Below are 72089 nucleotides of genomic sequence, written 5' to 3' on the forward strand. Positions count from 1 at the left end.
AATTTACATTTCTCTACTAACTACATTGGTTAGTAGTTCATATTACTTGAGACTTGAGCTAGATTCAAAGCTTATTTTGCTATGGTGGTTGGGTTTCTTTTGTTGTTGTTGTTGTTGTTCCTTTTCTTTTTTCTTGTTTGATTCCATAAAGTCTGAATCATAATACACAATTGGAAATTAAGGCCTGAGAATGTGGCTGGGCTTTGCCGCAACAAAGTGCTTCCTCTTGCAGAGGCAACGTGATTCTCCGCATCATGATTTTCCCCTCTAGACCATCCTTGGCAATTTCCAAGGTAGGTATGAGACTAGAGAATGAGGGCTTATAGCCATGTGAAGCAAAGCAACATAGCTACTCTGTTTTAGAAGCAGTGGTGAGCGGCCCATTGAGTTGCACAGCCCTAATTGAAAAAGTAGGACAGGTAGCCTACAAAAATGGCTGAGAAATTACCTTAGGTATGTTTCGTCAGAAATAAGTTACACTTAGTTCAGTGGAACTTTCTTCTGGGAAGTTGTGAATCTGGTTACAGCCTCAATTCCTAATCTGTTACCTGAGGCATTAAAAGAAAAAAAAGACCTAAGCCCTAATATTGATGTCATCCATTTCTACAACATGGTCCTTCAAGTGCTATAACAGCAAAGGAAAGCAGTGAGATTAAAAAAAAACAAAAACTGCCTTAACTATAAGGATTTCAAGTGATATAAATTATATTAGTTATTGAAACATTAGGTTTTTTTTTAAATGGAAAGCAGAAAACATGACTGGCCATTAGAGGAAATGTAACAGTAAATGAATATTGCAGAAACATATATGTTTATATATAAAACAAGGAAAGATTTAAGAAGATGTATGCTAAATTCAAATTCTATGGAAAGAAAGCCACAGAGCTTTTATTTAAAGTGAAGTAGAGCCCCGTAAGATGTCTAATCTCTTTGTTCTGGGAAATATATTCAACTACAAATGTAATAGCGGCAATAGCATCAGATTCTTTAAAATCTTCGAACAAAACTATTGTGAAAAACTGAATTACTGAAATACACAGCTCAACTCCTGTTAAGTTAGCAGCCCACAGGGTACATCAGCCTCCATGCCCAAAGTCAACATTTTGTGCAGACACAAAAAGAATGAATTACTTAACGTTATAATAGAAGAAAATTGCTTCCATCTTTGGACTTGAGACTAAGCTTTTATTTACATTAGTTTGTAAGCATTTTCTTGGTGAAGGATATTTCTTTCAATTTTTTAACAACCCAACCTGCTTGAAGGTACATTTCTGATGGGGTTCAGCCACATCTAAATACATTTCCAGGTGGGATCTGTGAAAGATTCACATGCATTTGAAGGTTGAAAGTCCCACAACAGAATCCTTAGCCAGTGTGCCTTGTTTCATTTTCTTTTATGTAAATAAACAAAGCTCTGAAAATAAAAATAAAAAAAAAACAAAGAAGGTCTTGTTTTCTCCAATACTTTCAGCATCTCTTTATCCCCCCTCCTTTTCTATCAATCAATGCTTGCCAAAGAAGAACAAGAAAAAAAGTTTTTAAAATGATTCAATATAAATGTGTTATTTATGAGCAATAAAGGTAGATACTCTTTAATTTCATGTTTGCTTTGCTAAAAAAAAAGGGGAAAAGTTAAATACAGAGAAGCTTCAAGCACCCACCAAATCTTAAAACCCCTATTGTGCAGTATGTACTTTAATTGCTGCATATGATTATGCCTTTATTTCAAATGGGAATTTTAAAAGACATATCCAAGATTTTTGTCTCCTCTCAACATAACAAGATATGTAATGACACCATGTAGAATAATAGTGTTCTAAATGCCTCCCTTATGCTGCAGGCATACATGATTCTACATGATTCTTCATATTACTTTTTTTGGCACAATAAAAACCTTGTATGAATTAAAACTATTTGTAGCAGCAACACGGAAGACCATTGTCTTTTGAGAAGTTTAAGTTGCATTTTTTATTTCTCCTTCACATTAAGAAAATTATAGAAATTTAGAGTTCATTCTAAGCTATGTTTAGCCTGCTTGTTTTTCACTCGTTTGAAAATGGGGGGGGGGCAGGGGGGACAAGAGAAAACCCCAAGACTGTTTATGTTAGCACTACTTATCCGTGTAGCTTCCCAGGCTCTTGGATTATGTCATAAACAGGTGCTCCAAACCCTGGGAACTCTCCAGGCAAGGTCAGATCCTGCACTCTCGGTAGGAAATCAAACAGAGTCACAGGATTTTAGGGCCAGCGTTTGATAAAAACTTTAGGATTGTCTCTTGAGAGGGGGGCTTGGCCACAGACCCTGGTACCGAATGCTGTGTACAAAATGGGTTTGGGAAGCTTCGCCTCAAATGTAGGGCTGAGTACTCCAGAAATGGAACCACTTTGGGATATCTTTGCTGGGAGCTTCTGCACAGACCTGAGCACTGGTGCTGTGGAAATGGAGCTGCCATGGGGTATCTCCGCTGTCATCATTAAGTGGTTCCTGACAGCCTATGGGAGAACGGGTATCATCTTGCTTGGTAGGTTATGATTTTTCTTTCTTTATGTTATGCTTCTTATGCTTCTGATTAACCTGCCTAAACTGTGTTTCTGTTTAAATCTGTTTGCTTAAGTTAATAATAAAGCTTAAAATCTCTTTATTTACTGGTGTGCTTATTGTCTCTGGATCTAAAAGAACCAATTGTCTGGGCCCCTGATCACTGCCTGGATACTTGGCAGAACACTATTGTATTCATGAAATTCCAAAACTCTAGTTAAGTAAATATTTGGGGCATAAATCCATCTAATGCTATCTTTTGCATAATATTTTTCTTATTTCTTTTGCTCTTTTGTTCCTTCCATAAGACAAGCCTACTGAGAATGAGGAAACTTTCAGTAAAAGCTGATGATTTTATCTTTTCTCCTTCAGTGTTATTACAGTTAGCGTGATAATAATCACAACAATTTTCTTCAGTTGACATTTGCAGATTTATTCTGATAGTTATGGAAGTAGACACTTGGATTGAGGAGTGCCTATTTGAATTGGGAAGCTGGCAAAAAAAAAAAATCAAGAACAGGTTTCCAAATACTCAGATAAGTAAGTTTATTGTAGAAAGCTATGAAGCCATTACAAAAGAATTCCAATGACTTCCATACATCGCATGTGAGCTCTAGTTGCAGTGAAAACCAAAGTTCAAACAGGTTGTGCTACTTTCTCCCACCGAGCAATGCAGTGGTCTAGACACATCTACATACCTTTTGGGCAGTGGGGCAAGCTTCCATCTGTCTCTTGCTTTGGTAATGGATAGTTCTGGTGTCAGGTGTTTACTTTTGACTGTGTTAGAATTAGCTCTCACAGGAAGTAGAAAACCAGAAGAGTAGACTGGGTGGGCCATGCCTTCCTCAAAGATTCCTCACTGAAGAAGAAAATGAGGAGGTAGAAAATAAAGCTCAGGAGGAACTTGACAGCTCACAACTTCTAGTCAGCCAGGATCTGAGGCAAAGTGCTCTTCATACAATATACCATCTGATACAGATGAACTGTACACACCTTCCTTGGCATCTAAAGAGACAAAGCACTTGAAAGCACAGTGCCCATTTGAGAAACTTGGCACAACCAATGACTTCTCCATTATGTTATACGTTACCAGCATCTGTACCAATAAAAGATATGTTTGAATCCTGACATTTGAGTAATCCACCTACAACTCCCAAATGCTGAAATAACTGATACCTTCATTTTGTTGCTCCTGTCATAAGTCCTTGTACACTTACTTTTTGGAATTTTCTGATTTGACCATTCTGACAGCCATGAATATTACTTGCATAACACTTGGTCTAAAGACCATAGCTCTCACCTTTGGGGATAGGGAAAGTCACGACACAGAATCAGCAGGGATTCATTACTGTTTTCCCCCTTCTCAGGGCCAAATCTACATTCCTTCACAATACGTGATTGTGCTCTCAGATAATGACTCCTGGCTTTGAATAATTGTTCAAGTATGATATGGAAGCCCACTTTTACCTTTCTTTGATTAATTATACTAGCAATGTGTAATTCCTGTCAGGGATACTTTACTTTGGATGTCATCTCTTGGAGCACACATGCTGACAGCAGTAGGGCAGAAGTTAGATGACAGAGCAGAAAGGTTTTGGTACTCTCCTATATAATTTTCTTTCCCATCTAAGCTGCTGTTGAAAAGAATATCAGTCTATCTTAGCAGAAATCTAAACTGATCCCTTGCACAGGGTTTTTCTTTTTAAAAAGAATTAGGCATGCAGTCCTAGAGGCACTAGCTGCCCATTCCTGGATTATGTTTCAAATAACCAATTACCTAAAAGAATGCATTATACTCTAGGAGGGTAACGTTGCTTGCAAAATAGGCTTACTTAGTTATTCATTCCATGTTGTTTCATTTCATCTATCATGGAGTTCAGTATGATGTTGGATAGTGAGTAGTCCAAATACATACCAGAGCTAGTTTAATATCTTTTATGCTTTCTAAACATGGCTATTTCATGTTCTCACTTCAGGACAATCTATCTGAAAAGTCATTAGAGTTCAGTCCTTCATCTAAATATATTTCTGTATGGAGAGGCGTCCAATTTAAAAATAAGGTGCTAATGGTGACTTTTAAAAATCCCAAAACCTAGGACCTATCTGAGAGTCCACCTTTCCCACTATGGACCTGCCAGTTACTCAGAGAAGCAGGAGAGGCCCCTTTAATGTTGCCCCTACTGGCAGAAGCTCACCTACCTGGCAACTAGGAGAATGCCTTTTCCTGTATGACTCCCAGGCTATAGAATGTATACCAGGCTATGGAATGTACATCCCAAGTGTGTTAGGCCCTCACTCTCCCAGCATTTACCAAAGTGGCTGAATGTATTTTATATTTTTTAAATTATTATAAGCCACATTTATCCCAACCAAAGTTTGGGTAATTGAGAATTTACATACACATACACACATACAATTATGAGAAGAGAGCGAAACATTTTAAGTTAACCTTTAATAATCAGACCCTGAACTACAGACATCCATGATACCTTCTCCACTCTTAATTCATTTTATTTCATTATAAAGATATTTTTTCAGTTGTTCTTCAGTCCTGCAGATACATATAATGATTTAAGTGCATTGTTATGACTGGAATAATCATGAATTGTGAATCAAAAATCATAGAACAACCTCAATCTAAACCCCACCCCACTCCAAAAGCAGCAAATGAAATAAACAGACCAATTATAGTAACCAATTAAAATGCCCAGGCAATCAAGAGTAGTCACACCCCCATGGAAAGATGCTCTACAAGTAACACATCACAACATACTCAACGCAGATGAAGAACAGCTTCTCCTAATCAATCAAAAGATACTTTCTGATAGAAAGAAGGCACTCATTCAGATAGCCTTCACATATCTCACTACCATAAGATATATTGTATTTCTATTTATTTCCAGTTGTACATATCACTGGTATTTGACAATAATATGCAAATCTGGGCTTTCTTTTTCTTTTTATAATGAACATTTTCTTGTTTTTGGTAATATGAAAGTGGCCACCTATGACAAGCTTATTTTTCTATATAGGTAGGCAGAATTATTGGGTTGGAAGTACAATAGTTTGAACTATGCCAGAAAGAAGGCATAGTTCAAACACATACAGTAGCACCAAGATAAATAGTTTTTCTTTTCAGGCTCATAGAAAACATTGAAGTTTCAGCTCCATGTTTTCCAATAATTTCTATCCATCTGAATTATTTAGGTACACTTTATTCCTTTTGAAGGATGGAAGTGACCATTTGAATTGAAAGATGTTAATTAGCTGTATTATTTATGCAGTTATAATTTCTGGGTTTTTTTTTTATTATCATCATTACATGCATTATTAACTATGCCAGCAGCAGGACATCAGAAAATGCAAAACGTGTGTTCAGGACCACCACTGTTTTCAGCAGGGAATAATTAAACATATATTTCAATAACATTTAGCATCCTAATGAATAAAAGATGGCTCATCTTAGCAATTTAGAACTCTGCACAATTTTCTCTAAGGTGTTCAAAAAAGCAGAAGCTCCTAATTCAAAAGGAACTGCTACTCAGCTCTATAGTTTGGTGTCAGCAGGCAAATAAAGTTTGGGAAATCTATAATTAAGGACCACTCCTATAGGAAAGGAAAGCTTCTAAATATATAGGACAGGGTTATTTAAAGGACATTCCAACATAGAAAATCACCTGTTTGCTAAACTTTATAACAGCACAATTACAGAGATAGCTCTCATAGAAAAATGGATTCTTTGTAAAAGTGAACATTCTTGAAAATGTATATTCTATAATTCTGTAGCTATCCATGAGGAGAAGGCCTAAATAATAACAGTTGATTTTCAGCCTGGTAAGTATATGTTTCGTAATCTCTCTAGAATTTCTATAAGACCATCTAACATCCAGAAAAGCCAGCTGGCAAGACAAGGAGGTATTCCTCTTCTAGTGAATTACATGCCTGGTGCTACTTATACAGTACTTCTTAGGTAGCATATCAGGTAAGGGGAGACACCATGGGACCTTCCCAAATCAGTAATTTAAAAAATGACACCAACACAGCCTTAAGTCAAGGCCTTCCCTACTTTAGAGCCCTCTAGGTACAGTATATTGCTGGCAACAGATGCAGAGTTTTGGTGAATGAGCAATTTAGCCCCTGGTTGAGGAAATGAAGTTGTTACTGACCTCGCTGCAACAATACCATGCATTTATGGCTGACAGCAAACTGCTAGCATGGCTGAAGAAGGAATGAATGCAGCTTTGTGAAGGGTTAGAGGAGTTTATGGTAAGCATCAGAGAAAGTCAAGAAGAAAAAAACTGAGTTTCGCTAAAGAAAGCCATTATCCTAGGAAGTGAGCCACAATGCTTTTGGAAATGTGAATGAAAGGGAGAAGGAATCAGTAAAAATAAATAGGCTGGCTATAAATAAATTAAAGGGGTGTGGAATTGTACAGCCACAGATACCCTCCAGATAGTTCCTGGAAAGTTACCCTTGCATAGCCAGAAGCCCAAGTGGGAGAAGTTTTTCTTCTTTTTTACTTCTCTTTCCTCGTGCACCAGAATCCAGGTTTATCATAGACAGGCTACCAGCTTCTGCTATTACAAGAAACTCCTCCCAATATAATTTGTTGTTGTTGTTGTTGTTCTAGTGTTCTGCAGCCATTATAGGCAGTCAGCCTTCTTATTAGTAAGAATTCTTGCCTCATGCAATCTCTTGGTTTCTAGATTCAAGCCAGCCATTATTTTCTCATCCCACATGTACTGTTTAAAACATAACTTCCTCCACACCTTTCTTCCCCAATCTAGATGTGGTCTAGACAGTATAAGCAACTATGGTCATGGCTACTGGGAAAAGCACCCAGCTGCAAAAATTGCTGACCTGCTATCATTTTATACAGTCATAGGGTCATAGTCACATTTTAACACAACAGAAGAATGGTGTCACAATGGCTGAGAAACCTTTGCACACTTTCAAATCTTTGTTATTTTTTACAACCAACCTTTCCTTGCATACTCTCCTCTCATAGCAATATTTCAGGTAAATGTACACAAATAACATGCACTGAAAAATGGTGCAAAAGTGGCTATCAAGATATGCCCTCTTTGCATGGAGTGGGAGTCAGGTTTTTTGTCACTTCATGACTAATAGTAGTTTAGGGAACAGGGTATTGATTGAATGACATTCTGTGTCCTATTCATCATCTGAAAGAATGACACTGATGCTTACTTCAAGTAGACTCACAATGTAGATATGACAATACTCAGCAACTGAAGTCAACAGAGATCTTCAAAGAACAAAAATGATTGCAGATTGGTTTCAAACTGCTTGTGAAAGATTGAAAAATGGAAGACTGGTGATATAGTAGTACTCTTATATAAGAGTGCCTTTGATATTCTTATTCCCTGGGAGAAGAAGTTGGTCAGTTAAAAATATTGCCAGCTATTCTAAGTGATTTGATTTTACCTTTCAGTTGAATAAATGCTAAGTTTGAAAATGCATAGGCTGTGTTATACAATCAAGCACAATCAAATCATGTAAGTATTTTCCATTTTCTTATATTACCAACACACACACACACTCACACAAAATCAGGTATCTGTCTTTTTAAAAATATTATTTGATGTGTCCAATGAACACAAAACAATGTTTTATGAATGAATTCACTCCATCTCTAAGTCATAAGAAGTATATTTTGCAGTTCCAAGAATGGATATTCTTTAGTACACAGATCATATACTGTATATATTGTCAATTTATTCATCATATTCTTTGGTTTCATCAATTGCCAGTTTTATTATTTATTTATTCAATTTCTATAGCTGCCCATCTCAGCAAGTGACTCTGGGCAGCTTACAATGATAAAAACCATAAAATAATTAAGCAATTGCAATCAAAACGGTTACAATACAAAATAAATATACATGGCTGCCAAGTAAACAATGTAAGATGTTAATACAACCAAGAAACGGGACCATTACCACACTGGGGGCCCCAGGCCCGGGCACATAACCAGGTCTTCACGGCCTTACGACAGGCCAACAGGGTTGGGGACATCCTGATCTCTGAGGGGAGAATATTCCAGAGGGCAGGTGCTATGGCTAAAAAAGCACTCCTTCTAGTCCCTACCAACTGACATTCTTTGGCTGATGGAATCCGTAGTATGCCCAATCTACCAGATTGAATTTATTTCAGATACAGCAACTTTTCAACATCCAAGTATTTTAGGTGCCTTTGAAGTTGTTAAAGCATTCAGATGTTTGTTCTATCTATCTATCTATCTATCTATCTATCTATCTATCTCAGAACAAATTAATTTGGTAAGCTATATTTAGGCTGACCATACATCCCATTTTGAATGGGACAGTCCCGTTTTTTAACATTTCCAGATGGTCCTGTCATTTTAATATAAATGTCCATTTTGTCCTGTTTTCTAAAAAATCTTACTTAAAAATTTGAAAGTTCCTGCAAACCTGTCAGAATGCAGTCTGACTTTGAGTGGAAGGAGGGGGAGCTCAGCATAAACAGAGGGAAAAAAGCTGCAGAGCTCAACCCGGTGGGAAACCTAAAAAGAAGGATCAGATGATAGGCAGTGATCGAAGGGCAAGCCGATCGGCTCCTGCCTTGAAATGGCAGGAAGAAAAGAACGTAAAAGCACAGCCAGAGGAGGAACGGCTTGTCAGGGACAACCGTTCACTAAACTCTCCAGCCCAGCCTTGCCTCTCGCAAACGAAGGAATCCGAAGATTCCCAGCCGGAGAAAACCAGAGAAGTTCCTGCCTCCTGATCTAGCCTGTCGCCCAGCCCTGCCCCGTTTTGTCATCCCAATGTCCCGTTTTTGTCTCAAGGGAATATGGTCAGCCTAGCTATATTCAAAATGTAACATCTCAAAATTCTCAAGATACCCATTGCTAATCAATTGATTCAAGGGCCCAACAGTAGCTCTGCTTATTGGTTTACAGATGTAGCTGACATTGTAATGTTCACACCTCAGTCTACCCCAATATGATCCACTGTAGGTGTTTCAGATGAGAGCTCTGAAAGTCCTGGCTAGAAAGGCATGCAGACCAGGAATTCTGGGAATTATAGTTTAACACATTCATTCTTACTTGAATAAGTTTAAAAACAAGTATTTTGACTATCTCCAGATTCCCCACTTGGAGATTGCAATCATTTTCTGAAAAAGAAACAGTTCAAGAAAATCCCTTACATTTGCAAACTTGAAACCTCTTTCCCTTAGTATGTTTCCTCTGATTTATCCTACCTTTCTTTATTTCTCTTCTCACTTAAAACAAACAAGCCAGAAACTGAAGTAAGCCAACTTTGAATTGAAACAACAGCTGTTAAGATTAACAACTAAAGACCAGTTCCTGTAAACCTAGTAATTTCTCTCATTCTACCTTAACAACAAAACTTACTCATTTCTTTCATATTGGTCCTTTTTAATAAAAAGGGCAGGACCATTGTTGTCCTTGACAAATCCAGAAGTAACAAGTCTTCTTTCTTTCCTCAAACTGCAGTTCCAAAGTGGAAACAATAACAGCTTAGATACTCACACACTGAATCATGCATTAAAGGAACACAGGCTCCCTCTGGCAATAATGTGTAGTATTGACAAAGGTTGCTTTTCCAAGGAGAAACCTTATAATGCTACAGGGTTTCTGCGGGGGAAAAATACTGAAGGAAACAACAGCAACCAGGCAGAGATCAAGTTATGTTGCACAGATACCTACAAAATCTACTGGATGTTCACTGGATGTTTAAAGACTGAAATGTATTATTTGTGCCAATTTATAACCCTATCCTTTTATATTTCTAAGTGTCAGCGCCCTCACATAAGGGTTTGTTCCTTTCTGTCTTGTGCTAACTTGATTCCTCTTAGTTAGATTTCAGGTTTTGTTCATAATAAGTACTCTGTTATTAAAAACTTTGTTTCCCTGAACACTAAGTTTTTCACTCACTCCTCCTGTTCTTACACCTTCTTGATTTCTGTACTTACCCAAGATGGGAAGGAGGGAGGAAGCTGGCTACAGAGGGCTGGAGTCTTTGGCAAAGGTTCATCTCCCAGCAGAAGATACGCAGAAATGATCCTCTGAGCAAATCCAAGGAAAGGAGACAACCAACACTGAGCACACTCATTCGTAAATCCAGCACATTCCTCTCCTGATAATCCCAGAAAAGTGGAAGGGAGATGAAGTGAAGGAGGAGGAAGTTGTGCATTTAGGAGAAGAGGTGGAGTGGAATGGGCTCTGGGAAAGAAACTTAAGAAGAAACTCAACACCCGAAGCTAGGATCTTGTTGTAAATACCCAGTGTAAATAGTTTTGCTGAATATAGTAAAGCAGCAGCATAAAAGCCTCGACTGTCTTGGTTTCTCTGCGCCAACTGCCATTCTTGTATCCCTAAATACACACTCAGTTCTAAAAAAACTCAGTCCCACCGTGACAGTGGAATATTTGGTCATATGTGGGGCTATCCTTGAAAAATGTTGGAAATTGCATTTGGTGTAGAATGTGACAGCTAGGTTACTAATAGGTGCAAGATACAGAGATCATATGATGCTTATGCTGCCAATTGCCTATTAGGCATAGTTTTGGGGTTGATCTGGATTAGCTGAGCAACTGCCTATCCTACCTGAATCTGCCTGATTACTTAAATCAGGGTTTCTCAACCAGGATTCTGTGGAACCCTAGGGTTCCATGAGAGGTCACTAGGGATTCCCTAGAAGATCACAATTTATTTTAAAAAATTATTTCAAATTTGAGCAACTTCATATTAAAGAGGTAAGTTTCATTCTTTATTTTTAATTTAAGAACACTGTCAATGCATATATACAGTCCTACACATGAAACAAATATAGTATTTTTGTAACTTCTGACCTATATTTGAGCCTGAATGCACAGGGGTTCCCCAAGGCCTGAAAAATATTTCGAGGATTCCTCCAGTGTAAAAAAGGTGAGAAAGGATGACGTAAATCAACAGGAGAGGCCCTATTAAATATACCCCTGCTGTCAGAAGCTCAGCAATCTGATTTACAGGATAGGGCCTCTCCCATGTGGCTCAAAGGCTATGGAATGTTCTCTTATTAGCCCCCTCTCCCCAGTATTTATGAAAATGGCAAAAATGCTTCTTTTACTGTGCTTCTATCAATTGATTTTAATTGTATTGATTTTGTTCTCTAAAACAAGTCTTATGATTTGTTTTGTTTTCATTATAAATTGCCTTGAATGATTATTTAACATAACAGGGCACAGAATACATTTAACAGTACAAAAAAAATTAAATATTTAATGCTCTTTAATGATTTTATTTCAATTCTGGTAGTTGATATTAACTTTTAAAAACAACAGGTGATCTGAAACTATTCGCACTTTTACCTGATTTTGCACTGTGCCTTCATCTCTTCTAGTTATGTACAACTGGGCAAGTTACAAGCATTTGAAACTATATAAAACTGGTAAGCGAAAAGGAAAAGTCATTCTCAGGTTGAACTTGACCATCTCAGTTATCCTGGCAATAATACAGAGCTTGTCATTGCCTTCTTCTATGGAGTTTTTTTGACATCACAGTCTAGCCTTCAGCCTTAGGAGGTTGAAATACTAACCAGGTCCAATTCTGTTAGGAAAGGCTTCTGCATTTACAGAGAAATTCAGTAACATGATTTTGATATAAGTCAACATATACATATCAACATATTTTTTTAATGTTTATAACATTCAACAGATGTTGATATAAATCAATATATACATATATGGACATATACAATTAAGTAAAGGATTTGATTGGGTTTGTTTTCATTTGCCCAGAATCAGCAGCCATTAAATAACTTGCATTTGGAAAAGTAAGGTTCAATCTTAAAAAGTTATGTGTTGGACAGTAATCTTCACCATTGCTCAAGCAGTTTGTTTCCAACTGCCTAAAGCAGTTGCAAGAGGTGACTGTATGTAGAAGTGGGACTAATTCTCCCGGTGAAGATTAATGACCATCTGACTTATAGCAAAGTGCAAATGTACCTGGAAGTAATTCTCTACTTGTCAGGAAATCTGACATCTCAAATTAGGAACCATTAGATTTATGTATGAAGGTTTAGTATCTTAAAGTGAACTCTCTACAGAAATTTGAAATAGTATTTTTTACTTCTATGAATTATAAAAGAGGCACAATAAAGCAGTATTTCATTTCTCATTGAGACTCTTGCTTCAAAAGAATATGGACTTGGCCAGTGAACCTCAAAAATATGAATTCCTAACATAATCCATAAGTTTCTTCCTCTCAATAAGTGAAATTTTATTTCATATCACTCTAAGGCCAAGTTTATTGTAGTCATAATTTGGAATTATCAGGAAAGCACATGGACATACTAAAACAGTTCGGGACTACATTAAAATGACTGGTAGATCAAATTATGATTCAGAAAACACATCAACAGATTAGAATAGAGGGACACATATGTTCATCTTCCATATATTTGGGGCGAAAACCCATCTTACGCTTTAGTAATCATGGAATTAAAGTACATCTGCCTCAATACAGTTGATAGAAAAGACCACCCATTATTAGAAATCAGTCTCTTACACCATGAAAACATTTATTCAGTATTTTTAATGGTTTCCACTGAAATGCTAGATGACACAGAAAAAACATATGCAATAATAATGTTTGTATGACATTAAAATATTCTGAGGGTTAATACTATTGCATTACTATGTACAAATAATCGTACTTAATTCTGTTGCTTCCTATGAGCTTCCATATAAATTGATGTTGATAAAATATAATTTTCATATCCGTTAATTGTGTACTGTATGCTATAGAGAGAGTAAGAACTAAATAATTTACTAGTCAAAACTGTTTAATTATAATTGGTGGGTTGAAGTCCATCAGCAAAACAGTACATGCATATATGCTTTGATTATTTGGTTATTTCCATTCATGGAGTAATGGCACCATAGCACCCCCTATTGATTGGGATTCCATCTCCTCTTGGGTTTTATATCTATTTATTTTCTATATATTTCTAGATTGTAATTTTAGGTTGATACATTTTTATTACCTTTTATTATAAACTGTCCAACTCCCCCGTTGGGGAGATGGGTGGTGATATAAATTTAAACAAACAAACAAACAAATACTATTGTAACATCTCCAGAATGTAACAGTTCCAGGTTCTCTGTCACACTCAAACTTACAGGGAAAAGCAGTAGTTGCCCTAATTTATTTTTAAGTCCACTGAGGTACATTTGAGATAAATAGCAAAAAGAATTACAGTTATATCCAATTTGTTCAAAGGCATACATTCACATAATTTAATTTGAATATATTAAGATTTATAAAGCAAATGCAGTAATGTTTTATTTCCCCCCACCAAATGAGTTTTTTATCATCCCATTTCATAGAAATGACTGAACAGTAACAATCTGCAGAAGAACAAGAAATCATTTGTGCATCAGGCTCCTCTTCGGTACCCATTTTCTGAAATGTAGTTCTTAACTGAAACATTTTGTTGATTCTTACAATGTAATTGAAACATGGTACACTATTTCCAACAACAGTAGTTGCTTGCATAACATATCTCACCTTAAGTTCATATACAGATGTGGCAACTCCAGTCCCTGGAAGAAGCAAATCCATATGAGGACCTGTATTTTAGAAGATGCTTTCATTATCATAGCTATTGATGAAGGGTTTTGTAAATGGAGATAACTTTGCAGAAAGAATGCAAGAAACACTGAGAAAGTAAATGACAATTCACTCTGGGAAAGGAAAGAGCATGAGAAAGAAACTCAAAATAACCTCTCCTTGATTCTCTTTGGTACAAGAAGGGAAGAGACAGGCTTTGAAGATTCTATTATTATACCCTGTAACAATAAATTGGACAGCCAGTTTGGTGCAGTGGTGAAGGCATCAGGGTAGAAAATGGGAGACCATGAGTTCTAGTCCCACCTTAGGCACAGAGCCAACTGGCTGACCTTGGGCCAGTCACTTTCTCTCAGCCCTAGGAAGGAGGCAATCGCAAACCACTTCTGAAAAACCTTGCCAAGAAAACTGCAGGGACTTGTCCAGGCACTCTCCAAGAATTGGACACAATTGAGCAGATAAAAAAACAACAGTAATAAATTAGAGATCCAGTAGTCCTTGTGGTGTCTGTTCCCTGATCTAGCCTACCTCAAACAGTTGACAGGTATTTTCCAGCACAAAAAAGCCTCACATTGAGCTTCAGGACCATTCATTTAAATAAACATTGAAAAACTACTTCAGAATGAAGGCCTATTGCATCCTTGTGAGTTGCTTCAAAAAATATGTTGATAGGCACATAATGGAGCACTAGTGTTTTACTAGTGGCTACGTTTTACTTTAATTAGTTCTAGTCATCTTTATTATTAACCGATCTGTATACAAGTACAAAAATGTCTCTATCCATAAGGTCAGATAGTAATAGTTTATACCTATATAACCTAAACATTCTAATCACTAATAATAAAATCAAGTTGACTTGTGTCAGTCTTCTGAAATGTATCTATAAGCTCATACATTCAAATGAAAAAAATGTTTTGTTTTGCTTTTTTTACCCAGTTTTCTCAGTTCATGGAAAGTGCAGAAACCCAGCCCTTCTAGATTAGTAACAAACATCATCATCACGTGTTCAGAAAAATACGATAGTTTCCTCCCAAATGCAATCTCTTCTCAGAAGTAAGATGACCATTGTGACACCAGAGAGATTTGAAGCTCTTCAAGTCATTAGCACAGAGAAAGGACATCTGCCATTCCTCAGGGACTTGTGGGTTTGGTTCTGAGTGTTTTCCTTTAAGTTGTTGTAGATCATGCTTATATGGAAATAGTGTAAAAGCTGAGGCTGTAAGAGCTGAGGCTGCTGAGGGAGGTGTCATTGTCTCCTCTGATCTGGAGAACTCACAGGTGGAGAAGACTCTGCTGGCAGAATGTCAACCTCAAGATTCAGGAAGCAATCAGCCACCTCACGCTGATTCTACCAGCATTCATCTGGAGCAGGTGAAGAATGAGTCAGCTGATGGGGGTCCTGATCCCAGATGGATCAAAAATGTGCCAAGGATTCCAAACAGCTGAACAGAGATGGTCTGCTTGAACTCCTCAAGAAACAAAAGCATCAACACCATAAAATTCAGACTCATCTATGGCAAGCCAATATTGGAGCAACCATCAGTGGCTAGTTTCTTCATTAGAAACAACTGCAGCAAACCTTAGCTCCATGTTTTCACATTCCTGAATCTTGTCTGAACTTCGGCTCTTTGATGCTGGACCAACTGATTAAGCTCCATGATGCCTGACACTATGGACTACACTTTCTTGTGCTCTAGCTTAGCATTGGACTCACTTGTAAATATTGAGTGTGCCAGCTCACTACCTATAACCACTGGCTAATAAGCTCTTACAAATCAGTTCAGCATACATGCTCAGCCTGAAGCAGGACAGCAGAAACCCATGAATCCCAGGCTAGAGAGTGCTGCTATGCAAAACATGTTGCATACGCCTTCCAACCTACAAAGCCAATAGGCAAGTGTCTAGTCATTCAGAAGGGCCTAGCGTTTACACTGTAGAGCAAAAATAGATTATGTCTCTGCCTTCAATGCACTCACTGAAACAGCAATCAGCTGTTTAGTTCAGGCTTCAGTCTTGTCTGCAAGAAAGATTAACCATACCCTGTCTGAGAGTGTTTTACCAAGTCTAGCTGAGAGCAGAAACAAAAGTTAAGTGTCTCAGGACCTGTGATTTACAGCCAAGCAGAGTGTGAAGCTTGACAAGTATGGCTGAGGAATTATTGTCAATGAAGTTGCTGTAAGACCGAAGAGAGCAACCCACAGCCCTCAAAGGCCTTGACTGAAGACCTCTGGATATCAAGAGTTGCTACTGAATTGTAAAGCTTTATGTATCAGAACATTATTAAATACTTGGGGAATCTTTTATTAATTGATATTTCATTAAACTGTATTTAATTCAACATTAATTGAATTTAAATAAAATGAAATCCAATATAGTTATTTACCGAACAAATTTTGAGGCCACCTAACTCCTTGATGACTCTGGGTGGCTTACAAATAAAAACAAAAACAATAAAAAACAGAACTGACCAGCAGACAGAACACCAACTATAAACTAACCATAACATGTCCCAGATGCACCCATTTTTGGAGTGTAATTCCTTATACACCAATCAAACAGCAAGTGTGCCCCCTAGTACAAAACATACTGTGCATCTTATAGCTAAGTAAGGGCAGTTCCACATGACTGTTGCTTTCACCTGTCAGGCTTCCTGGTCTGAATCAAGCAGATATTTCCCAGACACTTGACAAAGCAAGATTAAATAAGAATCTTTATGTATATGTGAAAGTGAAAGGTCCCCCGTGCAAGCACCGAATCATGTCTGACCTTTTGGGGGACGCCACTTTCACGACATTTTCTTGGCAGACTATAGTTGGTGGTTTGCCATTGCCTTCCCCAGTCATCACCTTCCCCAGCAAGCTGGGTCCTCATTTACTATTATTACTATTATACTACTATGTACAAACCACAATAAACAGCTTGCCCTTTGTCAATATGAGTGTGAAGTTCCCACTGTTATCCACTGCAAGCATTTATTTTTCCCACCTTCCCTACAGCTTAACAGATGTTTTGGACTTGTGCTTTTCAACCTTGGAGCTAGGTAACTATCGATAGTTGACGTAACTGACATCTCTGCCCTGAGAAACTCTGGATCTCAATGTAGTTTCCACATGATCCTTACCGTAATAACATGTTCTGTTGCATGGCTCCCAGTACCTGCCTCATCTTCTTCTCCCTTCCAAGCCTGTAACATATAGCCTCCCTTCCTCCCTATTTGCCTATAGCCAGCCAATGAGAAGAGGGGAAAGGAAGTTATTGGGTTTTTTCCCCCCATTTTAGATTTTCCACAAAATACCTTGATCGTTTGCTGCAAAGAATATCCAATGCCACCAAGCTATCAGCTTTTCTTTTCAGCTGTGGGAGAATTGACATCTTAATCTTCCAGGATATCAAGAGAGAACAATATTCCCATAGTCTGAACTATTTAAAAAAGATTACCCTGAAAAGGATTATCCATCTCCCATCTTCTTTCTATAGGGTGTTTTTGCCTAACAATATGTGATGCTGGATGGAAAGGGAAAAAAAATGGCAGGAGATCAAACAATTGCTATCCTGATGCTGTTCTGCAATAAAACTAATTGAGGTCAACAAACTTTTCCGCTGACTTAAGGATGGGAGAAAAGGACATTAAAGCAGCAGGCTGGATGAGGCCTACATTGGCTCAATTTAGCTTTGTTAAACTATTTGTGTTTCTTTAGAACTTTCTGGAAGGACCAGCAAGGACACAGGAAATTAAAAGAAAAAAGCCAGCTATATGTTAATGGTTGGATTATGGAGGTCCCTATTATCTGAGATGCTGGCTTGCAGGATGTTCTTAAAGTTGGAATAAGAACAGTATGCACTGCTCAGTGTGCTTCCTCTAATTTAGAGGAAATGCAGTTCATGAGAAACAGAGTAAGTATCACATGATACTTACATTAGACTGCACAGAGTTTTACTTTGTTCAGCATTTGAAGCATTGAAAACCCATTTAGAAATATCTGAGGCACATCCAATTTATACAATTAGATGTTTAAAAATCCTGAAATTGGTTGCTGCTTGTGCTCATAAGGAGAAACAGAACTAACTTAGTATCTAAATCAGAACTGAATGCTCTATTTAGAGTGTACAAAGGGTAATTTTTATTTGAAATTGTTAAGAATTGCCTTTTTAAAAGGATTAATAAAAACTACATGTGACACTCAGTTACATGTTACAATACCACATTTAAAAAAAATACAGAAAGGCATCTCAAAGAGATTCAAACTGGACTAGAAGAAAAGAGGAAAGAATACCTAAATCTGATGTATTCCAACCTTTTTTCCCATCTTCAGTGATTGAATATTTCCCAATGACTTTCATAAGTGTAAAAATCACCTCCTTCTTCCATGTTTTTGATCCCTCATATTTCTTCCCCAATCTGGAACCCTTCAAACATGTAGTTAGATTGGGGATTATAGAACATTTAATTCAGATTTGGCCATCCTGATGCTCCAGAGCTGCAAATGTCTCCAGTAGCCCATCTTTCCTTCCTTTCTCTGAACCTTTTGGAGCCCACTCTGACCACAAAACAATTTGTTCTATTTTGAAATGGGAAGCCCAGGACATTTTTGTGTACATTCTAAAATAGGTTTAAATAAGGAAAACCTTGCACTCTCTCCTTCCTCCAACCAAGAACACCCAGAAAAGCTGGGCCCCAACCACTTAGCATCTTTGCTATATCCATCATGGTCCTTGTCTCCCAAACATATGCCCATGAAAAGTCTACTTATCTCTTCTATTATCTAATACATCTGGATTACATCAGCTTGGAAAAAACTGTCAAAACACAACAGTGAATTTTATAATATTTGGATTTCCTTTGTTTATGCCCATTTGAGTGTTGAGGGGTCGAGCAACTGTAGAAATGTGAATGATAAATAAATAAATAGATAAACAAACAAATGTGCTGCTTCATTCGCACTGAGTCCCATTGCTTCTTACATTTAAAGCAGAGAGAGGTTCCTGACTATTTGCTCTGTGCTACTCATACAGCTTAAAACTTGGGAGGTTTTCACTCCACCTGCCCTGGTGTAACTCATTCTTTATTAATTTAAGAAGCCATGGATGCTTAATCTTGCTTTATAATAAAAATGACCTTTTAAAAGAGGACATGAGTCAGAGGTACAACACAGATTTCACATGAAGGCAGGTGCCATTCATGCAAGTCTAATTTAAAAGAGACAGAGAGAAGAATGAGAATCAGATAAAAGGTGGCAAAAGATTAATCTTTGGGAGTCTCATGTAATCTAATTATTAGTTTCCCAAATGTTTGTGGGCTCCAGTACATAAGGCATGCAGTTATGTAGCGCAGCCTATTTCCCAACTTGTATGCGCAAGCCAAAATTGCAGTCTAGAATTATGGAGTTTGAAGGAGCCAATTCCTTGTTCAATGGAGAAATCCAAAGTAAGCCTGATAGATAGCTACCTAGCTTCTTCTTGAATGCTTTAAAAGTCTTGAATGATAATTGACTCCTGATTCACAACAATAAAAGATTTAGTTTGCCTTTCTCTTTCCATTCTGGGCTGTATGTTTTCTTTCTGGGATTTTGTTTGGCTTGTAAATAGGATTTAGGTCTATCTGTCTGTTAATCATTGATATCAACAGGCTTCAAGGAATTCTCTTCCACTTTTGGGATTTACCCTGGGCTACAAATTCAAAAGCCAGCTGCTTTCCTCAAACTTGTTCACTTTCTTGCTACCTCTGGCTAACATGGTTTGAAGATGGCTTGTGGTATAGTTGGTCATGACACTTGGTAGATGGCTTTTGACAACACGTCAAGTAGGTGTGGCAGGCTGCTCACTAGGAAAACTATTCTGCTGTGCAATGGTAACTGAGTAATCTGTTGTTGGCACTTGGGATCTATGGGTTATCATTTGTCTTCCTGTCAACTATGAGCTGGACTCCCACTGCTGCAGATGTTGACCCTATGCCTCTCTAGAAAGGAGAAATGTGCTTAGAATTGAGGCTGCAGGCATCTTGCCAATCCTAGTCTAGGATAGTGATTCTCAAACAGGGGCCATATGGTCTCCTGGGGCCCCTCGGATATTTCATGGTGACCACAGGTGAAAAACATGTAATGGGGAGCCATGGCATGTGCCAAGAGGGCTACAGAAAAGCCAAGTGTATTCCTTTGCAAATACTGTATTGTTGATGCCAGAAAACACAATAGTTGCTATCCCATTTCCATATTTATTTAATTATTTATCTATCTATCTATCTAATTTATCCCCGCCCATCTCCTCCCGTCAGAGGCCTCTGGGCATTTTACAACAATCGATAATGGGACCTGGACAGGGGAGTCACAGGAGAAAAACAAGATTGGAAGAAGGCCACAGGCAAAAAAAAGGTTGAGTAACACTGGTTTAGAGGTACTTTAGTTGGTGCACTGCATGATGACTATGTTTTTATCCCCGGTACTCAGCTAATGGCTACATTATTTTTGTTTAATCTCAAGGTATTCATCTGTTCTTCAGCAAAGGATCGTTACCTTGTCGTGGTGCTGGAGCTTGAGCACCTCAATGATGCCATGAGCTAAACCATGAAGGGCCACCCAAGACGGGAAGGTCATGACAGAGAGGTCAGACTAAATGCGATCCCTGGGGAAGGTAATGGCAACCCACCTCAGTATTCTTGCCGTGAAAACTAAATGGATCAGTACAACCAGAGATATGTCGGTATACCATCGGAAGATGAGACCCCCAGGTCGGAAGATGGTCAAAATGCTACTGGGGAGGAACAGAGGATGAGCTCAACTAGCCCCAGACGTGATGACGCAGCTAGCTCAAAGCCGAAAGGACGGCTAGCGGCCGACGGTGCTGGTGGTGAACGGCGAATCCGATGTTCTAAGGATCAACACACCATCGGAACCTGGAATGTAAGATCTATGAGCCAGGGCAAATTGGATGTGGTTATTGGTGAGATGTCAAGATTAAAGATAGACATTCTGGGCGTCAGTGAACTGAAATGGACTGGAATGGGCCACTTCACATCAAATGACCACCAGATCTACTACTGCGGACAAGAGGACCACAGAAGAAATGGAGTAGCCTTCATAATTAATAGTAAAGTGGCTAAAGCAGTGCTTGGATACAACCCAAAAAATGATAGAATGATCTCAATTCGAATTCAGGGCAAGCCATCTAACATCACAGTGATCCAAATATACGCCCCAACCACAAATGCTGAAGAAGCTGAAGTAGAGCAGTTCTATGAGGATCTGCAGCACCTACTGGACAACACGCCTAAAAGAGATGTTATTTTCATCACAGGAGACTGGAATGCTAAGGTGGGCAGTCAAATGACACCTCGAATTACAGGTAAGTATGGCCTGGGAGAACAAAACGAAGCAGGACACAGGCTGATAGAATTTTGCCAAGACAATTCACTCTGCATAACAAACACTCTCTTCCAACAACCTAAGAGACGGCTTTATACATGGACTTCACCAGATGGACAACATCGAAATCAGATTGATTACATCCTTTGCAGCCAAAGGTGGCGGACATCTGTACAGTCGGTAAAAACAAGGCCTGGAGCTGACTGTAGTTCAGATCACGAACTTCTTCTTGCACAATTTAGGATCAGACTAAAGAGCTTAGGGAAGACCCACAGATCAGCTAGATATGAGCTCACTAATATTCCTAAGGAATATGCAGTGGAGGTGAAGAATAGATTTAAGGGACTGGACTTAGTAGATCGGGTCCCGGAAGAACTCTGGACAGAAGTTGGCAGCATTGTTCAGGAGGCGGCAACAAAATACATCCCAAAGAAAGAGAAAACCAAGAAGGCAAAATGGCTGTCTGCTGAGACACTAGAAGTAGCCCAAGAAAGAAGGAAAGCAAAAGGCAACAGTGATCGGGGGAGATATGCCCAATTAAATGCAAAATTCCAGAGGTTAGCCAGAAGAGATAAGGAATTATTTTTAAACAAGCAATGCGCGGAAGTGGAAGAAGACAATAGAATAGGAAGGACAAGAGACCTCTTCCAGAAAATTAGAAACATCGGAGGTAAATTCCAGGCAAAAATGGGTATGATCAAAAACAAAGATGGCAAGGACCTAACAGAAGAAGAAGAGATCAAGAAAAGGTGGCAAGAATATACAGAAAACCTGTATAGGAAGGATAACAATATCGGGGATAGCTTTGACAGTGTGGTCGGTGAGCTAGAGCCAGACATCCTGAAGAGTGAGGTTGAGTGGGCCTTAAGAAGCATTGCTAATAACAAGGCAACAGGAGACGACGGCATCCCAGCTGAACTGTTCAAAATCTTGCAAGATGATGCTGTCAAGGTAATGCATGCTATATGCCAGCAAATTTGGAAAACACAAGAATGGCCATCAGACTGGAAAAAATCAACTTATATCCCCATACCAAAAAAGGGAAACACTAAAGAATGTTCAAACTATCGAACAGTGGCACTCATTTCACATGCCAGTAAGGTAATGCTCAAGATCCTGCAAGGTAGACTTCAGCAGTTCATGGATCGAGAATTGCCAGACGTACAAGCTGGGTTTAGAAAAGGCAGAGGAACTAGAGACCAAATTGCCAATATCCGCTGGATAATGGAAAAAGCCAGGGAGTTTCAGAAAAACATCTATTTCTGTTTTATTGACTATTCTAAAGCCTTTGACTGTGTGGACCATAACAAATTGTGGCAAGTTCTTAGTGGTATGGGGATACCAAGTCATCTTGTATGCCTCCTGAAGAATCTGTATAACGACCAAGTAGCAACAGTAAGAACAGACCACGGAACAACAGACTGGTTTAAGATTGGGAAAGGAGTACGGCAGGGCTGTATACTCTCACCCTACCTATTCAACTTGTATGCAGAACACATCATGCGACAAGCTGGCCTTGAGGAATCCAAGGCTGGAGTTAAAATCTCTGGAAGAAACATTAACAATCTCAGATATGCAGATGATACCACTTTGATGGCTGAAAGTGAAGAGGAACTGAGGAGCCTTATGATGAAGGTGAAAGAAGAAAGTGCAAAAGCTGACTTGCAGCTAAACCTCAAAAAAACCAAGATTATGGCAACCAGCTTGATTGATAACTGGCAAATAGAGGGAGAAAATGTAGAAGCAGTGAAAGACTTTGTATTCCTAGGTGCAAAGATTACTGCAGATGCTGACTGCAGTCAGGAAATCAGAAGACGCTTAATCCTTGGAAGAAGAGCAATGACAAATCTCGATAAAATAGTTAAGAGCAGAGACATCACACTGACAACAAAGGCCCGCATAGTTAAAGCAATGGTGTTCCCTGTAGTAACATATGGCTGCGAGAGCTGGACCATAAGGAAGGCTGAGCGAAGGAAGATCGATGCTTTTGAACTGTGGTGTTGGAGGAAAATTCTGAGAGTTCCTTGGACTGCAAGAAGATCAAACCAGTCCATCCTCCAGGAAATAAAGCCAGACTGCTCACTTGAGGGAATGATATTAAAGGCAAAACTGAAATACTTTGGCCACATAATGAGAAGACAGGACACCCTGGAGAAGATGCTGATGCTAGGGAGAGTGGAGGGCAAAAGGAAGAGGGGCCGACCAAGGGCAAGATGGATGGATGATATTCTAGAGGTGACGGATTCGTCCCTGACGGAGCTGGGGGTGTTGACGACCGACAGGAAACTCTGGCGTGGGCTGGTCCATGAAGTCACGAAGAGTCGGAAGCGACTAAACGAATAAACAACAACAACAATTCATCTGTTGTCCAGGACTGTCCTTTGCCCTTTGTTACAAATGCCTCCAGGTGACTAGTGAGTGAGGGACACGAATGGCACTGTGTTCTGTGTATCAGATAAGGGGCAGCATATACTTGGACGCCTTCCCAGGTGTTAAGGAGTTCCATTCAGTTCAGTTATTTAGCATTGAATCAAAGTTTGCTTTATTGTAAACAACAAAATAAGAGGCTAACAAGGAATTATTTGTGTGCTGTGTCATTTAGTGTGACAGTAGCCTCCCAAAGATCCCCAAAAGGGTAATATTTCACTGAAAGGTGTGTGTGTTCCCCACACACTATTGCAAGATACAGCCATTGACCATACAGTAGCTCTATCTCTAGCAATCCCAAAAGACCATTACTGAGAAACATAGCAAGTGGGCTAAGCTGGTTACCTGCACCTCAATGGATGTCAAAGGAAGGCTGAGTGACAGTGAATTTTAGTATTTAATGGTGGACAATCTTCATTTACAGGTGGCCAATGATGATTTTGCTGAGTACAGTCCCAGGCTCAACTGGTCAGGAAAGGTGCACTCTTTCTGAGACCTCCTGCACTCATAACACATAGGCACGGAGGATAGAGATGATGCTCCGCGCAATTCCCCAGTTTCCAGTTAGTGAAACTCACACGGGAAGAGCCTGCGCAGCGATCAGCCGGCCGCCTACCTATCGTCAGTGCCGCCTCTGGTTTAGAAAGGGGTTTACAACGCCCTCTCTTCCAAGGAAGACGTAGCGCCGTGCTGCTTCCCAGTTTTTGGAAGTTGAAGCTGACATGCCAAGCCAAGCCAAAGGGATGTTACTAAGTGTGTGTCCAGCATTTGTGAAATAATATCTAAGGGGAAAATACATGTACTTGTGGGAGAGTTACCATGCTTGGTCTTCAGTGCACACGATGGTAGATCACGCATTACTAAGTCTCCCATAATTGGTGTTAGACCACAACCCCCAAATGGCAATCCGGGCATCTGGAAGCCATCCAGCTGGAAAAGAGTTGCATTGCTACACGTCGGTGCCAGAAACGCTACCCTGATAAAGTGAGCAATAGAGCAGCATTGCGTAGCAGCTCCTCCTTATGTAAAGCATCCGAGAAATCGATCTCCACTTCTAAATATTTTATTATATTTATTTAAATTTATTGGCCGCGCTCTCTTATCGCTTTCCTAAATGACAATTAGTTCCTTGTCCAGAAGATGGCGCTACCAGAGACTTGCCCGGCGCTCCTGCACCATTAAGCAATCACAGAGGAAGGAAGTGCCCAACACCATCTCCTGTCCTCCCTCCCGACCGCCGGGGGAAAGAATGAGAGAGAATGAGCTGGAAAGATACCGCGATCCATTTATTTGCTGGAGGGTAGGTAGAATTGAGACAGGTTTGGGCCCTCGGGGGGGGCGTCAGAGGGGAAGCGTGCGGGCACCTAAGCGTTCTGGCCGGGCTGTGATGCTGGAGAGAAAGGTGGAAGCTTCGCCTGATTCGCGCCGCCTGGCCAGCGGTTACGGGGGGCGGTATGGAAAACTCCTGCTGAAGCTGTAGGCCTGCCCGGGCGGGAGAGGTTTCTTCGGGTCTTGCAGAAAGACCTGGGGTGGAAGCAGGCCTCCTGCTGCAGCTCCCGTAGAAATGGCTTCCCTAGATTAAGAAGCATCTGCTGCCGGCCGGGGGGGCTGGTGTGGGGGCAGCCTCGAAGAACACAGGAGGTCAAAGCGCGTTGACTCAGGTGTGAAGTAAAGCAGGAGTCGGGGGAAGGAGGTCGGTTGCAGGTTGGACGATAGGACTTAAGGCCTGGAAAATACTGTGCAAGGCATCTTGCTCTGACGAAAGGAATGAAACTGGCCCTGTGCCAGCTTTTTGGGGCCTTTCTTTTAATTGGAAGGCAGGGATCTCTTCTTTGAAGTTGCATGAGAGTCAATACCGATTCTGTGTGGTTTTTATTAAGGATGATATGTATATATGTGTGTGTGTGTGTATGTGTTATTTTCTTTAAACTATAAGTAAAAATGGGGCTTGTTATGTAATGGTATTCAGGTGAGTAATTTTTAGTTGGGCTAAAGGAATTCTGTGTGATTTCAGATTGAAAATTCAAAATCCAAGTTTCATGCAGAGAAGGTTTGATGATATACCCTGCACATTCTAGGGAGAGTCCATCTATGTCATATGCCTGGTTATTCAGGAACAAATCCAAATTGAATATGCATAGCATGGCACAACAATTTTGGGTGGGGTTGACCCATGAATTGTTGAATAAACCAGTATTGTATATGCTGCCTTCAGTTCCCAAATGAAAGGCAGGATATAAATCAAATAGTTGCATGGGTGTACATGGATTGATTCAGACAACAATATTGTCTGAGTCAATCCATGTTGTGGCTTAGGATGCAGGAATCCTGCCTTAAGACAGCAGACAGATTTAATAATAGCAGGTGGGAAAAGGCAGATTCTTATGAAATCTGATTCTTAATCAAGACAGAAACATGGAATAAATCATGTGCTTTGACAAGCTTTATATCAAAACAGCATGATGTGATGTCATTTTTTTTCTTTTATTAATTGAATACCCATGTATGTTTCACAATTTTGTACTTATATTGTGACATTGCATGTAAGAGGCGTATTTGGTTATTCTTCCTCTGGATGCCTATATAGTGCTGCATTCATCCGGCTTCAGTTAATCCAGACGTTGCCAAACTATGGTTTACCTGTGCTGTGAGAATAGCCTTTTGTTCACCTACATTGGAGGATCATGGGCTGCTAAGGCTTAAAGCAATAAACAGCTCAAATCTTAATATATGTGTGGAAGGATTGAAATCAAGATAATTTAAGCACTGAATTTTGCAACATTGTTTTCAAACCTTTTAAGATCAAATGATCTGATATGAATTCAGGTGCTCCTTAGTATGTTATAATTACACATGTTCAGGTAGTATGATCAGGGTTTGGGATGTTTTTACTCATTCAGTGGAAAATAATGATCCCAACCTTTTTTGAATAGATGGTAAACAATAAACTATGCATAGATGACTCCGTGAGTAACACGTTTGTGAGATGGGTGGCTATATAAATATACTAAATAAATTAAAACTTGTCTAAGGGCTATTAAAAGATTACACATCTTTACAAATATTGTGCTACAAATATAATACAGACATGCCTCAGCAGTGTTTCCTTTTATAATAAATTTGGACCTGGGAAAAAATGTAATCTTGTTGCAGAATAACTAGACCTGTATTTGTTACTTTTAAAACCAAGTTGTTTTTTTCCATGTTAGAGAAATACACTTTAGCATTAGAAAAAAAAGTTCTTTGTTTAGTTACAAAAAGTGTGCATGTGAAAGGTAGTTGTTGCTATATGGAAGAGAAAGCTTTTCAAGTCAAGTGTTTTCAGTTGCAGCCTTACATAGGTGTGTTCGGAATGCAAAGGTCTGTATCCTGTAATGAGATAGTATTCAGACTTTCTTTTAAAAAATGTAACAACAAATACAGTCCATTTAAATTATCCCCAAAATAGCACAAACTTTGAAATGGAAGGTATTAGTACTGATGCGGCTCAGTAAATATTCAAGATATAATTGGGAAAGATGCAGAAAACAGCAAACAGTATAATCAAATCTGGTGTTTTTATAAGGCAAGGCTAACCTTTTTAGGCATTGCAGTTCTGGGTTGGACCTTAACTTCCATATTGTCCAACAATATTGGTTGAGTAGTTGTCATCCAGCACACCTGAACCTGCTGAGTTAGAAAAGGCTACTTATGCAGAAGATCCCATCGAGTTTAATCCGTTAACTCCCAACAGCTCACAAAAATTGGCTCTTAGTAGAATAGGCCCTCCGGTCAGATCTGTTAAGTCTCTTTTGTTTTCATAGTGCATATGCAACCAGTTCTAAAGAATGTTTAATCCTCTTGACAGTTGGGCTATGGGAATGATAGAATTTTCCCAAAGCCAATGGCCATGCAATTTTTTTCTAACATATACAAGTTGAAGTTTGAAAGGGATGGGGGTGGAATCTAGTAATAAACTAGTAAGCACTGTTGAACTGTTGTAAGGGAAGTATAGAAAGGTCCTAGGAGTAAAATATGTAAAGCTGATAAGGAGTAGTTGCAATCTGAGGAGCTGAACCCCATAGTAATTAGGAACCGTAGACAGTGTGGAAAGGAGATATTTGTAAAGATGAGTATCACCTATCTCTTCTTGTACTCTCTGCAAAATTGTGAAACTGATTGACCTTCCAAGGACTAGAATAATTGCGAGCATATACAGGAAAGATACTGATTCTATTTTATGCACTTAACTCTTCAAAGGACTAAGAAAACATGGATCTAAGTCCCCATTCAGCCATACCATTGGGTGTTGTTTGAGCCAGCCACTACCTGTGTTTGAACAATATATTTTATAAATATCCAACCATTTTTTTCTAATGAACCCAGAAAATTAGGTTAACTAAACAAACCTTGGTTTTGTTTACTATGGGGAAGCATGTTGTGCAAAACTCCGTTTCTGCCTACCATACTTAACAGCGTTTTTTAAAATAAAGATCATTGAGGAGAGACCATTATATGAATCTCACTCTCCGGGGGAGAATGCAACCGCTTGCATGCCCTTTTTCCCTCTGAAAGGAGTAGGGGGAGGTAGCCGCGTCTGTGAGTTCCTACCCGTGAGAGGCAGAGATGACGGGAGAAAGTCCCTGATAGTCCTCTGCTCTCTGCAGCAGGTGCACCTATAGCCAACTCTAATGCATGTTTACTCGGAAGTGACACCCAACGACTTCAGGGGCCTTGATCCCAAGGAAGGAAGAAGTACGAAATAATCCCCTTCCCCAGGCAGGCTGTATGGTGCGGTGTCTCTCATGTTAATCCTGCCCCCACCGCTCCGGCGTAATTGACTTTTTTTTTTAATGCTCGTGTTTCGCTTCGGGATACAGTACATGGTCACGTGCACAAAGCCTGCACAGCTTCAACCGGTGATGTCACGGTCGCTCGCGAGCCAATGGCCACATCTGTTTATATTGGGCTTCGTTTCCCCTTGGAAGCAAAAGGCCGGGTGGCTGCGCTTTTGCCTGCTGACTGGTGCCGCTGCCTCTCCCGCGGGACCGGGGTTTCTGTAGAGCCGTCTCCGGGGAAGCAGCGTTAGGGCTTCCTGGATTGTGCTCATCGGCGTTCAGATTAGCAAGAAAGAGAGCGGTGGCAGAAGCCTCTCGTTTGGCCTTCGTTACATCTTAACCGGGATAAGAATGAGAGGATGAACCAGAGAGACATTTACGTACAACTCTTTGCTGGAGGGTAGGTGAAAAAGGATCGGTGGCCCTTCTTCTTTATGATACCCTTCCTCCCTTTCTGCCTTAAATTTTATTGACTATCTGTGCTCCGTTTACAAAAGTCCTGTGTAATATGTGGCCCCTGAAATTTATTTGGTGGCGCATGTCCAGGGATGTGTGCTTAAGATGGATAGAAATTCTTCTCAAGAAAATAGAATGGAAGTCGTGGGAATGTTTTGAATTGGGACTAAAAGAGAAATTTCTGTCTGCCTGACTTTGAAATCACTTTTTTTAAATCACTGTGTACATGTTAGGTAATACACAGTTCTACTTAAATTTCACTGGGAGATTTGTAATAAAATGGTATGATGCATCTATAACATGTGTGCTGCAAGGAAGAAAGTTAAAACTTCAATCTGCAAAGGTTATGATCCTGAATTGGCTGGTTTTTCCCTGTCATGTTCCGTATTTTTCCTTATCTGTATCAATTATTTTTTGGGGCAGGAGTATCTTATTCTAACTTGCAAACAGATGTATTTCTAGGAAGTCTGTTGAATCTATAAAATTGCTTATTTTTGATAACGTGGATTTCTTGAAATATATAGATGATCAGATAATCCACTACAGTTTGGCAGGTGCATTTTCTTTCTGGAGTATCTTCAAGCTAATTGAGAGATAACTGACTCTTAACACTGCTGTTGTGCATAGACCTTGTATAAATAATAAATCATATGCTCTAACAATTTGGTTTGTAATCCTATATGCATTTACCAGACTGTAAGGAGCATTCAACCCAACTGATAGTACTTATTGAAAGATCAAATACTAGATAGTAGTTTGATGTATGAATATGTAAAAATAAGACCTTTGAATGAAGACTTCTGGCCATATGTACTTGTTTTTATTTTTCAAAGAAGGACTTTGACATTTTGGGGCAGTACTGAGCATTATAAAGACAATTTCAAATAATGACATTGTTACATATCTATCGAGAAGTAGGTCCCACTGAGTTCAGTGGGACTTACTTCTGTGGAAGTGCTACTGATCCAGTAATGATCTTCCACTCAGGAAATTAATGATGCCTGAGACAGAGATTTTCCCATCCTTCTGCAGTTTTCAGCATATTCTCAGTTCTGAGTTGCATGATATGCTTATTCATGGTTTATTCAATCCAATTTTCTGAACTCTGGTTTATTTAACTCAGTTTTCCAGGTTTGAAGAACAAACTGATCTATAAACTTACCATATGCCTGGGTTAAGACAACTGACTAAGCTAAGATGTTGCTGGTTTACGATTCACTGTGTTGTAAAAACACAGTCAAAATCTATTCTGAAATGTTGAGCTGTCCAGAATATATTTTAATTGGTCATGCAAAACTCCCAGAGAGAGGAAGTGGTTTCCTCATACAAATGGGCTTCCATTTGTGCAGAATTGAATTCCATGCCAAATCCATAAATATAACTTTTCCCTGAAAGAAGTTTGTGATGCCTTACATTGTAATAAAATTGTTAGATTTATATGGGGCTTGCAGACTAAATAAATAAATACAGCCAGACAACTGACAGATAACTAGGAAGTGTTAGATTTCTCTGCTGCCATTTCATGATCATGTGGATTTTTGAAGCCCCGGTTTGGTAGTATTACCAGCAAAGTTTAGAACATAAAATACCTCAAGAGATTCTTTTGCTGCAACAGATTAATGTAGCTGTATCTTTTGACATTAAATCCTTAAGTAACTTTTGAGATAAAGAACAGAGTTTGGAAGCAAACAGTGCAAAAGATAGTGCTGTATCTCAATCAGAGAAGGGGCATAAATAGGATACCAGTATAAAGAATTGTTCTCTGACATAGTTGTTGCTGGCATGGGAACCTTTCTAGACTATGTGGTTTAGAATACATAGGGTTTTTCTGTTGAGAGGATGATACTGCTGCAAAGCCTTGAAGCAGAACATTTTGGGGCATGAGTTTTCTGTAAGCCCCCTTCCCCCAAAATTGGTTATTTGAAATGTGCTGCTTGTTTCTAAATTATCAAAATCCAAATGCTATTTAATACAGGCCTGTGAATTTCATGCTTTGTTTCAACTTGTTCTTATTTGAATGTGAAATCACAACCCTGCATCTTAAAGTTTATTCCTTCTGTTCCTCTCACCCAGGTATACCAATTAGTTTTTCATTTCTGAGTGGTCCCTGATTTTTGTATTTGCAGATTTTGGGTGTGGTCTACACAAGCAGTGAACAATTCTTTTAGGAATGAGATTGTTTCATTCTGCTATCTGTCATGGAGGGCAAGTGATGAAGCATGCATGGCAACGTGACAGTGCAAACTTGTTCCTTACATACTTGTGTGTAATATCATGATACAAGTATAAAACAGAGCTTGTGTCATGATCTCACAACACTCATTTTGACCTAATTGTCCCTAGGTGTGGACTCCCATGGTTTCACTGTTTTCCTCAGTGTCCCTGCCCGTCTTAATGCAGTAGAGTTTTCCTTGCAGACAAAGGCCATAACCATATGTCCAAATGCATTTATACGATTTCTGAAGCTAGTACTTTTCCTTTTTCTTCTGGGAGTCTCCTCTGGTAAGATATTTTTTCTCTGCTTCCAAGTCTCACAAAGTTGGTCAAAGTTCATATTGTGCAGAAGGTATGTTGCAGACCTTGAGTGGCTTGTTATTGGAGTAGTAGCTGAAGGCTTCTGCCTAATCCCTCATTCAGCAAAACTGGGAAATATGTGTGTGATCACATGCAGGGCAGGGTGAAAGTAGCTTGGGGTTATCAATCCCAAGTATTTTTATTACCTAGCAGCCAGGGAAAGCTCTTTGGCTTTCTTCTACTCTGTCCTTTTTATTTTGGTTGTAGAATATAGAAGGCAAAATATTCCACTTGTCCTGCTTTACAAAACTATGTGTGAAAGTAGCTTGTTAAAAGAGAGGAGGGAGCTACCAAAATGAAAACAGTAGAATATGCAGCAATGGCAAATTAACAGTGTATATTCACAGCAGAAGTTAAACAAGAATGGTTCCCATATATGCAGCATAAGAAATAAATACATTTACAGTTTGCCTTTTAAGAGGGCCTAAATGTTTATAAATATTGTAAATTAGCAGAAGCCAAAAAGGGGGAAGTTAGAAAACAAATAGGCTATCTTCTTTTCAATATGCACAAATAATAATAAGTAACATTACAGTGGAGGCCTTAATACTAAGTAATCAGCTTAAGACAGAAACCCTTAAGACAGAAACCATTTTGTACAATAAATATTGTGATGAAATCTGGAGCTGTTTTTTAATAGTATATTCAGTTCTGTATGCAAAGGAAATAATCTCATGCCTATTAACATTAACATTTTAAATCATAGTTGATACAGATATAATACCTTCTTTTTTCTATGTTTAATGGTCTGTTATTTAAACATTAGAGTGTTAAGAATCTTTAGTCAGTACTGTACAAATGCCGTTTTGTCGGAATAATATAATGTATTATATATATTTTACAATAATATAATAGAAAAGCCTACTAAAAATAAAAGCAGTAAAGTAAAAAGATCTGCCTTTCCAGCATTTTTCATGTATGGCAAACTTGTCAAAAGGAAATCTTCCTATAATTCAGCTTATTATCTAAAGCCAATGTACTTGGAAAACAAATCACATACATCCTACTACTACAGATTTAAAAATAAAAGTTCTGCCAGAACATTATTTTGTTTTGGAAGGTTGCTCCACTGAACTTATTGGCTGAATGGGGATTTGAAACTGGGTGTCTCCAGTCCTGATTGAAACCTCGGTCAGTGCCAGGATTACAAGCTTGGATCTGAAATATGTGCACATATTAAAGGTTATTTTAGAAAATAAGTATAGTAATATTCAAATTTTTATTTACAATTTGTAATCTTGTTTTTCTGGTTTAAAAATGCTCAGAGTAGCTAACAAAATAGTAAAAAAATAGAGCTTAAAGTATAAACAATATAAATGCAGTTGCCGTCCACTTTCCTGTACTTAACTTTTATATATATACCACTAGTACTAATGCTTACCAATATATTGAGAAAAAAGAAAAAGAAAAACTGCTTCAAATGTAGAGATACATCAGAAGCAAAGACTTGAGTGATTCCTTTTTAAGAAAAAGGTATATGTTACTCAATATATTTCCATTTGGATCTTTATTTGCCAGTTTTGCATGAAATTGGGCTTCTTTAAATTTACTGGTGTAAATCTTGCTATCTATCTTCAAAGGTTCTGATAGAGTAAATCTATATATAATTGCAGATGTCTGAGTAGTTATAGGATATTGAAAAAAGATAACTCATTATTTATTCCACCCTCCCAGTAATATTTGCTAGTGGAAATAATTGTTTGCAAATGCAGCAAAAAAGCATAATTCCTTTGTGTAATGAAAGAGCTATTATACATATATAGTATATCATCTTTGTTTAACAAGTCATACTTGTAAAAAACAGTCATACTTGTGATAAATACATGAGGTTCTATATTAAAATCACCAATTTCCATTAATGACAGAATGAAGTTAAATGAATTCCTGTTTCTTTTGCTGTGTTTCTAGTAATAGCTTAGTAAATAAACAATCTAAGATTTTTTTTTTTAAAAAGCATATCCAACATGAAGTCTCACATTTAAAAGCCCACATTTGTCAATTTTTGTACCTTGCAGCTTGACTAAAATAACATGCCTTGTTTTCCTTAAGAACTCTATTAATATATTATCCAGACACTTTGGCGTTTTTTTTGTGCAAACTTAGACTGAACTTTATTTAGAGTTTATTTAGAAGGAACATATGAACCTTGAATGGCCAATTCAATTCTATATTGGACATTATGGTTTGTATGTATAGTAGACATTTTTATGAATATATACAAATACATATGCAGAGAAAGTAAATCTAATTACTTAGTCTTATACCAAATAAAAGGGGTATTCAGTTATGCTGATCTACCTTTCAGAGGTTTATATCATCACAGAATAGGAAGTTATATTAGGTCAGTCATTTTATCCATCTTGATCAGTATTGACTATTCGGACAGTGCTCATGGTAGTTGGAAATGTACTGAGAAGTATTTTACTTGTGCTTAGAAACTTCAGGAAAAAAATGAAAAGATTTAAGGAACGATAGAGGGATTCTTCTAAGTCACGGAGATAATGATTGTTGTTTTTATTCCCCTGTTCACTGTGCTTGGCTTTTTCATACTAGAGTTACGATCAAAACCCAGTTCTTCTAGAATGATGTTCACAAATCCCAACATTACCTCTCTAGTTAATCTACTTTTTGCAGGAAAAGACAACTCATAGAAAATAAAATATACTACCAAAATAATTGAAGCTGGTAATATTTTATAACTGACAAGGGGTCTACAGTTTCTGAAGTTGACAAAGGTCATGGTTCCACTAGGAACATTTAACCAGACTAGAAGCCAAAGGATCCCCTTAGCTCATGTTTAAGGGAAGAAGAATAGGGAAATCATTGGCTTTGGCTAAATTAAGCCAGGTTTCTTGCAAAAAGAATCACAGAGGTAGGTGTGGATGCTGCTTAGTGGAGGTGATTGAAGTGCCCCATGTATCAGTAGTGGAATTGGACTGATACAGGAATTCTGATTCAGAGAATTTTTGATGTATTGATCATGTGGTTGACAACAATTCCCATTGTCCTTTCCAGAGTTCAATCTGGGGAAATGATGGAAATTGCTGTCTAATAGCTAAAATGATCCCTGTTCATTTTTAGAAATTCAAAATAAAAAGAAAGTGTAGTGATGTGCCAGAGGGGAGGCAGAACACTAGTTCTGGCAAATGATAATAGTCGATAATAGATAGTACATCTGTAATTGTTCTTTCAGCAGGTGTTTCAGTATCAGAGGTCTGAGTTACTTTAAGCTTTTTTAAAAATTAAGAGCAACATGAAATGCAGAATTTAAAGATTCAATTCAGTTCTAATGTTCCTTTCTATTCTAGACAGTATTCAAGAAAGCTAAAATGAAAGTACATATATGCCATTTTAAAACATTGCTGAAATATTGGATGATATAGTCTATTTTTTTTTTAAATTGTAACTGGATAAAATATGTTTAGGAGTATCTTACTCTTCTCTCCACATCTAATATGCTCCCAAGTTATGGAGCAGCCTGCCTCCAGAAATCTGAATAGCATCCCTCCTGAAGACAAAACCATTTCAGCGATTTTGATGGATGAAAAGTTGGTATAGAATACCAGGTTGCATTAAGGATGATGGAGCTGTTCATATGGTTTTATGTAGTTCTGTAAATTTCTTTTGAGTTTTGGAAGTTGGTGGTAAAAATGATGTCAATAAAGAAGTAATATTTTTATAACTATAGCATCTATTTTCCATAGCTGAGGCTGGGCGACATGATAAGTTTCAACTCGAGCTAGATCTCCTAATGAATATTACTAGTCTTTTTAGCCACTTTGTGAAAATTATAAGACTATCAAAAAGGATAGATGTAAATACTGATTTTTTATGAAAGGAATGAATTTCTCAGTGACCTAATCTCATTTTTCTTCTTTGCAGATGTGGAGGCACTGTAGCTGCAATCCTGACATGTCCACTAGAAGTTTTGAAAACACGATTGCAGTCTTCCTCTATTACGCTCTACATTTCTGAAGTTCAGTTGAATACTGTGAATGGTGCAGGTGTTAATCGAGTTTCCCCACGGGCTTTCCATTGTTTTAAGTGAGCACCTATTTCTTCCTATTTCCACATATATGGCTTTCTCTTACATAAAGAGTACTCTTTACTCTGTGATAGAGAGCAAGGTTAGGTGACCTGTTTTTTAGGTGTTTTGGACTTCACCTCCCATCAGCTCAAGCCATTTTGGAAAATGGCTAAAGATTATGGACATGGAATCTAACTTTGGATAGCATCAGATTGCCTATTCCTGTTCATGAAGTTCATTTTACGTATATTAAAATAACAAATTCTAAAAGGCGAAATTAAAATGAAATATATGCTCAGAACGCAGTTCAGTTGTCCAGATTATCCTCTTAGTCTTGATACTTATTCCTTTAGTTTGCAAAGTAAAGTTTCACATGTTTTTGGTATTACAGTTAATATTGACTTGCTGAATTATTGCGGAGAATGAATTCATAAGAACAAATTACTTCTGTTTTATTTATTTACATGGTATATATCAAAGCCAGGAGCTAAAGACCTTGGGAAACAAGTCAGTATTATCCTTTATTTAGATCCTTTTGAAGAGTATATCTGTAGCTCAGGGTTGAACTTGGTGCTCTCTGAGCTTGGTTGTTTGCTTTATTTAGGACATATGATCCAACTGAAAACCAGAATGTGTGTTGTCAGCCAAAAACCATCCATCTTGATCTTGCTGAATGAATACTAAAAGGAAAGCTCTCTGATTACTGTGTTATGATATATTTATGGATAAATTAAAACTTGCCACCTTTGTTTCCTTCACATTGCTATTTTGAATATTAACAGTGACATATGCTAGATATCCTGGCATTTGTAGATGTCAGCAATTAGTTTTGAGAACTAGAAGCAATCTGATATTTCTTAAAAGGTTCTTGTTTCTCCTTCCTCAATTACATGTTTGATTTTTTTTACCAAAACAAGTCTAATTATTTTGTATTGTTCATAACTTAAGTTCTATACACATTTTTAGCTGCAGCCAACATGTCCCTTCTAGGTCTACAATATGGATTTGTAATAGCTCTGTGAAGGTGTTCAAAAATCAGTATTTCTGTTCTTTCAGTCCTGATCTTTCCACACTGAGTATGAAGATTTAAAAGAAATTTCTTATAATTGGTGGAATGTGAGTAAAAGTAGTTGATGGTTTCTTTCTGTTTGTATTCAAGTACACATAATATAAATCCCCCTTCATATATTTTTCCACAATTTTAAAAGGTGAAAGACTTAATGAGTTGGAATGTTAGGGAGTGGGCTTGGGTTTGTATGTATATCAATTTCCCATTCAGTCATTACCACAATAGGCTGAGTCTATCAATAAAGCCAATAATGATTTACCATTTGATGCTATGAAGACAGTGGTCCATAAATGATTGCCAGCCTCTTATAACTAGCAAAGATGATAAACTTCAGCTAAGCTAGGAATTAAATGTATTGTGCAACATTTTAAAGCTTCCCAGAATTCCTCAAACTGCAGTTTGAAAAACCTTCCAAAATTTACTGATGAATTATAATATTTAATCTGACAGAAATACATGAGAAGAATATGTGCATCAACTATGGTTAAATTAACATTAGAAAAATAATATTTTTTTGGTCTTGCTTGTCTTGTGTACTGACATATCTGATGGCTAAGACCGCAAAATCGTACCTTGACTCTCTTAAAGGCATGTTATTATTCAGGAATACAGTTGCACCACATATTTCAGAGCTTTGAATTTTGATTATGTGGATTAAAAGCATTGTGGAAAACAAGCCTGTTTATAAGCAATTCTTATAAGAGGAAACCCTTCAAAATTTGACTGTACAGTTAGAGAAGAGATTGGGAGGACCTTTTTCTTCCAATATTGTCACCAAGAATTAATAGGACATTTTAAACTGCTACAGTGTGTTATGTAATGCAATTGGGCTGTTTGGTTTAAACAGTTCCAAATGAGGAGGGTTTTTTTTTTTCCTACATTGTTTGCAGTTTGCTCAATCTTCATGTCATCAACCTGTATTTCTATTTGTACAAGAGATACTTTAAAGACATTTTGACAATACTGAACACTATTGATAAGTATATTGCAGCATATAGCATGTTGATTAGATAATGTTAAACCTGGGAGTTGTTTCCTAAACTAGCTCTGAAAATATCCAGGCAACGCAGCATTTTAACAGTTAGAACTAAATAACACTTCAGTGTTACATGGCACTGTCTGGATCACCAATAATAAGGCTGGACAAATATTAAGAGATGTTCTTTACAAAGCCCACCGGTGCAAGCAAAGTGCCTATCCTTGAAGAATTTAATCAACTGTGTCTTCTGGAAAGCTAAATGAAGCTAGTTCAGGGGATTTTCTAGCTTGTTTCATGGGTGTGACTGTAAACATTTTCCCTGCTTCGTGGGCAAAGCCAGAAGAAGTGTTCTCTTACATACATGTGTACATGCAAACACCCTGGGAAAGCCATACCACACTGCTGATAGTGCCAGTTGTCCTATATAAATGTTTTATTTTTCCTGATGCAGACTAATATCGCTTTGTTGTGATAAGTGATAAGAATATTTCTTCTGTGGGATTTTCTGAAAACCTGGATCACTTATTATATTAAATGTGTGCCTGTATGTCTGTGGTTAATGGATAGGACAGTGTGTCATAACAGAGACAGAATTCAAACTGGAGAATACATGGTCTAGCTACTATAGTATACTGTGCTATTCCAGATTCAGACTTGCCGATGTTTCTTCATCTGACTGAGTTTTGGACACACTTAGAACATGGAGTCCCTACTCTAAGGCCCAGCAGGCTGACCTTGAAGGAAAATATATTGAAATAGTGATTCTCTTCAGTAGTTCTTTCTGATATGACTTAACGGATATTCTCAGGCCTTTCATCACACTGGAATTGGCACATAACTACTAATTAGTTCTTAATTCCTGACAGGTACTTATTTGTTTGCTTTTAGAACCTGGCCATATGGTTCCTCTTGACTTGTAGTTGCAGTTTCTGTTGAGGACTAGTTGTACTCACTGGAGATTTAGTGTACTTCAGGTTAACTATAGCACCTACAGTCTTTCCCTTGATATTCTCTTTGGGAAATATTATTTTATGGTATACAGATCCCCTCCCCCCCCATTTCTGTATACCATAAAAGCAGTGTTACAGAAAGGTGACATAAAAAATATAGTTGCCAGAGACAGGCTATGCCACCATACTGAAGTGGTATTTAGTTATGCTCCAGACAGGAACCACAACATTTGTGTAACAGATATTCTACAAACTGTTGCTCACTGGAATCTCCATCTGACTTTAAATGTACTTTATTGTATTATATATGTGCTTCTTTCACAGGATGATCTTACAAAACGAAGGTCCTCGGTCACTTTTCAGAGGACTAGGTCCTAACTTGGTAGGCGTGGCTCCATCCAGGTAAACTGGGGGGGGGAGAGTTTATTTGGATTATTTTATCTGATAATAGAGTCTTTTAATGCTTTCATTCTTTTGAAGTCACTGGGCATTTTGCTCTTTTTTGAGAAGCTACTTCTATATCCTTATTAGCACTAGTCAGTGACAATTACAACTTTTTATAGGCTTCATTCTGTTTTATATGGAACATTCAAGATAAGTATGATATATATTCCTTTTAATCTGTGTAGTCATCTATATATGAATCCTTGCAAAAATGCAAACCATATTAAGGAAACTTGCATCATACTCTCAAGTAAAATACACTATAATTGGAAGCCGTATTATAAACACCAACAGTCTCCTAATATCTGTTAGTGTATTATTTTTTTTCCAATTCTGGAATTGGAATTTTCCATAAACAAATGACATTCATCCTTGTAAATATACTACTGAGATATATACATAAATATCTACATATACAGATAGTTTTAATTCTGTATTTTATTATGCTTAATAAAATAATAGGCACATACCATTTTATTTAGGATAAGTTGAATAAATTAATAGTGTTTCATGTAATCAGAATTGTATCAGTTCTCTGTAATTTACATTATACCAAGTAAGTTCACAGTTGTAGAGGAGTAGTCAATATATAACCTAGATAGTAGGTTTGTTACCCCTCTATAGAAGATAATGAATGTGTGGAATGAACTATGAAAAAGAAACAGTTTGTAATGGCAGAGGTGACTATCTGTGAATGAGTCATATGGCTGCATGCCCAGTTTTAGATGCACACTAGGGCATGCTAAAATGGATTATCTTCTGAGTTAACTTCAGTCATTGTTCGTAGGAAATAAGAGACTTGAGTCATTCAGGCAGGTCCAGTTTGCAGCCTATCCACTTGTCCTTTGAGAAGTTTTTAGACATCAAGAGTTGATTCAACATGATTCCTTTTAGACGTTTGCATTGGAGACGATATGATTTTAGTCCCATTATGGATATGGCTGTACCTAAGGTTCTCATAATCCTATGAAAAACTGCTTACTTTTGTCCTGTCATAAACTGTCACATTAATAGAAAGTATGCACACTTGACAGATTTAAGTTCACCACACCCCTCCCCCCCTCTCTAATACAGATTTCAATAGAGGCTTAATATTGCAATTTTGGCTATTGTGCCTGTGAGTGAATTTTTTTTATTTTTTAAAAAACTAACCACAGTCCATGAGTAAGGCAGACTCCATCAAATTAAATATCTCAATAAGCAGTTAATTTATATAATCCATTATACACTGCATTGGAGAAAAAGTAGGCAAAAATAAAGTACAAGCCATTATATGAGTTGGAATTCATACACAACACGCACACACAAACGGACCTTGAATAGTATATTAAAATTAGAAGTCAGAAGATTGGAGAAAAGTGGGAATTAGCCTGAAAATGCATTATATAGTTTGTATGTTTCTGTCACATACCAGTTAAAATGTGATTGTGGACTTTCCCCTAATTTTTGTACTGTGCTTGTCCATTTGCTTATGTATTCTTGGGATTGTGAATGAATTGTGATCCTTTTTTTCTAGTCATCAACCTTGGACAAATACTTTTGTGTTTCATTTAAACCTTTGCTAAGTAGCTTTAACAGCATTTCCCTATTTGAATAAGATATAATGAGGCCTGTTTTATAACATGTATAGCATACACTGCTGATTTCAAATTCCCTGTTGCTAACTAGATCATGTAAAACAACCACTTTATCAAATCTTTGTGAAAGGCCACATGTTTGCAAAGCTAATGGCATTAACTTAATGTTCTGTTGTGTGGACTCATTTATTAAGATCATAACCCTGTGCATTGAGTTTTTCAAACTACCAGTAAAAAGCTGTTGTGGCAGATAAATCATTTGGTTTATTCTTAATTATTACATTTGTTTTAAATGTCTGAATAAATTAAAAGAATAGCATTAATTAGATTCAGTGTTGTTATAGTAACATACCACATTACTGGACATACCGGAATATTAGTCTGTAGCATTCATGTTTTAATATTTCAGTAGTATAAACAAACACTTCTTTTAAGTATTGAAAGCTTAGACCAGCATTTCTCAAACTTAAATAAACATTCAGAAAATGCAAGGACCATGCAGTTAAACACCTCTTACTTTTTTTTTCTTCATGGAAATTCATATTCTCAGGCCAATAAGATAATTCGCATGGTTGCATACACATATACTTTCCCATACCGCTGAGTTTTAAAGGCCTTTTAACTCAAGTCTGCAACAAAACGTTTCATCCCAAAATTAAGTATTTTGTGTATCACATGAATTATTTTATGTATCACATGCCATATAATAATAAATCTTAGTCCAATTTGCTAAATAAGAATGCTATTCAATAGAAATCTCTGAACACTAAGATTCTAGGAATATCTACTCAATGACATCCTATTTTTTGTTACTTAAATCTCTTACTTACTCTTTTCTTTTTGGATTGCTTTTATTAGACATAGTTCCACTTAGCTAAACATGTGTGAACCTCCAGAATGGTAACTGTACTGGATACCTCTCAGTTTCTTTAATCTGAGTACTCATGATGCTATTTATATTATCACTTGCCTGCTTTAATGAACCAGTTTTCTGCCACTGATCTACCCTCACAAACCAGTTGACTGTTGGAGCACATGGGGATGCTGGAATGGAGGCGGGTAGCAGGCTTTTACGAGCTGTCAATGTGTATGAAGAGGGGAGGTGGTGAGTGGGCTTTTGCCAGTTGACTGTCTCATGGGCTGAGATGGCCAGCAGGGAAACAGACTTGAAGGAGTGAGTGGGCTGTGGCCTGTGAACACGGGAAAGCTGCACCTCCACACACCGTATCTGACAAACCCTAGTTCAGAACCTTGTTCCTTAGTGCAGTATAACTATTAGTATTAGTCCAACATATGAAATTATGTTGTGGTTAACTGTATTTACTTTGTTTTACTTTTAGAGCACTATATTTTGCAACTTACTCCAAGTGCAAAGAAATTATGAATAACGTATTTGAGCCAGATTCTACTCAAGTACACATGACCTCAGCTGGAGTGGCAGGTAAGGATTCTTGAATTCTTGCTTTAATCTCTTGGAAAGCTATTAATGGAATGGCTGCAATAATAAATAAAACCTAAAGAAGTAATGGAAATAGACAATTCAGAGTACAATGACGATAGAGCAGTCTGCACAACTAAAATACTGTTTATGAAAATCTACTGATTGGGTATGAATGCTTGGTAAAAGTATTTTTGGAAGCCTGAGTTAGAAAGCATTTTATTTTCTTCTTAACTCTTAAGTTAGCAAGTCATACAGACCTAATTTCTAGGACTTCAGTGATTTGGAGTTAAGAGAAAAGGTGATTTGGAGCATGTAGGAGCATAAGATTTCTAATGCTCCTTAAAGAAGCTGTATCATTTCCTGGGCTTACACAGCAGCAGCCACACAATCCTAGGGAAATATACATTTGCTTTAAAGAAGTTTAAAAATGCTAGGAAGAAAAAAAAAGGTGCCAACAGATACCATGTGCTCACTTAAGTTCATTCCAAACCACCATTTCCCCTTTGAATCTTGATCAGTGCATAGTCCTATCAAGCTAAGCAAATTTTATGTGGAATAAAGAAGCCTCGTTTTTTCTTTCTCAACAGACTTTTTTTTTTTTGCAAACTTCTTCCTCTGATAAGCCACCTGCTTGTATCTGATAATTCCTCAAAGCTTGTTACCTTCAGTAGGAAAGGAACAAGGAAGCAAGCAAATTTACTTCTTTTGGGGGGTATGAGAATGAGATTCTTAGGAAAAGGAAGAGATAAAAAATATAATCAGACATAATTATATACCTGTTTTTTCAGAAATCTTACAGAATATATGGAGTTGCAATTCTGTAACAGTTTATCTGGTCGTAAACCCCATATGATTTCTGTGAGGCATGTTATGAGAAAACGTAAGATTGTGCTATTTTACAATAATTGTTTCTATGGGTGGCTCTTTCTTCCATATCAGAATCCTGACATGTTTGGGAGACATTTATCAAACGAAGGAGGCAGAATCATGCTTGACATTATGATGCTTCTTGATAGCACTAAGGGTTTTTTTTGTTTTGATTTTTTGTTTAATTGTGAATCTTCTCTCTCTCTTTCTCTCTCTCACACACACACACTCTCTCTCTCTCTCTCTCACTCTCTCTCACTCTCTCTCACTCTCACTCACTCACTCATAGATAGGTATATATATCATTTGGCCATTTTAAAACACCCAGTCATTTCCATATCAGTCCTAGGAAACTAAAATGCCCCAAATAATTTAACCAGCCTAGTTTATCTTCTCTTTTATTGTTTTGGAGAATGAAGTTTAAATTTTAAGTGGCTTTAAGTTAAACGGTTTTTTTGAAGGAATCCATGGGGAATGGAATGGAGGAGGGAAGAAGGAACAGTGCAATGGGGGATTAGTTTTAAACTGTAAATTGATTTGGAGACTGTTACCTGTCTTCTTTTTTTCTCAGAAGTTAAAAAGAAATATTATTTCTCTTGACAAAGAACAGAGCAGAAGATGAAAATGGATTAGTAATCTTTTTAACTGAAAATGACCTTCTGTATATTGTACCTTGATAGTTGTTTGGCTTAAAGATTGCTTACCTTGTTTTCATAATGATTGTGTGTATATATGCATATTTGCCCAGAAGATGTAGAAAATTAATTTGTTGGCAAATTTCATATCTACATGCAAACCAGCAGTATTTCTGCTCTTATGATTTGAATTATTTATATGAAAATTCTGTTTTAAATCAATCTCTTTAGTTACTTAGTTTTTCATAGCTGTCACTTTGAGACAAGTATTCTTTGTTCTGCTTTTAATGTAAAAAGCTACCTCTTTTGCACTTTTGTGGTTCTGTTCATATTACATGAAATTATCTTGTTCATGTGCTTACAAAAAATTGATGGGCAATAATGTTCAGCTTTGCAGTTATATACCTAAACTACATGGTTGGTGAAAAAGAATTTCCTGTGCATATTGGCTTTGAAGGTAGCTACTTTTCCCCTTAAACTAGCATAGATTTAGGATGTTAGAAATCTCATAGATTGCATTTCAAAAGTTCTTAAATACATCTAAAATTACTGACATATAATTTTTGGCTGCGTTGTCATATAACTAATATAAAATAGCTTATGAGAAAAATGCTAACCTTGTCATTTTTGTATTTGCTTCTTAAAATGCTTACTGATTGCATTAAATTAAACTATTAACAATTCTGCCTGCAGGATACATATTAGCTTAGAGCTACTAGTATAGTTAAGAATACATGGAAGTCTGAGACTTTCTTTATACAGATATTATTTTGAAATCTTTTACAGATTATGTACTTTCCTGTTAGTTAATCATGTGTACTTTTTCAGTAAACATAAAACTATCTATTCTGTGCTCATTTTTATTTAATAGATTTTTTAAAAATCTTGTTTGAATTATTAAATCGTACAGGTATTTTTTACAAAAGCTAAATATATTTAGTAAAGCATAAAATATTAAATTACATGTTTTGTGGCTAGTATCTTAATTTTTTCCTATCAATAAGAAATATTTTGTTAGACATCTTTATGGGTATCAGTGCATTCTTCGTGGGCAAAATAGACCTGTGTACATTGACCATTCAGATCAGGCAAGAATGGTGTTACAAATCCAGAAGAACCTTGAACATCTATTCCAGATAGCACTACAGAAACTAGATATTTTTCGAATACTTTAGGAAGCACTGTAATATTGCTGAATATGACTCTAGTTGTTGTTATGCTATTCTAGTGTAAGTAGCACAACTGTAACACTGCCAGATATAGATATATGCTAAATATGGATGGCATCCTGCCACCATTGTAAAGCTGTATGCACAAAACTTCTGTCACCCTATTTTTTGTGGATGGGAACCAGGAACAGCATTATCACCTTTATACCTATCCACTAAAAAGTTTTTCCATTCCTAAATCAATAAAGTACCTTTGCTAATTTGTTGGGTGTGATATTGCAGCTTTTGTGTGATACAGTTCTGTGTAAATTGTAGAAAAAATACTGGCTTAGATTTTTTCTAGGTAGTTTTGGTTGCATGTACAATATGTAGACTTGAAAGCTATTGTTTTCTGAGAGGACATTCCTCTTACACTAATTCTAACATGAAACAGGAAAAGGTTATATTTCACGAACTCTCTACTTTTGGTAACTCATTGGCTTTTCTCACTAGTCATCTACTTGATGTATTTTGAATATCAACAACAGAATTTAAGTTTTGAATTTAAAACATTCTATCATGATAAATCTACTTTCTGATATATTTGTTAGACATCTGTTTTGAAAAAGGAGATAAATAGCTTAGCTGGACTGTGATTTTTCTCACTTTTTTCCCTCTTCATTTATGCTTCTAATAGTGCTCAAAACAAGCCTGAGATGCATTAGCAAAGTTCAGGGATGACCTCATACTCTAAATTACATTAATCTCAGCATATTATTTCCTATGACAAGGTTAGCATTTTTAATTATTTTTTTAAACAAAGCCAACCAATACTTTGTGTTTCTTTAAAGTGCGTAGGTAAGTATTTTATGTGCTATAAAATGATTAAATTGCTGCAGATGGCAGAAATTTCAGTACTCAGTGCATTTTACAAAACCCTTTTTTTAAGTATTTGTGGCCTGTACTTTTTTTTTTTTACTGTTCTAAACTTTTAAAAATTAGATCTCACCTTTTACTAAGTCACAAATCCTTCCAATGGGATTCAGTTTTGTCACATGTATCTGATGAGGTCACTGCTTGTTGTTATGATACAGAAAAGCCTGTGTCTATTTTAGGCATTTACTGTACATTTCTCCCGTGAAAGAGTGAGATCGTGTCATCTCATGTTCCCCATCCGCAGGTCAGTTCCTGCAGAAATATGGACTAACTTAAACCTCGTGAGTACTGAACTGAGCATCTCTTGCAGCCTGTAGAGTAAGAACCAGAGTTTGGGTTTGTAACCACACGTAAACCGACAGCATAAGGGAATCTTTATTTCTGAATTCCAGTTGTATACCTTGTTCACTCAGCTATTTCTTCCATTCAGTTTGGGGAGAGGTGGAAAACCTTGTAATCACTGCTGTAAAATTAACCTAATATATTTAGTAAGCTCTCTTTATGATAATATGCAGGATTTCTATTTTTATGTGTAAATTTTGAAGTAGTTATTCACAACTGCACTTAATAATACTGCAGTTAACTGAATTCATTGACAACAGCCTTCTTTCTTCCCCCCCCCCCTTTTTTTTTCCTTTTAAAATATAATATGGCATTACTTGTGTTCATATTGATTTATCAGTTCAGTTTGTCTCACAAACAAAGCCAGCGCAAATTATTCCTGGGGTCTTGAGATGTTTTGATTGAAACTTGTAGGTCTTTTTTTCCTCTAAAAATCTTCTAATGTGTACTTACAGTTTCCAGTAGTCAGAGTTTCCTGTCAATAGCTTTCAGAACTAAATAAGTTGACAGTACAGTCCTATGCATATCTGCTCAGAAGTAAGTTTTATCTCAGAGTCTTTCTCCTAGGTAAGGATTTTAATCTCAAACCATAAATTAAAACCATCATCCTACATCCATTTGTTATTTTTAAATGATTCAAAAATATTTTTCTGCACACAGGGAAAACATTTTGTTAGACTACTCATAGAATACCTAAAGAAAGGGCATTTTTTGAATATTGAAACAATCATTGGTTTCATTTTTACAAATATACAAAAAGAAAGGAAAATAGTACATCTTATATGTCCATATTCTTGTTAAAAGCCAAAACTATCCAAGTAGAGAGAATAATTTACTCTTTGTGGCTGTTAAAAAAAAAAAAAGAGACCAGAATTAATTTAGCATTAAGTAGGCATAGCTTCATGTAATTAATATCTTTTTATTGTGACATAAATATTAAGCTTAAATACAGTATGCAATTTTAAAAAGTGTTGCATTTCCCCAAATAGAAGTAATTATAGTAATATTAGAATCTAACATTTAAGCATAATAGCAAGAAAATAATTTTGTTTGTTTTATTGAAATGTCCAGGTCAATTTAGAACCGAAATGGAGAGTGCAGGAGAGTTTCAACCTTAATTTAGGAAAGACTCATGAAATAGATGCAGTGATAAATTTTTAAAAGATTATGGCATTGGGAGAATGAAAGTAATGCTGCTGGTTTATTTAAAGGATTCTAAGATAACTTTATAAAAATGGCAAGTAATTAAAGAACTTGCACTCAAAAAACCCCATGAAATTAAAAATTCTGGATGGATTTTTTAATATAGACTAAATCTTAAAATTGTTGGGATCATTTTATTTTATACTCCTTGAGGCTATTATTCAATAAGTATTTAATTCTAATACCCACTGAATGGTACTTCCTTCTGAATAGATATATCTAGGATTGTGCTGTTGTTTAAGTATAATTTTCATGATGTCAGCAACTGTAGAAATTACCTAGAAGAACCTATACAAACTGTTCATATGACATTAACAAATCAAGTTTCTACATTCTCTGGTTTGGAATGTGCACAAAAAATTCCTTGAACAAGGTGACCTGAATACTGATTCTGAAATCCTTGTTTCCCTTTTCTTCAGGAAGGAAGTAGAATTTGTGATAGCAAGAGTAGTGATTTGCATTTCATTCCAATAGAATAATAACAATTGGGTGGTCAGAATCTAGTAAAATGTACAGCTCCCTTCTGTGTTACCTTATAAATGTTGTATTTTATATTAATCTTGTAACTGAACAGCTATTAAAAACTGCCCTTCCAGCCTTCTGCTTTCCGTGTTTTGTGATTCTGCATTGGGTGAGATAAACTTTTATCTAGTAGACTCAGAACAATATCATCTTATTGAAACTTCCAATAGTTGCTATCTTGCCTGCTTAATAGGTCACAGTATACATATGTTCACATTACTTTAACTCTAATAACTTGTTTTTCTGTGTACAAGAATTTCTGTGGCCCACTTTGAATGTTAAGTAGTACTCTCTGGCATAAATCTTATGACATCCAACTTCTATTTTAATCAAGTATTGAAGTATTTATATAGAGGAATGTGTCTGACTGTTATTTAGCTAGCATATTTTTATGCTCTGCTTTGAATTTCCAATGTATACATTAAATTCACAGAGAATAATTTATTGATGTGTTTTAATGTTATTTGCAATTTGCTTTTATGGCTTACATTTAGAATTAATTGGCCTTGTTTCAATCTGTATGTTGGACAGGTGCCAAATGAAATTTCTATGAATAGAATGGCGCAAACTGAGTTGCATATGTACTTATGGTTAATAATTTTGAATAATTTTGCTGAAATCAGCAAAATATTGGCCTTATGGACTTGTAGTAATAACAAAATGTCGGTAGAATTCTGAATTTTAACAATTAGCATAGTACAAGTCAGTTTACATCTTTTTCCTGTATATGTTGTAGTTAGCCTACAATATTGTTTCCATGATGTTAGAAAAGTTAATTTATTTTTTTAACTGTTTGTTTAGGTTTTACTGCAATCACAATAACTAATCCAATTTGGTTAATAAAGACACGATTACAACTTGATGCAAGGTAAAAAAAATGATCTCTTGAAAATTTAAGTAGATTAGCATATATAAAGTTTATCCAAAGTTAATGTGAGGAACCAATAAAGCTCCACCATTAATTTGCCTCATACTTCTATTTTAAAATGAACCTATTGATTTATTATCTCTATAATCTTTCTGAGTCTTAACATTTTAACATTTTGCTTAAAAATTGCTGGCAATTGATACATTCGGCCTTTTTACTTAAGTGTTTGAAAACATACATATTGCATTTGTCTGAAAACATTTGTTTGCAGTATCCATTTTTGTGAATGTGCAGTTTCACTCTAAAGCTATAATACTGCTATTCTTTCTCGTGTTTGTAGGCAGATTGTCTATTTCAAAGAGATTCTAGCATGTACACTATACAATATTTATACCTTAAGCTGTAGAATGTAACTGGATATGGTCAGTCCCTCACTGCATGGACTGGAAACGTCATCTGGATAAGTTATGATATATTTTAATCCTTTTAACCCATAATAGGTGGGCAGAAACATAATTTCTTTGGACCTTGAAATGCTGTTGTGTGTGATTCTTAGTTTTTGTGATTTTGTGGAACAGGAATTAACAAGAAACATGAGGCAAACTGTTGATTGGCCATGATTTGGAGCATAGAAGCTATCAACAATAAGTGTTATAGTGGCTTCTTAACAGTCTAAATGGCATACAACGTAACATTGAGAGCCATAGTATCAAGTTTGCAATTCAAAGAAGGTTCAGAAATAGCAGCTTTTCTGATCAATATTCTAGTCTTGCTTTAAGCATAAAGCAGCTGGGTGACTTTGGGCCATTCTCTCTCTCTCAGTCCCAGGAAGAAGGCAGCAAGGGCAAACCAGTTCCAAAACTCTTGCCAAGAAAGCTGCAGGGACTAGGCCAGGCAATCACTAGGAGTTAAGACTGACTCAAAGGCATGCACACAAACAATTAAGTTTCAGGAAGGACTTTTTAAATGAAAAACTGGTTGCAAATGCAACAATTATAAGGTTTTTACTTGTAACACTGACAATTTCATGAATAGGGAACACAGTTAAAGAGGTCTTTTTATATAGTTATCTGAGCATCTAGACAAATAGAACTAAGATTGAAATGCTAGTCTTAATTGATGTAATATGTATCTCCATTAGAGAATATGAAAAGCTATGCATAATAGCCACAATTATTAAAACATACCCTTTGTGTGAAAATTCCGAGTTCAATTCTAAGAGCCTTCAGTTCTAATTAGCAGGCCTGGAGGGACATTCAGGAACTTGGAAAACTATTTGTTGTTGAAATAAAGAGTTCAGAGACAAGGGAATTAATGGTCAGAACCCCTAACTATATAATTAAAAACTGTAGAAGAAATACCTCTTTAAATGCATGAATCTCAGGAAGAAATAGAATGGGCATATATTTCCCTTCATGTTCTGACTTTGTAACAAAGGCTAATGTGTTTGTTATTTTTCTTCTTACTCAGCCAGTAATGTTTTAGTCATCCATGATGAAACATGAATCCTCCTCATAGGAATTTGATTTTGGCTTTTGAAGTGTAACTTTACTAAATAAATAATATTTCTATACCTTAAGAGATATTGGGGCATACAGTTCTAGTTGAAATTTAATCAATGTTGATAGAGTCAGGCTATTTTATGTAGATGAAAGGCTGTATATTTTCTGTGATTATTGATTGTGTATAAGTGAATACCTGAAACAATATGTAAATGTGAGGCTTTGGGAATTTTGCTCAATGGAGTATGCCATGCCAGCTCTTGGAAGAGTGTTATAAACTGTTCAGGTTTCAAACTGTTTTTTCTTTTTGCTTTGTTTTCCATTTTAGGAATCGTGGAGAAAGACGGATGAATGCTTTTGAATGTGTACGCAAAGTTTATCGGTCAGATGGAATTAAAGGGTTTTACCGAGGGATGTCTGCCTCCTATGCAGGCATATCAGAGACTGTTATTCATTTTGTTATTTATGAGAATATTAAACAAAAAATCTTGGAATGTAATTCTGCTTCTGGTTTGGATAAGGACGATGAGCCTGTCAAAAAAGCATCTGATTTTGTTCGTATGATGGCTGCTGCAGCCACTTCCAAAACCTGTGCCACATCTATAGCTTATCCACATGGTAAGGAACATTTGCTTAGGAAGATGGTGGACAAAAAAAGATGATGTTTATCTCGGTCCGTTATACTTAATTTGGATTAAGTAGTGATCACGTTCATCTTCTTCAAGAACATGTAGTTTTCAGGAAACAAAAGAAAATGCTAACTAGACATTAATATTCACAACCGAGATTTCTAAAAACATTACAAACCAAAACCAATAAAATACAATTAATAAATCATCCAGGAAAGATACTATAACACATTTAAAAGTCATTATTCCAGTGTAGTGCAGGCATTTAAAAATATATATGGCCAGAAGAAGAATATCTTTACCTGGTACCCAAAAAGACATCAACTCAAGTAACAGGTTTTCTTCCTTGGGGAGACCATTTCAAAGGGAGGTGGCACAACAGAGAAGGATCTCTGCCTTGTAGCCATCCATCTAACTTCACTTTGTGGAGACATTTGGAGGAGGACGTCAAAGGATGATCAGGTAGCCTGGGCAGAATGGCTAAAGGCATTACTTGACATATTCTAGCTGCAAGTCATTCAAGGCTTTTAACATAACTAGGATTTTGAATTGGGCCCAGAAACTGATGGAGCATTTATTCTGATCCCTTAGATGCATACTATAATTGGATGAAGGAGAGAAGTATTTTTGCCAACCAATCTAAGAAAGGTGATAGATGGATTTAATTATTCTGGACCTGATGAACTAAATTTATAGTCCATTGATGGTTATCTCATTTGCCTTGCTCCTGGAGAGATAGTAGTATTGACTAATTTAAAACATACTGATGTCAGTGAGGCTAAATGTTGTTGAATGTGGATCGAATCCAATAAAATAGAGATGGAACTTGTTTCCCTCGTCTTCACATAGCGATTGCTTATGAATAATTCCTTAGAAATTGAAGTTTTTGTTTAAAATAGTTTATCAATTTTTTTCTCTTTTTTCCCCTTTTTTAATGCAGAGGTTGTACGAACAAGGCTACGAGAAGAAGGAACAAAGTACCGATCCTTTTTCCAGACACTGTCATTGCTTATGCAAGAAGAAGGCTACAGTTCTTTCTACCGTGGCCTGGCCACACATTTGATAAGACAAATACCGAACACAGCTATAATGATGTCTACATATGAAGTGGTAGTCTACTTGCTTAATAGACAGCAATGCTACTATCTGACTTTAGGGAAGTGAAAGACCAAAAGCTTGCAGTGGACCATGAACTCTCTGAGTGATAGCAGCTATATATATATATATATATATATATATATATATATATATATATATATATATATATATATTACACACACACACACACACACACACACACACACACACACTCCCGTGTATCAACTATATGCAGTTATGGACAAAGTAGAAGACTGATGAAAGGCAATCGTCACACTTGTGCTGGCATATCATATGGTATCTCTTGCAAGTTTTTCTTAAAGGACTGCCTTTAACATATCATGCTTCAGTTGCAATTTCTTCTTACCTTGTCAAATTTCTTTCTTCTATGCAGTGAGCATCGAGGACTTGGTGTCAGCAAGAAGGGTTGTAATGTGTTCTAGCTGCAAGATGTATATCTCTTTTTGACTCAAATCCATTACTGGTTTTAGAGTCATGTTTTGTTCCTACAGCAGTTTGAAGGCTATGTCAGTTTAAAGCAGATTCATGCTCGTATCTGAAACTCCATTTTGCAATTTGAAATAAAATGAAAGGTGAAGATTAATAGTAAGCTTCCCATTTTACTACCTCAGTTGGTCTCATGGGGAAATTTAGATTTCTCACTAAAAAAGTGGCCTTCATTTGTAGAAATGGGGTCAGGGAAGGTATAATTTTAACATCTAACCCTAGGGTTCAGTATGCTGTGGGTGTATATTTTAATTAACAAGCATTTTTTGCTGTACAAACAGAAGAATGTTAAGATCTGTGTAAGATTTATTTCTGTTCTCCTGAGCTGTATACAACTTCTGCTCATAAATCCCAGTGGGACTTAAAAGTATTTCTAGATCATGTTATTTTGAACCAAGAATCAACCAATATAGGGCAGGGTGACAAGGATCTTAGTACTTCAGCATTATGCCAGACTTCAGCAAACTTATTCTTGTAAGAGTTCCTTCATTGACCTGAAATCTGCAATAACTAAATGCCAAACTTTACTAGATTTAAAGAACATGTCAAAATCAAATGCTAATAGAATTAACTAGAGAAATAATAACTGAACATTCTGCATTTAAGTATTCACTTGTACTTCATTCTTTGCTTCATTTCTGATGCACTATGCAGAAATTGTAAAATGTTCCTTTTTTTCCCCAGAGAGTATAGTCTTTAAAATTTATTTCAACATTTACACAATTATAGTCTGCTATAATTTAAAAATTGGTCTTCACTAACTCATAGTAGCTGTATTATCTTTAAAAGAAACTATTCTTAGTATTACAAATATTTTAGTGTTCTGTAATAAATACAAAAATCCCCCATTTTTTTTTTAAACTACAGCACTGCTGTTCCAAGCAAATTTCCACCTGTGAATTATTGTTTTCTAATTGATTTTTTTATTTTTTTTATTTTTTTGCAAACATATCTAGTGGTACCAGGAGACAAGCTTGTGAATTCATTTGTGGTTATTTAGTTGAAAGACAATATTCTAAAAATTTGTGTCTTAGTGCATCTGATTTTTTTATTAGAGAAAATTAAGTAATTGAAATGGTGCTATCCTACTCTTGCCTATTCAGAAGTTATATGGAATTTAGAAAGATTTATTCCCAGATCAGCAAGCATAGGGTTATAGCCTAAAGTTTATTTATGGCAATGGCTTAAATCAAGGTTAGTTCCCTTTATCATTGTATGCATTTGTTCCTATATGATTCAAAGAACTGAAGCATATGGGGGCATGGGGAAAGACTTAAAATTTAGTTCTATAAGCTGTTCAAAAATAGTCTTATTGCAGGCTAGGTTTGCTGAAATACTTTAAAATAATGCAGGGATATTTAAGATATAACCAATTGGAAAAATGGTCTCTCCCTGGCTATTCTGTGGCAGATGTGTTTCCTATAGGCTTGCAATATTTAGTTTGATGGTTATATTAAAATGTACCTCTTGTTACAACCCATTCTGCTGGATCTTTTTAGCAGGGAGCAATTTTCCTTAATGAGACTGATCTTGTTATATAACTTTAGTAAACAGAACAGATATAATCATTAGTTGAGGATAAAAAAATGTTAAAGGAACAGATTGCCCAGCAACCTTTCATTTAAACAAATTTGATTGCTCATAAATATTATTGACAAAGATGTTATTGATCATAAACAATAGGGTACAAATGCTGACTGTCTTAAAGGATAAAAACATAGTATTACAGTACTTTGTTATGAAGAAATATTACTTCTAGAAAAATGGTTCTATATTTTTCCATTTCTACACTCAGGTAGATTCAGGCAACCAAGTTCCACCCACCCTCCCAATTATGCATTTACTATAAAGTCCATATGAGAGCATTCCAACAAAAATTATCCAAAGATAGTGAATCAGAGAAGTCCTGGGCAAGCTTAAAATGAAGGGTAATATCATGATTCTTAAACTAATTCTACACCTGATAAAGCCTTTAAAAATGGATACTTCAAAATCATAAGCTGTTCTAGCACACCAATTTTATGAATCCACACTTTTGCTGCTGCTGCTGCTGTTCATTCCAAAGTAGATCCAACTCAATATATGATCATACAGCATCCTGAACTTAATGGAAATGTCCTAATGTCACTAAAAGGATTATTTTCGGTTGCTTCAGATACATGATTTTGCCAGATGAATAAAGTTTCTTTTAGCTGACAGAACGTAATTTGAAACATAGTTACAGTAAAATGTTACAATCTGCAGTCAGAAAAATGCATGTGATTATGATAGATATATTAAGAAAAATGGGTTATGATGACGTGAACAATTCATCCTAAGCATTTCTGCTGTCGCTGCCATTTCACATGCTATGATGTAAAGCTGGGGGATATCCAGGTTCAAAGGAAAAAAGGTGATTCAGGGTGTGTGTGTTGGTGCGCATGTTGTGCTTGTCAGCAATTCCTTAAACAGCTGCATCATTTCCTTACCTCTTTAAGCAGTGACTGTGGAATCCCAGAAAAAATAATACATTTGATTTAAGGACGTGCTGAAAGGTGCACCTTTTCCCTTTTACATCCGGATTCTTTGCACTGTCTTTCTATGAGTGCAGTACTTGCTAAACAAGACTTTATAGAATACTTGTTTACCTTAGTCCAGTATTTCTCAATCTCTACAGCTTTAAGATGTGGGGACTTCAACTCCCAGAATTTGCCAGTCAGCATGCTGGCTGGGGAATTTTGGGAGTTGAAGTCAGTACATCTTGAAGATGCTGAGGCTGAGAACACTGCCTTAGTCCAAGATTACTGTTGATGGCTTTTGGCATGGTTGCCTTAAGGACCTACCTAACTTCAGGCAGAATTCAGATTAGGGACCTCAGGAGAGAGTAGAAGAAGCAGAAGTCTGGAACACTTGCAGAAAGCTCCATAGATGCAACTGTTCCACCAAAGGAATGCTGATACCTGGTACCAACTCTCAGGTTGAAATATGACACACAAAATTAAGACAAAGTCCCTTCCAACTCCTTTGCAAGGAAATAAATTAATTGATTACTTCACAGCAGATACATCTTTTAATAATTTGAAAAAAAAATGACATTTTTCCACTTAATAGTCTTTTACGGCTTTTTGATCTTTGCATATGGATTTAGTTTATAAGAAATATTTTAAGTAATTACCCATTCTGTTCTATCTATATAAAAATTGGTTAAATAATTAAGTAATTTAATATGAAGAGAATTTAATCCTCAACTGTTCGGTTATATTCCTATGTGTCTTTCTGAATGAAATAATGGATTTAAATATAACTTCTTGAAAAATGATAATTTCTCTCTTAGCACAGTATACTTTAGAACTTAGTTTTATTCTTCTGAAGAATGACAAGACAGACACATATAAAGTAAAATTTTAAAAAAATCAGAAGGTGTCTGGAACATCTTCGGCTAACAAATTTATTAAAAGGCATAAGCCTCTGTGAGCTACTAGATGTCTTCTGATTTTGGGCTGCCATAGAGTTACACGACTCTGACTAAAAAATAAACTTAACCAGAAGGTGGCATTATAGTACATGTCTGTGTATGGACGCATGCACGCGGACACACTTCATGTCACAGAAACAAGCCATAGTAGATTCTCTTTAACAAAGCTTGTATTTTCTAGATTTCCATTCCTGTGTGTAAAACAGCATTAAATCAAGGAATAACTTGCAGGTTTCTTATATCAAGTTATTTTTCAAATTATAAGCAAGATTGTCTTCAGGATACATACATTTTTGATTCAAATTGTGAAATTTTAAATGATAAAACATAATGTGACCCTTTCATTAGTCTTATCCAAAATTTTATGTCAAGGGATTATTATTCCCTCATACAATAAAATCTTTGGGATTGCGTTTGAGCTACTCAGAGATCTGCTTTACACATACCCAGTAGGGTTTCCAATGCTTTTCTGTCAAAAAGCAGATCACGCACTATTAAAAGTTATTCGGCATATGGGATTTAGTTCTATGCCTGCCTGAATCCCGCCTAATACTATAATTTTAGATCTTATTTTTTTAAAAAAATATGTATCATGTCCTCTTATTTTTAACTCTTTATTCTAAAATCTGTATTATATAACTGCAGGCTATAAGATGAAGATGATTTTCTTTTCACCAGGTTTTATAAATTCAGTCTAGCAGAATACTGATGGTGTGTGCCTATATAAGTTTACTACTTTAGAATGCAAATATTTATCTTTTGGTAAATACCTGAAGTTCAATACCAATTTCAGGTTTGTTTTTATTTTATGTTCAGAGAGCTTGCATACCCTCTATATGTGAAAGTAGTTTGTTCTAGGAGTTCTTGTTCATAAAGTCAGACATTCTACCACTCTTAGGGACTCGGTTTTAATTCTTGCATACCATATTGTTGGCTGTCAAATATGTGCTTTAAATCCTTTTTGTATTTATACCACAATGAAAACTTTTTGTTTGGACTGCTCAAAATTTCAAAATAAAATAGAGTTTATTCAAATCAATTAGGCTTCATTGGCTTCTTTAAAACAGAAAAAAAAAAGTGTTTCAAGTGAAAAAAAATGGTGTGACTGCTCAAAGAATCTGAGGAAAAAACCCACTGGCTTTGGAATAAAGTTCACAATAGACAAGAGAAAATTTTGTCAAATATATTATGCTCTTATGGCAGCATATTTTGCCATAATACTTTTCTGCAAGCCTTGTTTTTCATGAATAAATGTCTCCTGAAGTTTTTGCCTTGTTCTCAAAATTCCACTGTGCAAAAGAATGGTTAGTGAGACCTCAGCATAATAGGATATGTGGTTGTTCAGGGATTTTTGTCTCGTTTATTGTAAAGAACTCCATTGTGAAGATACTAGAGTTTGTTCTGCAAGGAAAATTAAGTGGCATTACATAGTTGCAGCTAGGTTAGGGAACAACTCATTTCTTTGAGTAGAAGACAAATAGCAATTCCATGACCTACCATCTAAATTATCAAGGTACCATTATATGATTAGGATTAAACATCCTTTGTTTCTTTTCTTTTAGGCCAGTATTTCTCAATCTTAGCAATATTAAGATGTGTGGACATCATTTCCCAGAATTCCCCAGCCAGCATGTTGAAGTCCAGACATCTTAAAGGTGCTGCAGTTGATCTAGGGCATGATTGATATCAAACAGTGTTCTAGGATTTCAAGATTTTAGTTACAGGTGGAAAGATAACATCTGATTCCAGGTTTAGGCATTAGAAAAAGAACAGGTAGGCATAACATATCAATGTATCTGAGCAGCATAGGCCACAGCTTTCCCAAAACAATCACCAGAAATACCAGAAAATGTACAAGTTTTGGGCTACCATCTCTCCCAGCTCCACGGCAACAGTTATTTTTTCCCCAGACTTCGCTGCTGTTCTGTACAGAATGCACAACAGGCTTTCCAAGATCAAAAGAAGGTCTGAAATTCAGTGGTAAAACTTCTCCTTTGTGCACAGAAGATCCCAGGGTTAATTTCTTGCTTCTACAAAGAAAACGGGGAAATATTCCAGTCTGAAATCCCAGAGAGCTCTGGCACCAGTGTAAACAATATTGAGCTAGGTAGGCCAATGGTCTGACCCAGCACAAGGCAACTTCCCATGTTCCATATTAAAACATGGGATTCTTTTCCTTAAAAAGTGAGATGAGAAATTTCTGAAAAAAATATTTGCAAGATTACTAAAACTATGTTTCTGTCATAGCATAGGATAAACAAGAACATATGCAAGAGAAACGAACGGGGGTCTAATAGTGATGCCTGTTAGGTGTGGAAATCAAGCCTACATTATGCTTTTGCATCTCCTCCCCCTTTATAATTCCTGCAGTTGCCCAAAGGTACAAATAATTTTCTAATCACGAGGCAATAATATGCAAATACTGCATGTAGAGATTACTTCAGATAGCAAACTAGGTAGCAGTTGCAGGTGCACACTCCGTTTGTTGGTCTAGTTGAGATAATATTAGCTTTGGTACCTTTGGGTTCATTTCATTTCCATCTCTCAGCTGCTGTACATGATAATCTGGAGTCTTCTAGAAATAGAACTGGATAATTATTTTACATTATTTTCTTACAGGACCTTATATTACATAATCAGAAGGAACAACTGTATTCTGTTTCCATAAAATATGTGAACCTGACCACTGGATCATTATTTTTCCATTCTCATGTTAAAATTAAATATTTTTACAAATGTCCAATATTTTGTTGCTGCCAAAAATGGCACTTTAGTTTGAATTCATTCCATGGAGAAAATCATGATTTTAGACCACCCTACAGTATAACTAGATGGCTGTCATCTTTTGGCGTGCTTAGTAATCATAATAGATCATTTATGTTGTGAGTAATTTAAGTCATATTCTCCAACCTTCAAGCATATCTAGTGTCTGTCTGACTGGAAATTCCCCAAGCAACTTGTGAGTCATTCAGTCCCTGAAAAGACTTGGAAGTATTTCTACTAGGAAATAAATCCCTTACAATATTTTATTATTATACATGTTTTATGGGCATGGAAAAGAGAGACCTAGGGGAATGATGGATTTGTGGTTTAAGCCAATACCTGTGAAAACAGCTGCATAAAATTGTCATGAAAGTTTACTTCCCTGCGAAAAAAGCCTACACAACTGCCCATCCAGACAATGAAAGTTAAAAATAAGAATTATTGTATTGTACTTGAATATCCATCGACGTAACTCTCTTCAGAAAGAAAGCTATGGAAATGCAAGCAGTCTTATTTAAAAATCATATCACTTACAAACTGAACAAGAAAAAAATCAGCCAGGTTCCAAAATGGAGTGCAAGACTCATGGATCTTCATTCCCTATTTAAAAAAATTATAGGACAAGTTGTAGAAAACAAAAAGACTTGCAAATAGTAACATTACAGTAATTACTGAAGTAACAGATACACTTATTTTCTATGAAAACTGAACCATATTGCTATTTTAAGATTCTCAGTAAGATGCAAAAAGGTTGTGGGAAGACAGAGTGTAGGAAAGTACTTGTCACCTGAAGTAGAAAAACGATGCATAAAAGAATGTCTTCTAAGCATGTCCAGCAACTGAATTCAGTATTTTCATTAAGTGGTTGTAGCTCTTGAGGCTTTAAAGTGAATTGGGGATCTTCTGCATACAACTACTTAATAGTGACCACTGCACAGCTTTGTACCACCTATATCTTGGTTACATTGTGGATTTTCCTAACAGCTTTTCTGAATTTTGGTTCATTTCCTTTTTAAATTTCAAATAGATCCTCTCATTTTCTGCTCTCAAAAGCTCCACTAACTCAAGCATGAGAGGATTCAGTGAATTTTTTCCTTCCTTTCGATGGGGTTGTGGGTCTCAGCATGTTACGGCCAGGCCCAAGAATGAATTGCATTGTGCAACTTCTAGAACAGCCATGATACAGTAACAGGGATCATAGTCAATCGTATATAATTTGCTTGGAGTTTTGCTGAATTTCAGTGATAATGTCAGTCTTTGGCATCTTGATTGAGAACTACGATCTTATTGCAGAGACTGTAGGATATAAATATAATTGGATCGTTCAGAAGAATGGTGCCTTCAGAAATATGTCCCTATAAACTCTGCTAAAAATTATACTGCGCGTAATGTTCCTGGTTACTTTTTGAATATAACCAACAGAGCTGAGGAGATTATTTATGTGGTCCTTTTCATGCTTATGTGAGTAAAATAGGTTTGGCATAGCTACTAGTGTGGCACTCATAGTGAATATTTTATTGATATTATTGTAATTTATATTAGCTGGTTTATAAGTATTGTTTACTAATTTTAGTGTCGAGCAGCTGAACTGTTACTTTGATTAAATTGCTGATATATTTTGTTCAGGAATTGTTTTACTGTGATTTAACTGACATGATTGCTTTGAATACCCAATTAAATTACCTTATAATTAAACTACCTTATAAGTTTGCAAGCATGCTGCATGGCCTGAAATCAGTGGAAGTCTCCAAGGGCAGTGTATCAAACTCTATACTGGCAAACTTTGCTGTCTAATATCGGTTGAACAGAAACCCTCCAGTTATTGACCTGATTTGTTTACACAGTGTATAAAATAAATGCAGCAATAGATGCTTTAATGCTAAAACCTCATTAAAAGTTCAAGTACAGCAAAACGAGACAATAATCAGTGATCTACATAATACTGGCCTTCTAGTCTATCTATTCATGTTGGAACATACACATTCAGTTTCCCAAATGTTCTGGGAAGCCCAAAATTGTGAGGGCAATAGCATTCTCTGTAGCTGCTCTCCAGCTCTCTACACCGAGCAATACTTCCACTGTTTGAACATAGCTCTTATAAGTAATAGAAGAACTGTACAAATCAGCTAAGATTAATAGAGTCAGTTCAAATCAAATACGTGATCTAATAGATTCATTCCCTATGAATATGCCTAAGTCCCCTTTAAATTTTCTATGCTAGTAGTCATTATATTTTGTTGCGGGATTTCCATACATTTTGCTCTGTATAAAGGACTTCAGTTATTCAATTTATACAGCCACCCACTCACCAAGTGACTCTCTTTTTCATCTGCGTCAGTCAGTATAACATTGGTAACACAATTATTTTTCATTTCGAACAGTAATGGCACAGGGAAAGAGATTTGGATGAGGTCATGGGGGGACAATGACACTACTAGCTCCTGATTAACTTGCCAATTATCAGAGACCATTTTCCAGTGTTCATAGTCCTCAACCCTGGTTCTTTCTCTCTCATTCATTCATTCATTCATTCATTCATTCATTCATTCATTCATTCATTCATTCATTGTATTTATATAGCTACCCATCTCATAGGACGTGACTCTGGATGGTGTAAAATAATAATAATAAAAAAAAAAACTAACCCTAAAATAACCAATATTAAAAGCCATTCTTCAAGTAAAAACATCCATCATTTACTGTTAACAGATTAGTAGAGAGGATTTAATATTATAAGTAATGCAGCCACCTCACTAACTCACCATTACCTTGAGATCCCCAAGTCCATTGACACAAACATGTTTTGATGGACTTCAGGAAGGATGTCAAGGATGGGGCCAATCTCACCTCTGGGGGGATGATGTTCCACAGGGTGGCTGCCACAGCAGAAAAGCCCTGTCTCCTGGGTCCCACTAGATGTAACTTCTTCATGGATGGGGCCCAAAGCATAACTCTTCTGCTGGACATGATGGGACAAGCAGATGTAATTGGGTGGAGGCAGTCCCTCAAATAACCCAGCCCCATGCCATGAAGGGCTTTAAAGGTCAAAAACAACACCTTGAATTGGACCCAGAAGCAAACTGGAGCAGAGGTGTAAGCTGTCACATTGGTACCAGCTGAAGCTTCTGGATACTCTTCAAGGACAGCCCCATGTAGAGTCTATTATAGTAGTCCACCCAAGGGGTGCCCAGGACATGAGTGACTGTGAGGAGAGACTCCTGATTCAGGAATGGGCACAACTGCAAAAGCCAATCTAGCCACAACTGCCACCTGCTCTTTTGTGAATCCTTGAGGACCCCCAGGTTGCACCATTAAACCTCTCATGTTGCCTTATCGCTCTGTGCTAGCTCAAAATAGTTTCTTGCCTGAGCTAAAGAAAGAAATTTGTGAGAGATTGTGGGGAGGCTAGGAAGGGAATGGAAGAGAGAATAGACATAAACAACCAAAATATAAAGGGTGGGTCAGTTGACAGCTTAACTGATAAATGGCAATTTAGCCCAGATGAAAAGAAGCATTTCAAAACATTGAAAGAGACTCCACCTTAATAAACTGACTATAAATTAGTTTTGGAAATTCCTCTTACAGTTTTCAAGATTCTGTATTTACCCCAGGCAAGCATTAAATATACCTTATTGAAATCTATGTTGTTCTTCCTTCCTTGATCTTGCTCGGCTGCATGGGGCTTGACAAAATGGTGCTATCTCCAAGCCAAGTTGATTAGTGGTCAAATCCTGTTATTTTGTACCTGAAGTACCTGTTTTTTTTCTTTCTTGAAGAAAACAGCAGATTAAATAATGCTGCACTTTTTTCATGAAATGCAAAGGCAGTCACCTGTTCAGTGGCCACCTCCTTCTACCTAATGTTACTGCCAGGTTAGTCATATATGCTCAAAATACTGGTCATTTTTCTTAACTACAAGTTGTAGTAAAGGATGTATAGGAATTACTGGAAAGGATTGACCCTTTATTATCTCTTTCACTGTTGTCCTGATGATGTTGACAACAGTATGCCAAGCTCTAAAGCTGAGAAAATGTGGGAAGCAGGTGGGCATCCTAATCTAAGTCAGATAAAACCCTGAAGCCTCACTATAGCAAACCCCTTATCTGAGAAGGGCATCAAAAAACTTCCAGAGTTCATAATCAAGCATTTCAAGATTTAATTCATTTCCCTTTTCTTTACATGATTCTGATTCCCTTTGTCCTTGACAGGCATCCTTGCTAGGTACTATTTTTTTAAAAGAGTCAATCACAGCAGATTTAATTCAGTTACACAGTTTAACCTATCCTATACTCAGTAATTGGTAAACATGGAGACATACCTCAATTGCATGATTAAAAGGACCTGTTTGGGAGATTTAATTTAACTGGATGATCTTGCTTTTTAGTATTATACTGATGCAAAGAAATGACTCTCTAACCACTTTCTTTAAACCATGTATTTTCTGAAACATTGTTTAAATATTGCATTCTTTTACAAGGAACATAAATAAACATAACCTTAAATGAATCCTATTATGTGTTATCCATATTCCTGTCTTTTGTGCTGTGTTTTTCATTCATCCATATGAAACTTATCATATCTGAAAAGCATAAGAACATGAGATTACTGTTATGCTTATACCACTCCATGATAACTGCTCATTTGATGGAGATTGTATTAGTTACTATCTTCTGAGTCAGCAGAAATTGTATTCTAGAAATATCCCAACAGAAGACTAGTTGAGTTTTGTGGGTGAGGAAAGGGAAACATTGACAGAACCAAGCAAACTCCTTAGTAATGGTTCTTTTTGGATCATTAACATTTTCAAAAGAAATAAACTGTGTGTATATAAAATTTCAATTTGCAATTCTCTGCTTTGTCAAGAATATGGCTTGTTGAGGGAGGAAGAGCTAGTGAAATATTGTGACTAAAGCCGTGTTTTTCAAACTTGGCAACTTTAAGATGTGTGGACTTCAACTCCCAGAATTCCCCAGCCAGCATGGCTGAGGAATTTTGGGAGTTGAAGTCCACACATCTTAAAGTTGCCAAGTTTGAAAAAACTGGACTAAAGAGACCAGTAGGCATTTGAACTGATAGCATGGTCTACTGCCTGCCAGCCAGTCTATTTGTGCTTGTTGTTATAAGCTATACTCTGCTGATGCAGTAATTGGTGGCTGGTCTGGCTAATGAGTAAGACATGAAATTGGGACCAAATGGTAGGTGATCCAGTGTGGTCTAATAGTTGAACTGTTACTCCATGTTGAGAATGTGTCTGGTTTAGCCTTTGTGCAAGAGACCCATTCATGTGAGAAAACACATTCAGTCATTGTATGATGTATTGCTTCTCTTACGATCATATGAGTAGATATCAACAAATATGCCTTCAGTTTCTTTACGTATTCAGACAATGCTGTATTATGCAACTGAGAAATCCAACAGATCAAATATCATGCTAAACCACAGCAGAATCAGTTGGACACAACTATTAAAAAACAAGCTGTATCTTCACATGTTGTATGATTGTAATCAATAACAGGTGGTAATTTATTTGGAGCTATGACAGAATGTAAGAGAACATTCTTGCTAGCTGGCCTCTGTTGGTATTTGTTCTGCTTAGGAGCAAGTCACAGAGATACCAGGTATCCATGGTAACAAATCATTTTCTTAAGTGTTTGGCAGGGTGAAAACATCAGGCCTCAAGTGGTTAACAAGGTTTAAGTGTCCAATGACCTTATATGGGAAGCTGAAACCATCCTCCACTTCCTTGCTTGATTTGCATTTGAATAAGCCAGTTCTGCCAGACCCTGTTTCCTTGTTTGCTTGCTTCTCCTGTTTGCAGCCTCTCTGTCTGCTCAGCACACTTCGGTGTGTGCATGTACTTGTAAATATGCCTTTTTGTATTTAAGGATTTTGTCCCATCCAGGGCTCTGAATGAGGAAACTGTTTATGTTCTATGCTTTGTTTGAATACAATTATTTTTGTTGAAATGCCTGGTGTCTTCTTTCTGATCACTCGTGCCAAATGCTTTCCAGCACTCTGCACATGCTGCGCAAACTCCAACAGCCTCTAAGTATATTTTATTTATTTATTTATTCATCATATTTATATAGCCACCCATCTCACAAAATGTGATTCTGGGTGGTGCACAATAAAAAAATTAAAAACAATAATATAAAAAACAACAATTAAAAATTAATATTACAATTAAAAAAGACAGGGAGAGAGCAACAGATATTAACAGCAGTGGAGCCACCTCAACAGCTCACCATAACCACGTTTCTCCAAATCATGTGCACCATTCTTCAGATTGTGTGTGCCCTTTTCACAATACTTCAGAAGTCTTCACAAGAAGGGCATACACGGATTGGAGAACAGCAGTCATGATTTGGAGAATGGCAGGTGCATCCTTTCTGCAGGTTTCAGGAGGCCTCAAAGGACTACTTGTATTAAAAATAGGTCTACTGTTTCATCAGTGTGTGTGTATGGGAGAAAGTTCAGCATTTCAGCACTCCTCTTTGATCAACAGTCACTTATCTGGGCTTTACAAAGGAAGGCCATTTTAGAAGGGCAGAATCTGCTCAGTAGCCCAGGATGAAATGGCCCTGGAAGACAGGGACCAGAGGCAAAGTGGCATGTCCTCTATAGCACACATTAGCTAATTGGAGCAGAGGCATCTGTCTGCAATGAAATGAAACAGAGCAGACTGGCCATTCAGCCATACTTGCACAAGCAGAGGTAGAAAAACATTCCTTTTTATGCAGAGCAAGAAAAGATGAATGGAGGTTGCCTTGTCAGTGGACTAGCCAAAAACTGGCAATATGTGTTTTTGTCCTTCAGAAATGATAGGTGTGTTGTCCTTGTACTGGAGCAAAAGTATGTGCAGATGAACCTTTAGAAAGTGAAAGTGTATTTTGATTGGAAATGTGTCTACATGCTCAGAAAGAATGCAGAAAGAAGCTGAGGTACTAGAGAACATTTAGGAAGCTAGAGGGGACCTTCATAATTTAGTGTTTTATGAATGGCCATGGTTGCTTTTGGTAGTAATTCTGTGAAAGTTACTAAGAACAAAAAGACCATTTTTAACCACTGTTTATTGAATAAACCATAATTGACTAAATGTGCACAATTTACAAACATTACTTGCTGGGTTCATAGAACCCACTAATAAACTATTTTGGCTTAGGCCTATATAAACCTGACTATAACATACTGCTCTTAATTTTAGACACCATTCTAGCACTCTTCAGGAATGTAGATATATTTCTGCAGTTCTCTTCCTTCCTACAGTTCAGAGTTTCCTTGGGCTGACTGTTGGTTCTGAAAAACCTAAAATAAATACACTAAAGCTTGCTCATTGGATGCATACACTTAAGGAAAAGAAAATAAGATTGTGCTTAGCAATGTCATTGAAAGCAAGGTGACAAACTTTTAGTAGGTAATTTATTTTCTATATGTTCTTCAGAGAACTAAAACTTTAGCTTGCCTCCCACTCATAAATACATACATATGTCAGTATAAGACAATCCCAAAGCAATATATTAGCATGCTAAAAATTCCCACCAGTCTTAATTCAAGAAGCCTGGCAGACATACTTTTTGTACTACTTTGTACTTTACTTTCAGCCTATCTTTTACTGTAAATGTTACCATGCCCCCTTATTCTTAGAAGGGATAAAGCAAATCTGAAGCCCCAGGGACCACCATCCCCATATGTTATTGGAGGATGACTAATGATTAACATGATGAAGGGGAATTGTTGGAACCAAATAATAGCTGATGGATGGATGGCAGGTGGGGAATTGTTTTGCTTTGTTTTACCCAGAACTAGAGAATAAGACTTTGTCACTGAGCTTGGAAATCTACCTGTCTGACCCAGTCCTAGGAAAACAAGCACCAGTTGTAGAGGAACGTGGAGATAGCCTTGAAGAAGGTATATAGCAGCCATTAGAAAAACATGAACTCAGTTGGAAAGACAGGAAAGTGTGAGGAAGAAACTCAAGATTAGCCTGCCTTGATTCTCTTGGTATAAGAGGGGGGGAAATAAAAGGCTTTCAGATTCTGTTGTTATAGCATATATCAATAATAGATTGCTATTATTTCTTTTGATATCTATTTCCTGTTCTTTTCTACCTCAAAGGGCTGACATCAATAAAGTTAAATTAGCAGGGAAAGTGTCAAAGGTGTTTATTTCTTTGCAGAAAACTACTGGTTCATGATCATCCTAGCAGTTATGTGAGGGTGGAGAGAACCAAAGAAAGAGGTTAAAAACTGTCAGACAGCTTCCATCAGTTGATAAATAGATCTCCCTTTACTCATCAGATGTTTGAACCTGAGCTGATGACAGATTGGAGACCCAGCAGACAATCATGGGGGAGAGCCTGGTTTGATTGAATCACTGCCCAAACAAGAATGGCCCCAAAAGACAGTGTCCAGGGACTGAAGGGAGGACAAACAGCCATAGCAGCTTCAACTGATCAGCAGACTATGGTTCAAGGAGATAATACTACTTTAATACTGGAACAGCTAAGGATGACTTAAATCTGCCTCAAGAATAGAGTAGGAATGAGATGAAGACTCATCATGGGAACATAGCAGAAAAGAGATGCTGCTAGAACATGTATCTGTTATTGTTGGGCGCAAGTATAGATATATACTACCTGAATTTATAGAGAATGTGGATAATGAGCTAAAAACAATAGGATGTATAAGATTTCATGCAGCACCAATATTTCTTTAATGAGAACTTGGAGAAGTTGAAGCAGAGAAAATACCATAGAAACTAAAATACAAATCTGTTCAAGAAATTGAAGGCACCATTCAGCAATTGCATAAGTCATTGAGGGCTTGAGACAATCAGCCCAGTATTTGTAATGGCTTCTAAAAGATAGAACCTTGCATCTAACAGTGCTTTTCTTGGGCAAAAAAGACACATGTCCACTGCAAGGCTAAATGCCACTAATATCTGCAAAGTTTGTAGCCCAATCTGTAGTCATAGTCAGCAGTGTTTCAATCTTTTGGACATTATATTCCACCAGTCACTTTATCAAAAAACCTTAATTCATCATGGTAGGGGGGAAAAAAAAACCTTCCCTCACCAAAAGTCATTACAGTGAAACCTTGTTTTAACAAACTACTTGGTGATGTCCTTTACCTACAAATATCTGTTAAATTGGAGAGTATGTCATTTGGGTCAATTACCATCATGTCAGTACAATAATGACATAATTTGCATAATTGTGCAACGATATGGGATAGAGAATTGAATTGTTCCACATGAAACCCATTGCACTGAAGTTTGGTAAACTGAGTTTCACTGTATATTTAGATACTCTATTACTATTCTTTAATTTGGATTCCTTCAGGAAGCTGCACATGACAGCCTAAATATCCCCATCCATTTTGATGATTCTATTATTAAACATAAGATTTAAGAATATAAACTTACAGTAGTAGTAAGTTTCCTAGTCACTTTAAAATCCAAGTCTTACTGATTCTCCTCTCACACCCACCCACTGGAGAAAGGATAACTTTTACCTTAGGACATTGAAAGAGGCTGAGGGATCACCTGAAGAACTAAGGAGGAAAAACACCTGGAAGAGAAAGAAAGGGAGATTGCTGGAAAGATGTAAGCAAGATGGAGACTGGAAACAACCAATGCTCAGAGGGGAAGAACCACGGTAGGTGCAAAGCTGAATTTCTTTGGGGCAGAATGTGAAGGAGGGTTTGACCAGGAGCCAAGAAAATCTCCAGGGAGCAGAGAATAATATGGGGAGGAAACAGAGAATCCAGGTGAAGGAACTGGGTTGCCTAGGACCTGAGCTAAGAACGGTTTTGTCTCTCTGGGCTGGAGGTGAAAGAACATGCCAAATCCTGACTCAGAAATCTCTAGGAGTCAACAGGAGCCAAGAGAAAGCACTCTTAAAAGTTTGACTGAAGGTTGTAATATACGTGTGGGAATCAGTGATTAGCTGAGACCAGATAACTGGTGGGAAATCTCAACTCTCAGAGGTAAAGTAAAAGTAACTAAGGACTTCGTTTTCAGGTGTGCTAATCTGCTTTATGGATTCTGGTATTTGTAGAATGTGTGTTTTAAGGGATTTATCTCTGATTTTTGTATTGGATATTTATTGTTTTTCTGCTAACTCAACATTTCCTTTTTTTTTTTTTACTTTTCATAAAATTCATTCTTAAATCATAAGATGTATGATTTCCTTTTCAGCTGCTCAAAAGGAGACAGGGCTGTTGTTCTCTGGCCACCTGCCTCAAAACGTCTAGGACCAAGAAATGGTGCTGCAGAATTCTTCCCTGTCCTCATAATAACTATTATACCCATCTTAAGGGTAAGTTGTCCAGGCTATGAAAGCTCATCTCTCTCACATGCAGACGTTAAAGAGGAACCTGGTCAACTCATTTGTTTCCTTCAGGAAGCTAAGGGGTGGCAGTGGAAAAGTATTACATAACCCATGACTAGAAGCCTGTACCATACATCCTGGCAGGTAGGAGGCAGGGCTGAAGGGTTCAGCTAGGAAGGCCAAGACCCCTTTCTGTACTGTGTGCATCTCCCCTGGCTAGTGCTTCATCTCTCTCTCTCTCTCTCTCTATCATCACAGTACCAGAAGGAGGAGTTTAGAAAAGCAGTTGTTGACAGTAAAGCAGCAAATGGTCTAAAACAGTTTTCTTGTGTGTTTAGTTTTTCTGTACCTGAACCTATTTAAGAATATTTACCACTGAAGCTAATCATATAGGCATCATAGCTGTCATTTTATAAAATAAAAGGAATCAGTTTATGAATAAGCTTCCTTTGTTATTGAAGTTTAATTAATTTCTTCTGGGATTTAAAGAATCTTGTAAAACTAAATGATTCATTTACTTTTTATCTCATTTTTTTTTTCTTCCTAGCATTTTCCTGCGGGTACAGGGTCTGCTTTTCAGATTAACTGAATGCTGATCCATTGGTTGTGACAGGAACTGACCAACTGGCTTGTCACCTGAGCCTGACATCTGTCATGGGCTGAGAAAGAGTGACCGGCCCAAAGTCACCCAGCTGGCTTTCATGCCTAAAACGGGACTAGAGCTCTCAATCTCCTGGTTTCTATTTGCCTTTATTTCTGTAGCTGTTTTATTCAGCTTGTTTTCATATTCTTGCTATCGCTGGAATTTCTAATGACACAGGATTTTAAACATTCTTGAATATACCACTTATTTCAATCCAATTTTCTAACAGAGTCAGCAAAAAGTTCTTAGTCTAGACATAAGGGGAAAATATTAGTCACATATTTAGACAAACAGGAATGACTATGTTTTACTACCATTGGCTCTCTGCCTGTAATGATTCAGTGAATATAAAACTAGATGCTCTCTCGCAGTCTGCTAACAGGCCACAACTAGTGAGGGGTTCAAATATGTTCAGAAGAGGCATAAGCTATGATAGTTTTCATGCTAGTGGACCATGAGCTTTTTCCGCCAGCAAAATTTTTGCCTGAAGACCCACTAAGCACTGTTGGACTTACTTCCAATTGAAGATGTATCAGTAATGCAGTTATGTCAGTTGTGTCAATACACAAATGCATAGTAAGGAGACAGCTGGAATTCACTGGTATAGCATTCCTAAATTTATTTGGGCCATGATAGAGTTGTGGACATCGTAATATCACTATGCTTATTATGTACAACAATGTTTGAATGGCATTGGAATATATTTGTAACTCACCTTGAAGTCATGCCCACTTTCTTTACTCAAGCCATCACTTCTATCCTCTTAGCACATGGCATTCTGCACATAGCAATATTTATATATAGTGTTTCCATATTTTTTTCAAAAGTGATGCACAGACAAAAGCAAAACAGTAAAAAACTGCAATATTATATATATATTTCTTTGAAAGTAAGTTCAGCTGGAAACACTATTTCTCAATTAAACATCTGTAAAATAATGCAATCTACCTAAGCTGAGCAATAGGTATAAACAAAGAACTGCATGGCAACAAAAACCACACAAGGGCCAGAAAAGCATAATCTGAAATGAAGTAAGAGAGGGGTCTTTCCTAATTTCAAAAAATTAGCAGGAAGGAGTCTGTGTAAATTCTTTTGAAAAGATTTCCTACTAATCCTTAAATTATTCTGTTGCTTAAAACACTTCAACAATGTTGAAGAACAATTTTAATTCCCAATATTAGAAATAGCATCTACCACAATATGTTAGAGAAGCTGATTCACAAATGATTCCTTCCTTCTCTATAATTATTGCCATTACAGTGGCATATATACTGTAGTATACATTATATGTATAATACACAGACACACTATATTTATATTAGAGCTACCCAGCTAGATACTAAAATCTTACGAAGTTTTACAAAATTTACAAAATAATGTTTTCTACATTACTTAATGTGGTATAATTTACCCTGTGAAGGAAGTTCCATTCTCTTTTTCCATTTTCTTTCTGCTACAAATCTCTAAATCATTGCAGCTGCTATGGTGGCCCATATCCTAATCTGAAAATGGCTCCTGGGAAGTGTTCCTTCATTATGTCTTCCCTTGGGATTTCATAGTCACCTGAGAAAACATGGAGGCTGCAGGCCACTGTGGAGAGAGGGTGGCACAGTAAAATGAAACAAAATCAGTCACGTGTCCCACAACCAAGGCAAATGCGAAAAACTGCACATCACTTGGTGAGAAAATATAGGAAGGTGAACATAATTGTCTGGATTTGAGAATCTTGTATACAGTTTACCCCAATCAGGCTTACATATACAGATCTCAAAGGAACTATTTTATTCAAATAAAGGGCCATAGCATACAGTATGTAATTTTTGGATTCTGTCCGCACATGAAATATGTTGTTTTAATATAAGGATCCCAACAGGCTGTTTGTCTTATGTGCAGTCCTAGATACTCATCTCAACCACAGCAGAGAAAGAAAGGGTTATGCTATCCATCCCTGCCTTCCGTAAACAGTCCTTTGGGATCTGGATCATCATCATCTTTCATTTTTTTGTTTTAACTCCTCAAAAAAAGCTTAAATTTGTTGTCCTGTTAATAGCCTGGCATTTTTCTTTGCAGAGCTTTGTTAGAGAGGCTCCTTTAACCTCAGTGCTTCTGGCCCTTGCTTTCAGTATATGTATCAAGAATGTATCTATCAGGTTGTGGACCCAAATCCCTGGCAAGAGTGCTGCAGTCAGTGTGGTATAGCAGTTAAAGTGTTGGACTAGACGCAGGAAGACCCAGCTTCTAATCCACCCCTAGCCATGGCAGCTCACTGAGTGATTTGGGACCAATTTCTCCTTCTCATCCCAACCTGTCATTGGGAAAATAGGAGGAGGAGGAACTGTTTATGCTGCCTTTAGTTCCTGTACAAGAAGTG

At 36.9% G+C, this 72089-nt stretch overlaps 1 protein-coding gene across 2 annotated transcripts; it reads left to right on the forward strand.

The window, feature by feature from the left end:
- Positions 1 to 25113: 25113 nt before the first annotated feature.
- On the forward strand, positions 25114 to 52129 carry SLC25A36 (solute carrier family 25 member 36). 2 transcript variants are annotated; one of them, XM_063306707.1, is made up of 7 exons: positions 25114 to 25237; positions 35667 to 35828; positions 39134 to 39211; positions 42171 to 42271; positions 48726 to 48792; positions 50623 to 50912; positions 51864 to 52129. In XM_063306707.1, the coding sequence occupies exons 1-7, from the start codon at positions 25197 to 25199 to the stop codon at positions 52085 to 52087; spliced, it is 963 nt and encodes a 320-aa protein (XP_063162777.1). In that variant the 5' UTR covers positions 25114 to 25196; the 3' UTR covers positions 52088 to 52129. The 2 variants fall into 2 exon arrangements, with proteins under 2 accessions (XP_063162777.1, XP_063162776.1); XM_063306706.1 differs by lacking the exon at positions 25114 to 25237 and adding an exon at positions 28941 to 29154.
- The last annotated feature ends 19960 nt before the right edge of the window (positions 52130 to 72089 follow it).

Source organism: Candoia aspera, chromosome 6 (genome assembly GCF_035149785.1).
Source record: "Candoia aspera isolate rCanAsp1 chromosome 6, rCanAsp1.hap2, whole genome shotgun sequence".
NCBI lineage: Eukaryota > Metazoa > Chordata > Lepidosauria > Squamata > Boidae > Candoia > Candoia aspera.

What these genes read in the sequence shown, in the direction of transcription:
- SLC25A36 (XM_063306707.1), top strand. Translation starts at nt 25,197, where the DNA reads ATGAGCTGGAAAGATACCGCGATCCATTTATTTGCTGGAGG. An exon ending in GTAGGCGTGGCTCCATCCAG is followed by an intron (nt 39,212 to 42,170) that starts GTAAACTGGGGG and finishes TTTTACTTTTAG; the next exon opens with AGCACTATATTTTGCAACTT. An exon ending in ATCTATAGCTTATCCACATG is followed by an intron (nt 50,913 to 51,863) that starts GTAAGGAACATT and finishes TTTTTAATGCAG; the next exon opens with AGGTTGTACGAACAAGGCTA.